At 37.7% G+C, this 71,140-nt stretch overlaps 3 protein-coding genes across 5 annotated transcripts; 1 reads left to right on the top strand and 2 right to left on the bottom strand.

Moving 5' to 3' along the window:
* The first annotated feature begins 18,438 nt into the window (after nucleotides 1–18,438).
* LOC116212438 (homeobox protein BEL1 homolog) lies at nucleotides 18,439–22,521 on the top strand. 2 transcript variants are annotated; one of them, XM_031547060.1, is made up of 5 exons: nucleotides 18,439–18,683; nucleotides 18,779–19,667; nucleotides 20,026–20,408; nucleotides 21,128–21,188; nucleotides 21,443–22,521. In XM_031547060.1, exons 2-5 carry the CDS (start codon nucleotides 18,900–18,902, stop codon nucleotides 22,079–22,081), a joined length of 1,851 nt encoding a protein of 616 aa, XP_031402920.1. In that variant the 5' UTR covers nucleotides 18,439–18,683; nucleotides 18,779–18,899; the 3' UTR covers nucleotides 22,082–22,521. The 2 variants fall into 2 exon arrangements, with proteins under 2 accessions (XP_031402920.1, XP_031402927.1); XM_031547067.1 differs by lacking the exon at nucleotides 18,439–18,683 and having other exon boundaries at nucleotides 18,699–19,667.
* A 4,411-nt stretch (nucleotides 22,522–26,932) lies between these two features.
* LOC116192997 lies at nucleotides 26,933–30,142 on the bottom strand. Its single transcript, XM_031521714.1, has 4 exons — nucleotides 29,536–30,142; nucleotides 28,894–29,413; nucleotides 27,421–27,972; nucleotides 26,933–27,218 (listed from the first exon to the last, which is right to left on the bottom strand). Exons 1-4 carry the CDS (start codon nucleotides 29,925–29,927, stop codon nucleotides 27,117–27,119), a joined length of 1,566 nt encoding a protein of 521 aa, XP_031377574.1. The 5' UTR covers nucleotides 29,928–30,142; the 3' UTR covers nucleotides 26,933–27,116.
* A 12,389-nt stretch (nucleotides 30,143–42,531) lies between these two features.
* Nucleotides 42,532–44,751, bottom strand: LOC116202504 (beta-carotene 3-hydroxylase, chloroplastic-like). 2 transcript variants are annotated; one of them, XR_004156095.1, is made up of 7 exons: nucleotides 44,220–44,751; nucleotides 44,040–44,099; nucleotides 43,857–43,928; nucleotides 43,612–43,746; nucleotides 43,085–43,203; nucleotides 42,926–42,982; nucleotides 42,532–42,812 (listed from the first exon to the last, which is right to left on the bottom strand). XR_004156095.1 is itself a non-coding variant. In XM_031534115.1 (7 exons), the coding sequence occupies exons 1-7, from the start codon at nucleotides 44,592–44,594 to the stop codon at nucleotides 42,720–42,722; spliced, it is 918 nt and encodes a 305-aa protein (XP_031389975.1). In that variant the 5' UTR covers nucleotides 44,595–44,748; the 3' UTR covers nucleotides 42,532–42,719. The 2 variants fall into 2 exon arrangements, 1 of the variants encoding a protein (XP_031389975.1); XM_031534115.1 differs by having other exon boundaries at nucleotides 43,085–43,210; nucleotides 44,220–44,748.
* Between the last annotated feature and the right edge of the window lie 26,389 nt (nucleotides 44,752–71,140).

Below are 71,140 nucleotides of genomic sequence, written 5' to 3' on the forward strand. Positions count from 1 at the left end.
GCTCATGAATTATTAGGGTCAAATAATAGGTCCTATGCACATCAGTTGGGAAAGATCATGTATTTTCATGACTAATGCGTTTATCTTTTCTTACAAAATGAGATAAGAGTCATAGCCATGAGACAAAGTACGACATTATGAAAGAGAAGGTACGTATGTATAATAGCTACCTAGTATCGCATTTGAAAGATTAGATGAGCTATGTTGCTTAGGGACTTATGTAGATTGAATTTAGAATCAACGGACTGGCCTCATTAATCATATGTTTCGAACATTTGATTTAATTCATTTAACGTGTAAATATAGCTTTCTTTTTCAATTGAAAACTCCATATGCATGGTAGTGTCCCCGTTTGAATTGTAAGGGATAGTAAAGATATTATACTAATTGATGTATGATTTTGTATTAGTTAGTCAAGTCTGATGAGTTATTGTTATCTATTCATTAGTGGTCCAATCATAACACAGTGGAATGATGACTTATTAATCCGCTTATTCTATTAGCCGTCATCCCTACATACATTTAATATACGATTTTTCTAACCTATATATACTAAGGGCATAGGATAAATTATATATCTATTTTCTTTTCATAATTTTAATTGCCAAAGCAGTTTTTTTTTTCTTTTTCCATTCATGCACCAGTAGGCGGAGTCATGCACCTTAAGAGCAGGATTTTCTTCCATGGAGGAATATATAGGGTAGATTCACATTTGAAATTATATAATTTCCAAGATGGCAAATGACAATTGTATTTTTTTTTCTTCCGAAGTGATTTTTTCGCTTATTATCGTTTGTTATTTTCCCAGTTGGTAAATCATTTTATTCCATTCTTGTAATAACTGATTGGGCATTTTCCCTTACATCCGCTTTTGCAATAAATTTAATGAATCTACTTTAGCCTTTTAGAGAAAAGAAAGAGTCTATGATTGTCTTTTCCTTATATTTTTATTCAATACGTTTATTGACAATTTTATAAAATATTAAGATGACGCAATCGCTTAATCTAAACGGTTAATCTTCCTAAATACGAGTTCGATAAAATTTGAAAACCCACCACGTGGAATGAACTAAATGGGGTAAACGCATGTATTGTGTATTGAACCTAGGTTAACCTTATTATATATGACACGATTTATTTATTTATTCAAAGTAGTACTGCCCCTCACGCATTGGAATTTCATTAAATGGAAAAAAATGTGTGCACAGTGTATCGAACATGCGCTCTGATCTTACATAAAATTATGGGATTATCACAGCTGTTTAATGTAAAGGATTAACCTTATCAAATACGACGTGATTTATTTATCTATTTATCTACTAACTTTTTCATGTTTATATTAATAAAAGATGATCTTATTTCACCACTAAAATGTGGTGAAATGGATTGAAATCATGTAATAATATTATATATATATGTATGTGTGTGTGTTAATATGGCGGTTGATCAATATATCATTTAGTGTCCATTGGGCCACCTGGTTTAGGTTAATAAATCAAATGTGAATAAAAAAACAAAATTCGAGAGAAAACAAGGGGACCCTCGTTGATAATCACTTTGGGAAGAAGAATAAAAGGATAAGCATTAGTTCATATTTAAGCTTAGGCTGAGTCCAAGAGAGTGTGAAGAGTTCAATGAAAGAGTCGACGGCGGTTTGTTTTACTTGGCGCAACTACTTGCTCAATTCCATTGTCCACACATTGATTTCCTCCTATTATTTTTTCGCCTATGAAATCTATCTAAATGATTTTCCTAATATACCTAGAAGAAAAAAACTTCTCTCTTAGATTACGTGTCCGTGTATTCGCTTTATTATATAGAAAATATCGTTAGAAATTTGTCTATAAGGGTGACGTTAAAAGTCAATCATTCTGAAATTTTCTCTGTTTCGGGAATTATTTTTAAATTGAATATTCGAACGCCCAAGCTTTTTAAACTTATATTTCAACAAATCGATTTAAATAAGCATAGGTCTATTCTTTTTAATGGTGTGGGGACCTTTAGTCCGTAGATATATATATATGAGATATATTAATATGTATGTATATATATATTTGCTAGTATAGGAAATTATAAGCTGGTGCGGTTTGAGTTATATATGTTTTTATGCGACCGTCGGCTCTATATTGAATGACTTTCCAGGTCACATATAGTTCGCATGGCAGAGTTACCACGACACCTCGACATTAATTGGCACGTACAACCTTTAGCTCTATTAATTAATGTTTACATCAATTTAATTTTCTCAATTCTCCAAATTACAACTCCGATCAATATATTTATCTACTTATAAATAAATATATATCTATATTTTATTTTTTACATTCAATAAATACAATTCTACATTCTTAGGATGCTGTATGATAAATTGTGATCTGAATTTTAATGCGATTCTGTTCATCAACTAATTTCTTCTTCTTTTTTTTTTGGCCCGCTTTCTTATATCTAGTATGGAATTACTTGACGTACGTTTGTAACTTATGTTTCCTCCTAAAATTAATTCGTCTTTCTAGCTAGCTTTGTACTAGCCACAAATCAATCTTCGGATAATATAGTTCGCATGGCGAATGGGTCAACTGACTAGTTTGTACACTCTAGTATCAAGAAACCCAATAAGTTCTGATAAATTCAGTTCCAACAGGCCTTCTCACACAGGCCCAATCGCCCCGGCACAGCCTAATCTAAGCCTCGATTATGTACTGAAATTATTATTGCAGGTGTGAACTGCTTGTGTATCTTATCATATCGATTGACTAATATATTTTCTAATTAGAAAGGCCAAGCATCCTTGAATGAACATGATTAATAACATGAACCAAACCCAAAGGTATAAATTGTCCTTGTGAATGGATGGAGAGAAAATTTACTATTGGAGAGTTTTAACCCTTGATGAACATCGATCCATTTTGACTTTAAATAAATTAGGGTCTATATCGCTTTTGGATACTAAGTGGTGCAAACCATTCAGCATATATTATTTTAGCAAGTTAACTAGGCAAATAATGCAACTCCATTAAATATATACATATGTACATTCACAAACAAACATACATGCATTTTTTTTCTTTTCGGGTGTGCGCGTCCTATTATCCAGTAGTACAACAAGTCCGACTATTCTAGTTCGAGTAAGATCAACATATTAAGGGCTAAGTTGTCTGAATCAATAACTTTTTCTATTCACGAGATTCGAAACGAAAATCATATTAATGTCAGATCACTTGAATCGATACCTACTACTAATATAAGTGCATGGAATTTAGTATACATATGTAGCATACTTATGCAAAAACGTGTATATATATATATATATATATAGCTTTCATTGAATTTGTTTGTCAATGGAGATGGAATTTGTTTAATCAGCCAATCAGAAAGCAGAAGGATCTAGTAAGAAACTTCTTCTTACTGACAAAATAAATTAAAGAATATAATGAAATATAATCCTATCCATCCGTGCAAGTTTAATCAAACCATAAATCGGAAGACCGTGTCTTCTTTATATATATATATATACCTATCATATGTATCTATATATAATGAGTATGAGAAGGCGGAAAAAAAAAAGAAAGAAAAATGGTATTGGGCATAAAACTAAAGCATTAAAGGACAGATCAGAAACCCTAGATTACTTTCTTTTTTTGTGTGCATCTAGTATCTAGAAACACAATAGATTTTGATTAATTTAATTCGAGCTGGATTTGTCTATTAAGGGTAATACTCTTATAACATAGATTTTCTTTATTTGTAAGATTCAATTTTGAAACTTTATTTAAGGAGAACAAGTGTTAAATCACTTCAATCAAGTCACGTGAGTATATGATGAATTATTTGGAGAGAAGATTTCTCTATTTCTTTTTTCTTTTCTCTCTCTGTTTTTTTTTGTGATATTTATATTAAGATTTTACAATTGTCGGTGATTCATCTAGTTCCGTGTGAGAGAAGGAGAAGAAAAACCTTAGAAAATTGTAGGGTTGGTGTTGCCGAGGGATATATATCTTAGCTGATTGTATCTTTTGGATTTAATTATCCTAGGTAAAACATAATTGTTGAAGTTTTGTTTTTCTCAACCATTAACTGTGTTTATGCCGGCAATTAGATAGATAGTGGCACAAAACTAATTTCTTAACTTGAGAAACAAATTTGCACCAGAAAAAAAAGACCTGAGAAACAAATTAAGATTAATTTAATGTAACCATTTTTTTTTGTTACAAGGGAGGCATATATACCTAATGTAATGAATTAGAAATCTTAATAGTTAATAGAACGGCATGAATAGTCCCACTAAATATCGAATATGAACCTTTTAGTTATCAGGCAAGATGTGTGCTAGTGCACTATACGCTCATTTATTTGATTGTAATCCCTTTTTTTCCGGTGGAAAGTCCATGTAGTCCTTATGTTTATATTCTACCTAATTCCGAGCAGGGTCAAAGAAATTTCTATAATTAAGTAATAATTGTTGAAACTAGTATATCTTTGCAACATTGATGTTCTTGCCGCCACACGGAGAGTTTCATATTTTTATTTCAATTATTTTCTTTTCTTTTACAAGAATTCAATTTTTTGGACATGAGATTCGAAATTCAATGAATGCATCAATTGTATTATAATATGTCAACACACAAAACATGAGAACATTGTCTTCTTTTCTTTTTTTGTTTAAACTATTGTTTGCATGAAAGAGACATAAAAAAATAAGAAACAACGTAGTAGCGTAACACTGAAAAGCTATAGAATGACCCCAATTTAAAATTATTTTCGTCATGCTCACAAAGATACTCATGCTATGTTTGGTAACAAAATTTGATTTTATTTAACTTAACTTTATTTTTTCCTCAATTAATAACACAATCATTACTTTATTATTATTTTCTTCAAATTCACTCTAATACTTTTTTATTTATTATTTAAATTAAATTTTTAATATTAAAAATCCTCTTAACTATTCAAGACTTTTTCCTCAATTTCAATATTTTTTCTTCAATTCAACAATATAATCATTACTTCTTTTTATCTTCTTCTTCAAATTCTCTCACATATTTTTTCAAATTATTTTTGTCTTCATCTCCTCAAATTAGACTAAATCAAATTAAATTAAACTTAACTTCGATGAAAAGGCCCTAAAAGCAATGGCATATTCTTTTTGACAAAAAAAAAAGCAAAAATGTGTTTTTGCTATTTATAAGCACATAAACAAATGCATAAGTATCATGATTTGTAGGAAACCAATCCATAGTTTTTTTCAGAATGAATTGGAATAGGGTCTACCAATTCATTTCATACTTCTATATCTAGGATAATAGGATCGATCGTATTTGACTATTTGAAAGATGAAGAGTTGTTCATGTGACACGTTGTGGTTGATTCAATGCGTATGCGAAAGATTCGAATAATGAAATGTGCTTCCATATGTAATAGCTATGATCAGCAATTAACTTGATTTATGATGAAATATAATCTATGGGCTCTGGGGACTCCCATATTGCGTACACATATAGAGATCACGTGAATAAAGGGATGTGGCACCGTGGCAATTGCATGAACCAATTCGGAGATTTTTGAAATCGGGCATTGTAACTGCTTAGACATATACTTTCAAATAGTTATATATTACGAGATACCTTCTTCGCTTATTCACTTGGAAATTCCTTCATATTTAAATGACTGACAGTGAATAGAGACGTTGAACATGTTGATACTTGACATATGAATATTGTATAATTTGTCGTCCTTACTAAGAAAACGGAGAATGTGGACAACAGAACAAATTACATATGTGTCATGTGCACCAAAATTCAAACTTGATTGACATTGAAATCTCTGGAAGTAATTGATATACGGCTAAGGATCGAGGTTGGAGTAATGAAGAGGGTCGTGTAGCTTGACAGTCTGCTCAACACGCCTGCATATCGAACCATCATTCATGAATATTTATTTCCTTTTCTTTATATATATATATAACTTGCATGGAACGATATGGCTCGTTTTGCTTTATAAATATGACAGTATATATCCTGAACCTTGAATTCCAACTGATGCAAGTTTTATTTTAGGAGACCATAAAACCAAAAATTAATTCTAACTGATCCATGTTGTACGTGGCCGCTATTTCGCATGAGAGTATTCTGTTGTCGTGGAGCAATGATTTATGTACTATTAATACCAGAGTCGATCAATGCATCGTTGTCTTATTAATTAGTTGGAAACGTCTTACTGCAACTTGTTAGTACATCTCACATGTCATTAAAATCGCTGGGTTCATACCAACTTGGCTCGGTTTAGTGATTCAACAACACCCGTTTCTTTAAACAAGATTTTGGGTTCAACTCTTATTAATACACAAAATTCATGAGTAGCAGAGTTTTACCCTTTCGTATGCCGATCTACTCATATTTGAATTAATTAATTAAGGTCACTGACATTAATTCAGACATCAGGTGGAGTACACCATTAAAAGAATCACCAAGTCCACACGACAACTAACCTTATTCTGATCACACATCTAAGCGACAAATAAACTGATAGATCATCGCCTCTCTCTAGCCTCAAAGGCCCTGGGATGAATATTATGGGAATCACTAGTAAGCTAAACTAATTCAAGCGAGCCAATTGGAAAAGTATACATATTTGTAAGACTTCAGGGTTCAGAGGAAGGCTAGTTAATCCATACATTTGGAATTATTTCCTGCAGAATATAGTTAGGTATAGCATATTAACATACATATAGTTCCCATTTCTTAAACGCTATAATACATGTACCGGCAAAACGTGTAACGAAGAAATCCGTGTTGTTGTTCTAATATACTTTGTCAGTTCCGCCTAATATATTTACATCAGAAACACTTCTAGCTAGAGTTCTAAAATAGTTCATGGAATTCAGTAAATCTTGATAGTCAAAAGAGAAAAAGAAACATATAACATAGACGTTGATGACCCTTACCCGTTGAAGTCTCCTATGATACGTCTCTTTTGCTTGATGGCAAAGGCCGAAAACCTTAGAGCAAATAGAGAGTAAAATGAACAGATATGATGGTGAGGATTCCCATAAAATTGAAGGGCGGATGCTCCATTTGATTGGGATACAAAAGGGGAGAACTGGACCACAATCCCAACTTAATGCCATGGCCATATGTGCTGCCTCTTTGTGCCTTTTGGAACCTCAAAAAAAAAAAAAAAAAGTTTTGCCCGGTGGGGGACACTTCCCCCTATAAACAAGAGGCTTTAATTTTTGTGGGGCGACCATTACATGCTCCAATTTCTTATCTCCACAAGACCCTATTAATAACTTTGCACAAAGCAAACACCCTCAACTCATGACACATGTTGAAGATTAAAACCCTTTTTTTCATCTATATGAGTTGGTTCAAATAGTTCAATATTTATTTCTCTTACATAAGATTTTGAATTCGAGTTTTGTGAATGAATAAAATTCATATTAGAAGAAATTTACTATTTAATGGATCAACCTAACTTGAATTAAATTATTTGGAACTAATTAAACTTCCGAATACCGAACGCGCAAAAAAAAAATAACTTTTTCCACCCTCCCCTATAGTGCCCACTTTTACAATTATTAGGAACCTTTTTCTAGGTTTAGGAAAGGTTCAGGATTCACACACACTTTAGGTTGCACATTATATGTTGTCCACCACTTTTTGTTTGATTATATACATATGTCATCCTTCCATAAAGGGTCTTTTTTATACTCATTTTACAAGAAAATCTTTAAATGATTAAATCTCATGATAATATAATAAAGAGGATGTAACTAATAAAATCGCTATAATTAGTAAAAAAATTGTGGTAAGCAGTGTTGAAGTCATAGAGATTAACCAATGAGATACTGATCAGACTACCGACCGTATGATCCATGGTGAACAAATTTAAGTGAGACGAGAAATGAAATTTTCCCAACAAGGGAAACTCAAATAACAAACTTGAGAAAGCTTGTGGTTAGTTCCTCCAAATATGAATTACACAATTAGATGCTGTAAAGAGCCTTTTCTTCTAGGGTTCGTATGATCTGATCAATCAATTCATTCACACTCCCAATATTGCAATTATCTAAACTAGACCGGTTTCCTTTTTGTCTCTTACCCAAGTTTGTTCTTTTGATGCTGTTTAAGTTAAACAAAATTGATGGTCAAGACACATCCTCCCTTTTGCAGAAGTAGTAAATCAAAAACCCAAAGAGGGACTCAATTGACAGTCCCATTCAATAACATGGAAACGGATGAAGGTTCTGATGAAGGTAATTTGCTTGTGGAGGAAAGAAACCCTATCCGATTTCCTTTGGATGACCATGCCAGGAAAGAAACTTTTATTCTAACGGTCTTGAAAGGAAAATGAATATAGGAAATATTTAGGAAATTATAAGATAAACATGCAACGTAATAATTAATGTATAAATTTATCTATATATAAGAGAAGAGGGTCCACACAAGAAGAAGAATTAAGAAGCGTCGGAACAAGAATTTTCGCTGTGTGGGCCGTCCTTGGTGGTGTATTATGAGGCACACTTGTGCCAAATTGCAAGATGGAGACGTCTCCAACATAAGTGGGAAAAGCAGGATAACCCAAAGAATAATTTATGACGCTCTAGTGAAAAAACAAATCTACATGGCAACTTTTTTAATTTGTTTTAGATGACGAAAGATATGTGTATCGTAAGTTGGTGATTTTTATTTTTATTTTCAGTTATAAGAGAGATCTATGAATTTAGTTAATGAAATGAAAATTATAATAGCTAAAAAATAGATACAAGTAGTCCCATAATAAGTATCAAATTTGAAATCACTTAATTATAAAGTGAAATAATACACCACTGTGCTAGACCTTCTTTGATCGTGAGTTGGTGATATAGAAAAGGGCATACAAATTTTTGTTCCAAATTATACGATTAGTTGTATAGCTGACAATATCAGTAGTTTTTCGTAGTTTTAGATGTACGCAGTTAAAAACATGCTTCATTCAAGTACTTTAAAATCATATTAGCAGTGAAAACCTTTATGAGTAAATATTTTTATTAAAATAAGAATTGTTGGGATATGACATGAAGTTATGATAGATATATCTTCCACAAATTTAACATTATAATCATTACCGTTTTGTCTTTTTCTTTTTTTAATAATAATATTTCAATTATATTTTTTTCTAACCATTTTTATAATCAATTTTTTAATAATAAATTTCCTACATACTTTACATCTATATATACATATATATATATATATATTGTCATACATTTATATATTTTTTAATATTTATAATAATTATTTTTTATATTTTCCTATTTTTCAAAATTGAGTTGAGTTGAGTTAAAATCTCAACTCAAAAACCAAACACATTTTGTCATGTACTCAAATAAATGAGAATCATTTTACTTACTAATCTGAGTTTGATAAAATGATTTGGCGCTTATTTTCTTTAAATAAAGATTTTTTACGTGAATTTTGTGAAAGTAAGAAAATTCACGACTGGGAAGTTTCAGCTCTTAGTGGGCTGACCCAACTCAAATCTGAATTAGTCAGATCTATTCATTAGCTTTCCATATATTAGATGGTGTACACTGAAAAAGAATCAATTTATGTACATACAAACATTTCCAACAGCCATAATTTCAACAAATGAACCTGCATGGTGCTGTAAATGTGCCTGATTGATCAGCATTCATAAACGACACAATGAATGGAGAGAATGTCATCGCGGCACCTTCTCATTCAATTCAATATAATGAAGAGGATAGATAGATATGAATTAATGCATACATATTATACCTACAAAGAAATTATCTTCAATATTATATAGCTTCTCTCTCATTTTATAATTCGCTCCCTCTATCATATTACACATATGTGAGACCCACACATCTATATATTTATCTATATATAATATATAATTATTGGGGCGTTTACTATTGTATATCACTTGCCAAAAATTCAAAATGAGGGCTTCTCATGTTTCGATAACTTCCACTAAAATGATTATTACCTGTATTATTATTATTATTATTATTAAGTCAAATGTGATGTATATAATTATTGTTGAGCCAAATCTATATATAATATATAATTAATGGGGCATTCACCATTATACGTTGTTTGTCCAAAATTTTAAAATGGGACATTCTCATTTACCGACTCTTCATATGCCTAACATTTCCATAACTTCCACTAAAATGATGATGATGATTATTATTATTATTAAGACAAATGGGATGTATATAATTATTGTTGAGCCAAATCCGTATCCAAATATAGTATATAATTGTTGAGGCGTTAATCAACTCTTTACCATTGTATGGGTAAACTACAAAAAAAAACCCAAGTTTTGTAAAATGTCTCAATTTTGTCCTAAATTTTGTTTTGTAACAAAAAAAATCATAAGTTTTCTAAAATGTCTCAAAAATGACCTCCGTTATAACTTCCATTATAACTTCCGTCAATTTTTGCTGTTGATGGTGGGTCCCTTTAACAGTCCACGTAGGTCACACGTAGGCTAGTGGGTCCCTTTAACGGTCCACGTAAGTCACACGTAGGCAAAAATTGACGGAAGTTATAACGGAGGTCATTTTTGAGACATTTTAGAAAACTTATGATTTTTTTTGTTATAAAACAAAATTTAAGACAAAACTGAGACATTTTACAAAATATGGGTTTTTTTTTGTAATTTGCCCTATATAATAAAACGAACTACATTTTAATTTTCAATAAAAGTCTTTAATAAATGCAACTATTAATTTAAAGTTATCATTATGAATTATATAATCTATACCTATATATAATAAAATTTACTCCCAAAAACTATAAATGTATTTTAATTAATGAGGTTGAAAAGTACAGAAAAAAGAATAATATTGAATTTCAAAATTATAAAAAAACAATATAATTTGAAAAAAATGAAATACTAATTGAAAAATGCAATATCCTTTAACTGAAAAGTAAACAATGGACTATTAGAGATATGAAAATTTTAAAATTTTACGAATATAGCATATAAGATAAAAAAAATGAAGTTTATGAATAAATTCGTTTTCATTTTATATATAAAATACATGATCATGTTAGAATGTTGAATTATAAATAATATATAAAGGATCAATACTATATTTTGACATTATAATCAAGTAAGTACAATGCTAGGTAAATAAAAATCAGCCCGTTGTACGCATCGGAAGTAGACTACTGTATATGTATATAGTTCTATTTCTTTTTATAATTAAATTGAGATATCTTTTGTTCTTCACATTAATGGAGGAAAAACGAAATGTACTGTTGGAGATGATCTTGCATTGTATTTGAGTAGGGACCATATATATATATTGAATTTATGATAAATGGACCTGCATGCAACAAAATTTTGTTAGCACGAAGTTGGGACTCCCCGCTCCATTGACTTTTTACGTTTTCTTTTTCCCTTTTTCACTGCCATCAAATGCCTAATATTTGAATGTTAGTACTTAATATTAAACAACTAAAGAAGAAATTGCAATGGTGTATATACAACTAATATATATTAGTTTCATGAAATCTACCGAATAGATGCACATAGAAAAATAGAATTCAAGTTATACAATTGAAACATTTTTGGGACTTCAACAAATATTTAATAACGTATTGTGTTGTGGATGGTATAATTCTTGTAATGTGAAGAAAGAAAAACAAATGTAAAACGAAGCCTCAAAATTCTTCAGCGCAGTCAATTAAATCAATATCAACTCTTTGACACAAGCCAAAAACCTATATCATGCATTTGTCGTCAAGTATAATTCCAAAATAGTATTTTCGACATATATAACAACCAGAAAAGTCGGCATAATGCTCGGTTATAACAACAACAAAGAGACTACTCGCCTCAATAAGTTGAACAGGCCATAGGAATAATTGCGAAGCGATACATCTGCCAAGGACGACCCATTTAACTCGTGATATTGTACTCCGGTACTCTCTCTTAGTAGGCTTTCAGATAGTTTGGTCCTTCATCGAAAATAATTGATAGTTAATACTCAGGAAGCTGCAAAATGCATGTAGAAATGGAGGGAACGTACAAGGCAGCTTAATTTTATTATATAAAAATTATTATCATATCATTATCATTGTCATTATCATTATTATATATAAATTAAAATTATTAACCTGCTCTATTCGTGATGTCCCCACCCTTCATACGTATACCAGGGGTTAAAGTGAAAAGACTGATGAAGTACATCGCATGACCTTTCAGTAAATTCCCTCCCCTGGAAGTAGACCCCACGCGCAGTACGTCGCTCGGTCGTTAATCAATCACCCACCAATCCCCAAGGCGGGACCTCGGATAAATTCTTGCAAGGACGAAAAACTAAACAGCTCGCAAGAGAAAATTTTTGGAACGGCACACTCAACATTAATAATTGTGTATATACACCGCGTCGAGATTGTGGTTAGATCGATCGAGGCCTCTCCAGAATACAAATTACTAGTTGTTGGTACGATCGGAGCGGGGTTCAATATATTATTATTATATCATAAAATATGTAATCTCATTAGACGATGAGAGTTCAATTTGGTAAATAGGGCATGATAAGAATTTTTGCCATTGATGATCACTCGATGTGGTGGTGTATGATGCGACCGATTAAATCTGCAAAGAAGTACGGGTTTTGTTGTGATTAACTCGCTTGCCCTTGATTTCACGAAACTCACCTATTATTGACATAATTGTCGGGATTCTGATTTTGTATATTATGTAAATATAGCATGATAATTTCTCATTTTGTATTCATTTTCCAAGAAGGAGAATATCTTATTTTTGACTAGTCTCTGGCCTTTGGTTGTATATGTACTCCGACAGTAGACGTGAATTAATGAGAATAACCATTCTTCCAAATTACTTCAGCAAAGTTTATATGGTATCAATGCTAGAACACGCGTATGAGCATCCACGCATATGCGCATCCACACCATGTCAAGCCTAGTATGTGCGAGAGCAGTCAAGAGTGTATCTTGTGCAAGTCGCTCCTCATCCGAGCGCTGAAGAAGATGCCATATCGAGGTCAGTTATTGAGAGATGATGTTTAAGAATACGTGACAATATATAAGCAGAAATATATCACACGTTATATGTGAGGGCGGATGTTGAAAAATAAAATATAATAAATCTCACATCGGGAAAAAAAATGAAGATTCATGGGTTAATATATGGCTTAGATAACATAACTTATCAGCTTGAGTTTTTAAGTGGATATGAGCCCAAATCCGAATAAGCCAATTGAAAATTCAATACCTATCACCATGCACGATAAGGATATATATACGTATAGTTTGATTTGATTTTTAGCAATTTAAATAAAGTTGAACAACCAGTAGCACATAATACCAGTGGAACTTAAGCGCTACGAGAGTCTTCTCCCTGGCCGATCGCGATCGAGGCGGGGAATGGGGGCCAGGAAGGAGACTCCGTCGGCAAACATGCACTGTAGCAATCGATGGACGTAACGATCAGAAGGCCTACGTAGGGGCCAGTAGGATGGTCCATGAGAAGGTACCATGGACCACACTACAGGCTAGCAGTTCTTGGGGGAGAGAAGGGAAGGGAAGGTCCGATTAGGGGCCAGCAGGTCCTACTGCTAGCTAAGCTGGCTATGGGGTGGTAGGGTTAGTGGGGGAGGGAGATAGCCATAGCAAATTAAAAGGCCAAACAGAAAGAGAGAGAAAGTGAGATGGCCTGTGCGAGATGCGATCAGAGATGCGGCAGAAGACTACTGACCCCCCGCCTTTTCTGGGGGGGTCAGGGGGGGGGGATTCTGAGCTCTCGTCAGCCCCACTGCCCCCCCCAGATGGTTGCCGTACAATTATTGCCTTTTTCCTCCTCTCGCGTTTTCTTGAGAAATTTTTCGTCCGTGCTATGGATTCGAAAATCTGGTGAAAGAATTAATTCAATTTGAATCGGATTGATTTATTAAATGATAATTATTCTAATTAAGTTTTTTTTTCCGTTCACAATAAATTTTACTTAAAAAGAATAAGAATTAAATCGCTTGAATCAATTTATATTGATTTTTTTAAAAAAAAATTGGTGAGCGTAATTCGTCACGTGATATAAAAAAATGCCAATCGGATCCCAGTAAATGAGAAAATAAGTATTCGAGTGATTGCTATAAATCTATTTGGTTCTTCATCATCATTGCTTACAATCATTTAATTAAATTTTTATCCTATTTATGTTCCATTTTATCGTGCGCTTCTTTTTCTGATTACTTTTTTTTTTCATCTTAATTCCTTGAAATTTATGAAAATAATATGCAATGACTCGATCCTATCATGTAGAAACGAAGGCCACAATATAATGTCCAACCTTTGTCCTGGTGTGATGAATTATGTCATGTACGACCAGGTTATGATCGAGGGAAAGGACCTGTTGAGTGTGGCGTGGAGGATCGACCCGAGTAACTCATTGAAGATAATGTATGCTCTAAATGATGGACCCAATTACGAGATTATCTCTCAACATAATAATAACAATAGTAATAGACATGTCGATCAGTTTCTTATATGACTCGACCGTTAATCGGTGTGAAAATAAAAGCATATCACGATGCAACAGTGCACATACGATGTTTTCTCAAAAGCAACATGTGAAAGTAATTTTATTGGATAAATTATGACTTGATCAATGAAATTTACTCCGTTTGACCTTTTGAGTGAAAAATAAGAAAAAATAAAAAAGAAGAGGAGCATAAACGTAAGTCAGATGAATCGGGGGGGAAGCCCGAAGACAATGCGCAGAGATGCGCAGGGAGAGAGAGAGAGAGAGAGAGAGATCAGGACAAGCCAGCCGAGAAAAGGACAAACGGGGATGGGCCGGTCTGGTGACGTCAGCTCAGCGCAGCAGAGGAGACAGAGGAAAGGAAAGAGAGTGTTATATGGTGTGGAATGTAAGCCAAGAAGGTCAATGACAAGCCAGCCTTTTCACCGTTCGATCACGCCTCTACTCTTTCTATCTGGTGATCCGACGGCTGCGATGAAGGGGACACTAGTCCAAACACGATAAAATTTTAAATGATCATACTTTATAATGATGTGATGAAAAAAATCAATAAATTTACTTTAATAAAAAAATTTATCACAATTAATCGAATAATTAACACTTATTATTTAATTTATTATAATTTAATTGATACTTGCTCACGTTACGTGACGAAATAGGATAACCGAATAATCTCTCCCCTCGGCACAACGGCACTTGAAAAAGAGGAGAAAAGAGGAGAGGAATAGCAGAGCGGCCAAGAAGAAAGCTTCTCCTTTTTTTTTTTTTTTGCCATTTGTTGATCAAAGTCCGGACCACACGGCCTTTAACGGACCAAAATTAAAGCTTTCTTCCCATCGTCTCCAGCACCCTACCCTCTCCCCTGGGCGCGTGACCTCCACACCCTGACCTTTTCATTTTAATTGTCCTCGATTCCCCTCGCTCGAAATTTTCTCCCCTTTTCCCATTTGGCATCATTCTTCTTTGGTGTCGCGGTCGGGACCCCTAACCAAGAAACACGACTGATTCCTCTTCGTATTGACCCGGTTAGACCATTTATGAAAGAGCCAAATGCATTGATGAAAATCAATTCTCACATACAGCTTCTCAATGAGTAAAGAAACATATCATTATAATTATATAAGTCAGTCACTTGATCTTTTTCCTAAGGATTTCTTTTGAGATCACATATTAGGTTTTTCATTAACTAATATACTGGAAAATGTTTTCAGCCATTGTCATTTGAAAATGAATATATATACATGTGAAAACTAGCTTGACTTTGATTTATGATGATTTATGAGCTGAGCAATTATATTGAGTATTAATTTGCTTGTCTTACCAATCAAAAGGATCGAATCCACCAGCTAATTGCATTATATTTTGAAAAATGTAAAATGAGAAGTCGGATTCCAGAATGTTCATGTCCCATTTCATTTCCCTGAGTAAATATTTGCAACTATCGAATAAAAAGAGTGCATTCTATTATTAGTACTTAAAGGATCGAAGAGCTCTTATATATTTATGTAGCTAATCTACCTTTGATGGTAACCATAATTTCATGAATTAATTTCTCAGAATGTATTTTATTTGTTTAACATGCCTCTTAAATTATGAAAGGTCATTAGACCATGGTTTGAAAAGGAATGTCCAGCATTGTGTTTTAGTTAATTTTTTAACATGTAATTTGCATGGAATTATTAGATTAAAACCTGTCGTATTCAATGACTGAAAAAGAATTACACACACATGGGTTTCAATCCGTGATTGGATATGTAACTTCGCTATGAGGATCCTAATCGGTCAATCATCAATATTGAGTTGATTGAATGCATGCCATCAGCAAGTTTGGTCTCATAAATCACAGCATTGTGTGGTTGAGAAATCATATGCTATAAATAAATAAAGATTGCTTCAACTTATGTACATATATATGTCTTTTCACATATTGGCTTAATGATTTTGAAAAGTATATGGTAATGCCCCACTCACAATATCATTGACTGCAAGCCACGGCACTGTGATGCGCGTGGGATCAGATACATAAATCAATCATCAAATTGTTATTTCAAAAATTAAAAGGAGAAATTGATAAAAAAGAAAATGTGCGGTCCCATTTATAGAGTGAGAGATAGAGGGAAAAGATGGGTGGAGTACTTTAATGGGGGGAATTAATTAGAATTAGATGGAAATATTGGACCACCTCATCTTCTTTCCCCACACAGTCCCTTATTTTGGAAAAACATTGCGCACATCACCCCCACCCCACCCCCACCCCCCCGCGGCGGGCATCTATTCCCAATCCCTAAAAATCTTTTTTAAGGAAAAAAAAAACTCGGTGTAAAATTCCCGTTTGAATCGGAGGACAAAGAAGACGATTGCAAGTCATCACCGGCATAAATCAATACTATTAGCATTAAAATCGTTCAGCGTGATATATGAAAATCTAAACATTATCAAGTTGTATATATATCAGCAGAATAAAGAATATTATAATATGGATGGCACCACGGCTCTATCTTTATGTACGGGTTGCGGATGGATGAGAAACCCGAGCAACACGTTCGGGGCGATGAAGGGTCATTTGTCGATACGATGATGTGCCTCAATCTATTGAAAGTGGTTGTGGCTATGGGAGAATGGGGTGCCGAGGGAAAAAATAAACTATTTTTGTGCAAAAAGAGCCCCACAAGTTGGAGAGATCCCAATCAAAAAATACAAAGGAGTTGCAAACACTGAGAACCATCTGAAAAAGCCTGCACCATCTCCTACTTAGGAATGAGTTCTTGGGATTTGTGAACCCCCCCGCAAAGATTTTCCAATAGTTTTTCTTTTTCATTTTTTTGGCTTTTCTATTGTGAATTTTATATTTTTTTATGTGCCTTCTATTATTCGAAAGTACAATTTATCTCAAATAAATCAATTCGAACCGAATCGGTCTGTTAAGAAATGAAACTCTCATAACGTGAATTCTCTTTAATCACAATATTCGAATCCGAAAATTTACTTAAAATTTTTTAATTTTATGATATTGAACAGTCCAATTTCTCATTCTTTCTCTTATTTAATATATATATATATATATATATATATTATGATGATAATGATGTGCTTCCAGGTAAATAGTGATTGTGATTTATTAAATTAAGAGAGGTAATATATAATAATGGATTTCATAGGCGCATAATAAAATGTTCAAGTGGCGGCTTGTAGTTTGTATCCCAGGCAAAGGACACTCGTGGCTTCCAAATTCCAATCCCCATGGTCACTCAACGATACCTTGAGCCAGCATGCTTCCTAAAGCAGGGGATTACTCCCCATTATGATTGACATTTAGATATGCTTAATTAATCAACTATTTTAATTAATTAGATCAAACTTGTGTTTTAACTTTTTCCCTACAGACGCACTTTGTTTTCTACCCATCTTTTCTTTTGTTAATTATTGGGTGAAGAATTTAATAATTGAGGGTGGGGTGAGGGCAAACTATTACTTTGGTTTTCTAGGAAGGCCATTCTTGGAATGTATTCATGTCCCCGTGCATTGACCCACTCGCAATGTAAAGCGAGCAGATCATCACTCGATCTTAACCTAATAGACTCAACCAATCAGACTACAGAACATACGTAAAGATAACAAAGTTAATTATCGAACATCTGCATTCGAAAGAACAAAACAAGCTCATCATGAATTCTTAAATGTAACCGATCATGTCAAGGTAAGATGCAAAGAAAGACACGGAGTAAAAAAAAAAAAGATACAAGGTAAGAAGCAGGTAAAGTTGTAATGGGATAAGAATAGTACCAGACTAATCATACGAATGCTCAATCACGGCTGGTTATATCAATACATGACTTTTAACCTATGTCCTAACATTTAGGAAGGAGGAAGAGAGAGAAAGAGGGAAGGGGTGTCGTACCATGAACATGTCTGGGAGAGGACAGAGAAGGGGGTGGGGGAGAGGACATCATCAGCTTATATCTGATCCATTATTTGTAAAAGGAGAAGTGTCTGATTTCTCTATCTTTCTCTCTTGTTTTTCCTAGGTTGGGCTTCTCTCTCATCCATACCCATGTTTTCTTCTTAAAAGCAAAACAGCAGAAATCTCATCAGAGATTAGAACCAGCAATCTTAAATTTCATCTCTCTCTCTCTCTCTCTCACTCCACTTGCTACAACTTGGTAACATATAACTCTCTCTCTCTCTCTCTCTCTCTCTCTCTCTCTGTCTTGTTGTCTTTCTAATGAAACAGTAGTCTCCTCTTTCTCTTCCTCAGCTCCCATAAAGCATCAAGGGACAAAGAGAAGATCTGTTGAGGGTCCGGACCGGCTTGAAAGTACGTTTCTTTTAGTCATCTGTCAATCATCGGATGATGTTCGTGTCTCGTCTCCCGTGATATGGTCAGAGAACTCTGTGAGAGCAGCGAATCGAGAGACGACTACATGGCCTCCTCGACGGCGGCGGAAGTTGCCAACAATTTCTGCTACCCGGATCACCACTCGGCGGCGGCGGCCCATTTCGTGGGCCACATCCCCGCAGGCTACGACCCGATCTTCAGCAACATGACCCAGAACGTCGACATGATTGGGTTCGGAATGAAGAACGGACTGGTGGGTGTCAACCACGACTCGGGCAACTGGCAGGAGAACAAGCTGTTCGTGGATGATTCCTCTATCCGGTGTGTGTTCCCCTGCGAGGGTAACGAGAGGCCGAGCCAGGGCCTATCGCTCTCCCTCTCCTCAGCAGATCCCTCGAGCATCGGCCTTCAGCAGTTCGAGCTGAGGCCCGCAAACAACAACCAGCAGGATCACCATCATGAGATGAGGGATCACCATCATCAGCAGCACGCGTCGACCTTCGGGAAGTCTCCCGCGTTGCAAGGTCAAGTAGGGCAGCTTCAGCTGAGGAGCTCCAAGTACTTGGGCCCAGTTCAGGAGCTGCTGAATGAGTTTTGTAGCCTTGAGACTAATATCACTAAGCAGCAAGGCAATACTGATCAGACACCGACTAAGCCGAAGACCCAAAGGGCTAACAAGCAGTGGGAGGATATTAACAATGGAGGCAATCTCAGCTCGTCGTCTAACCCGAAGAATCAGTCCCTGAGCTCACTTGAGTTTTTGGAGTTGCAGAAGAGAAAGACAAAGCTGCTCTCACTTCTTGAAGAGGTATATATCGCTCGAAAAGATGTTTCCTTTCCCTTTTCTTCCTTCTTTCTTTGGTCCTCCCCTCCTCCTCTTCTCCTTTCAGCAAATTAGAGAAGCTTCAAAATGTTTTTCATATGATTATCGAAGTTTGATCGATGAATACATGGTAAAGGTCTAAGCTTTACCGGATCAATACATAGAGTGATAGATCGATTGATTCGGGTTTCTTGCAGGCCTTCAAATTAACGCCAAAAGAGAACCCTTTTTTTATACTTTTCCATTTTGATCTATGATTCGTTTCTGTATCTTTTACTTTTTCCCTTTGGCACCAAAGTAATACTTCTGGAGTCATTTACAATTGGGTTTTGATATTGATCAGGTTGATAGAAGATACAGGCATTACTGCGACCAGATGAAGGCGGTAGTGTCTTCCTTCGAGGCCGTGGCGGGCCATGGAGCGGCCAAGGTGTATTCAGCCTTGGCCTCAAGGGCCATGTCGAGGCACTTCCGGTGTCTGAGGGATGGAATTGTTGGCCAGATCAAGGAGACCAAGAAGGCCATGGGAGAGAAGGATCTAGTGACACCCGGAACAAGTCGGGGCGAGACCCCAAGGCTAAAAGTTATTGATCAGGCGCTGAGGCAGCAACGAGCCTTGCAGCAGATGAGCATGATGGAGAGCCACCCATGGAGGCCACAGCGTGGCTTGCCGGAGAGATCCGTGTCAGTCCTTCGAGCCTGGCTCTTTGAACATTTCCTCCACCCGTAAGGCCCTCCCCCCCCCCCCCCCCCCCCCCTCTCTTAACGGAAAACATATGTTATCTACGTCCCTCTCGATGTGTATGGACAAGGATAGCCATCAACTATCAAACATGATATAACAACCTAACCGAACAGTTTCCTCATGATTGCTAGATAATTTTTATGTGTTAATGTCAGTAGCATCTCAAAAACTTTTGTTAGTAAAGGCGGTGATGGAAGGCCGACACAGCAAGAAGATCGATATGCCTTCTGTCCTTATTAAAAGAAAGAGAAGCCATGGAACTTTCGTATGTGCTCAATACTAGCAAGTTAGCTAGTGATACACTAGTACTATATATTATATAGTGTGAGATATGTTGGTTACTAATCATTTAGCTGCCCAAGCAAACAAGGCATTCCTTTTGGTACTTTTCCTGCCATCACCATTCAGATTCTTTCGTTCATTTGTCTTGTCAAATTATTACAGTTGGGACACATATTGCTCCGAACTCTCTCTGTTATTCTCTCGTGACATCGATTCCTAATTTCCTTGGATCTCTTAATTTTCCCCTCTTTATTAGTAAAAGTTGATATCTTTAGTCACATGTTCAGGCATGTATGAATAGAATATCTATCGCACGTATTGGCGCAACTGTTTTATCGAATGGTTTCATGTCATTTCATTCTGTTACAGCGTTGCTTGCAAAGCTAAAGGAGCACAATGTTTTTTGTGATTTTTGCAGGTACCCGAGCGATGTTGATAAGCACATATTAGCCCGCCAAACCGGTCTATCAAGAAGTCAGGCACGTCCACATCCCTCAAACCCCACAAGCTGTGTTCTTTTTATTATCATGCCAAATAGTTTATGTCTTTCAATGCGAGCATATCTTCTTATTTTCCTATGGATTTCGATAAAATATATATATTAAAAAAAAGATCTGCCATTATGATTGATGATGGATACTATATTTAAGAGAACAAAACCATATACTATCTTCAGTTTGATGATTAATTATTAATTTGCGTTTGTTTAATTTTCTGTGGAAAAAAAAAACAGGTTTCCAACTGGTTTATTAATGCACGGGTGAGGCTGTGGAAACCCATGGTGGAAGAGATGTACTTGGAAGAAACAAAGGAGCAAGACAATATGGGCTCGTCGGACGGGGCCACTGACCTCGAGGACGGCACTGCCAGGCAGAGTAATCAGAACCCCCATGGAGCGCCCGGCGCACTGCAGCCGCGACTGGAGGATCAGAAGCCGACTGTTGGTCAGCTTGTCCGAATCGACTCAGAGTGCCTCTCCTCCATAATCACGAGCCCTGACAAGAGTGACCACCATCACCCATCCAGGAGTGCTCGGAGTAATAATCTTCAGGATCAGCATGGTCATAGTATCCTCCAGCACGGGTTTGGAAGGGTCGGGGATGGTTTCGGTGCCATGGAGCTCGACTTCTCCTCCTACGATCACCACTCAACAGGGGGCGGGGTGTCACTGACTCTAGGGTTGCAGCAGCATGGAGGGAGCGGCGGAGTCAGCCTCGCCTTCTCGCCTACATCACAGAGCTCGCTGTTCTACCCGAGAGACCACATGGAGGACTGCCAGCCCGTCCAGTACTCGCTCTTGGACAGCGAGGGACAGAACTTGCCCTACCGGAACTTGATGGGAGCACAGTTGCTTCATGATTTGGCCGGTTAACCATAGAACCACGATATCATTAAAAGAACTTGGTGCCTCATGAAATGAAGAAATTATGGCAATATATATATACATATAGTGGGGCAATATATATATATTATATGATGATGATGATTTTCATAAACTCTAGGGTTTTTAGGATGAAAAATACTCCCAACACCAGCATTATTAAAAGTTACGTACAATACCATGTTTTATCTCCTCAGGGTCTGCTATATATATATATATATATATATATATAAGTAGGGTAGTTTTGCTTATATATGTTTTCTTTTCCTTTGACATTGGAAAAGAACATTTCCTGCCCTTGAACTGTTAGATAGATCATTAGGGTTGCTTTTAATGTTAGCTGTGATTAATGCAAGGAGTATACGGGTAATTAATCATTCCCTATTTTATGGGCAATTATATTCTTAGCTATAAATATCTATATTTACTTTCGTTTTGCATCTAGCTATAACTAGAGTACGCACCATTGATCGGTTGGAAGTGTGAGATCTGGGACACTATCATGATGTACAGATATAGAACATGCGAGAGAATAACTTCACGCGTATATTCGGGAGCACTTGCGCGTATTTGTAGGTCCCTCCTCTCCGGCATTATCGAAACGCTTGTGATTGAGTCTCTTGTGGCTCATTTATTTTAAAACCAAAGTTCGGGTTGTTGTTTTCTATTTTCTGGTAGATATTTCTGTTTCACTAAAGGTCAGTTACATCAAGAGTTGGAGATTTCGGTTTGAGTTGTGAGGTTTTGTGGGAGATTAAGACATTTCGTTAAGAGATCAAATAAATATCCCATTCGATTCGATTGGGCTTGTGTGGTCCCTAATTTTCTTTTTTCATTGCCAATAAGAAATGTCTTAGCTAGCTTTATATATGATTTTGTCCACTTTGGACGGTTTATGCTACTTCTTTGGCCAATGTAAAAGGTGCCTTTCGTAGCTTCCTCTTTAGTTTAATCCAGATGGGCCCTAAATACTTTTCACAACAAATTTTGTAATCGGGCATATAAAAATGGCACAATCATATTATATCCGTTGTTTATTTCTTCTTAATACATCGTCGGTTACGCAATATCATATATGACGTTATGGTTTTTTAAACCGTTCAACTTTTGTATGTAGCCTACATCCAAAACCGAACTGAAGCAGAGCCTATATACATACATGGATGCGAAAAAGCGCTGTAATTAATCACCCCCAGCTGCATATGTAGGTATATTTACGTAGCCCAAAATCAGACATGTATGTCTATGTAAGATTGCTTCTGGCGGAGAAATTCAATAATTAAACCAAATTAATAAGCTTTTGATTATGTCCATATTCCAAGCTCGTGATCAAAACTTTGAATTCTCTAGGGACTCTTGAATGATGTTGGTGATGTGACGAGGGTGCCGGTTCACCGTTCGTTCATGTCTTCATCAGTTTATTCATTTACATATGTTTAGACTTCAGCCATGTTTCATCGAAAAGGGAAAGTTAGTTTAGCGTTTTGTTTTTTGGTTTATAATGTCGTAGTCCAAGTCGTCTCTCCCTATCACAAAATGGAAAATTTGACAGAAGTTTCCCAAAAAATTGCTAGAAGAGGAAGATCCCGCAGAAAGTTATTGTCCTTGACCAGTGAGACGATATCTAGAAGCAAGTTTACAACTTAACGGGTCGAGCTTGGGATTAGAGATAAAACGAAAGCCAAAGAACCTGACTGAATGAAATGCATGTACGGTCTCCTGTTGTTTGATCCCATGTTTGTTGGCCTTCCCTATAACATCACCTATCAATTATTTTATGATCAAATATGATAAGAAGCACCTGCTTCATCAACCCTTCTTCACTGGGATATTACAAGGGCATTCAAGCCCAAGCCCATTGATATGAGCCCAGAAGGTCGGGCCTGGAGCCTTTTTGTGGAAAACATGGGATTTAAATTGCACAATCGGTACAAAACCTTTTAAGATTGTAAAACTTCTGAATAAAAACTACAAATCGTAACAATCAAGTACAAAAAGGCCTCGAACTCAGATCTTGGGATGTATCAGGTGTTGAAACAGAAATCGACTCGCGCCAGCCCAATTTGAATGGATTAGCGCGTCTAGTGGTGGAGAGAACAACATGATTGATGGGAAATATTGATTTCCATCCGTATATCGCCATTTTTCTTGCTGAATATAAGCTTGTTGGTGACACTTGTTGGGGATGGTAACTCGAGATGATTGATTTCGGAGACTAAGTTGAGACCAAAATTCTGAATCGGGAGAGTATACGAACACAAACTTCGATGATGAAACTCGTACGAATAGTAATTGTCCGATTAAATTTGCGGTCTATATCACTATCAACATACATTAGTTGATGCCGGATCCCAGTCCAATTCTCCCATTAGTGCAATATAGTTAACAAGGTTGGGTCCAGCTCAATCATAGACACATGCATGTTTGTTTTTTCCCGACAGTATGGGATAAGAGCAGGAACAAGCTGCAAATTACAAATCTCCACCCGCACCGACACTCACCATATCGTTGTCACTCGGCTCCAATTACTTGGTCGCCGTTGCCCCTACAGCACTCCTAGAGACCACGTTCGAGTAATTCTATTAATCGAGAGTTCATGCATATACACAGGTAATAAAATTTAAGGTACGTTGAGTGTGTTATGGAAGTTGTGTACGTGCTCGACTCGTGAGGGCACTTGAGAGCAACCATGCATTTGTCGGGTTCCATGTCTTGCGATTCTTACACCTATGATAAATGGCTAATTAATCGAATTATCAAAGAAAGTAGAATCGATATAGTAACACTTATTTCTAACTTGAAATCAAGAGATTTTTCTAGCTTCAAATTCCCGTCGGTCCGGAATGTTAAATATCTGTTGCTTCCCTGATAGACTTCCTTGTAATTAGGGACTTTTTCATCCAATACTCCGTTATGGTTGTGTTATCAATTTCCCCTTTCCTTTTTCTTTCGAGTTGTTATGGTATTAGGTTGGTTTGGCACCAAAGTCGATGGGCTTTACACGAAAGCCTAGGCATAGATCTCCAAGCTCATTTCGTACCCTTATTATTATTATTGTTGTTATTGTTATTATTGTTATTTATTCGGAAAGCTTATAAAGATAAGTATAAAATTATAATGGCACTGAAGGTTTTATTGATGAGAAACATTTGAGATTTCTTTTTATTTATTTCGAGTCGATAACTACTAACTTGTGGCTCTAAGGACGAATTTAGGAATTTAGTATGGGGAACGTATAATTTAAGTGAAAACAAAGAAATAATAAACTTGTAAAATTAAGGAGGGAGGGAGAGACTAGGATAATTTCATGAAAAAAAAAGTGATAAATTTGAATAAATATATTAGAATGCAATTTCTCCAATCCGAGGGAGGCAATGGTGCCACTTTTAAATCCGTTCCAAAGGGAATAGAGGTCCACTTGTCACATTTAATAACCGCGAGTTGCTTTTCAGGGGACAATCAATTAATTGATTAATTAATTAATAATTAATTTGTCAATTAAATTAAATGTGTCATTGCAAGATTACTGAACAAATTGATTAATTAATTCCACGACAGTATTCTTCTTCTGAAAAAGATTCGCTTTAGACAGCCATGATTGGGGTGACATGAAAAGGTCAAAAGAAAAATTTATGTGCCCCGACTATATTATTTTCGACATTATTTAATGTGACTTTGGAGATATTAAATAATAACAATATTTTATATTTTTGTCAATTTTAAGACGAATTTTTTTAATTTAAAATACATAAATTATCAATTTATTATTGAAGTAAGTAAACGTCAACTTTTTCACTTATTTAAATAAAAATTGTTAGTAACAAACCATCGGTCAAGGTAACTGACGCTTTTTCAGAGGCAATGGTGGCTCCCGATGAGGCCATCACCGCCCAATTTTTTTTTAAAAAAAGGTAAATTCGAGAAAGGAAGGAAAATGGGGTCGATAGTGGTAATCGACGGTCATCAGTTGACAATCAACATCGTCGATGGCCTCTGTCATCCGAGAAGACCCCAATTTGGGGGGTGGGTGTGTGTTGCAGTCGGGGTTTGGGGCGGAGGCCGCCTATGAGGCCCTACCAATTGAAAAAGTTAATGCCGTGCTAATATTAACATCAAATTGATAATTTGTGTATTTTTAATATGAAAAGTTTGAGTTTTTTTATAATCAATTCTTTTTTTAATTCATCAAAAAAATACTTCATATCTTTGAAATGAAAGTGAAAGCACCCTGTCCATAGAAAATAAAAAAATGTTTTACCTCTATTCTCTGAATGGTCTCACTCCTATAATTCTTTTGAACTCCCAGATCAACACCGATCCTCAATTTCGCCGTTGATTTGAAGTCGAAAATAGCATCCAAAGAAGGGACATGAGAAGTTCCTCTAGAATTAGCTAGGGGCTCTCCTTTTCTTTGAACAAGACACATCATGTAGTTGTGGGTCCTCGTTTTTTACTTTGAAAAATGAACATTTATCCCAAATGAAACATTTGTACCAAGTCCTTTCCCTTATCCCTAACATAAACTTGAACATTAACTATATCACTTCAATTGACTCATGATCAGATTAAATCGATGCTCAAATGGACTTAATCACAGTCATTAAGCATGTGATCTCACTAAAATCTTTCCGATAGAATGACCTTACCAAATGTAGTTTATGATAACCTATTTCCCCTTCTAACCACCCTCATGAAATCTTCCTAGTCTCCTGCTATGTTCTGAGCCCGTAGGCTTCAATAGTACATATATAAAGTGATTCTCTTTAACTTTGTAATCCACAGAGAACACGTGACTCGAAAAGGGGAAATATAGAACGAGATAGAGATGAGAACTATCGCCCGTGTTAAAATATCTTATATATTTTCATTTCGAATGCGTCAATCGTACAAATACATCATCTATACACATTCCTCATGGCGAATTGGAGCTGGGGAGAAGGACCCAACAAAATTGGAAAAACTTGAACAAAATTCCAGGAATTTGGAGGGAGGCGATCCTAAGATATTGCCTAACATTTATGAATGCCTACATTTCACTAACCTCACCTTCCCTGCATGCTCCCACTTCTATCACCATGCTTCCCTTCTTCTTGGCCTCCATTATTCTGCAACAATTTCTTCTCGGAGACTGTTGCGATCACATAGAAAAAAAAATTGGAAGTCAGATCGTGATTTTCGTCTTTGAATCCTTAGACAGAAGAAATTCATATGCGAATTGGACATGTAAATACTGAGATCCCAAGCGCTCATTATCATCAGGGAATGACAGTAATATGCGAGGAAATGACTAATGTGTATAGGAAAAACTTGGTAGTGTGTGTTCTACTCACTCTTTCCCATAAATGTGGGTCCGGCTTCTTGTGGACCACCACATAATCGAGATCCTCAGGATTGGCCATCTTCCATTTGCACGGTGGGTGCGGGGCAGCCGGGACCCGCTGCCGGATGTACTCGCTCACCGTCCGGTTCGCCGAGGAGTCAAGCCTTGCGTTTGACAGGTAGAAGACGAATGGCTTCTGGCACAGGTTCCGGCTGACCGGCCTGGTGTTGAAGGCATAGGCTGTGTAATCCGCTCTCCTATACCAGTTCAGGAAGGTCCTTGCCGGCATCTCCACCTCTCTAGGTGAGAAGACTCCCCGGAAGATCTGGACGGCAAAGCCCCACGAGACAGAGACTGTCCAACTCCTCGATTTGTCATAGCAGATAGACTGCTGCATGAGGCCCGCGGAGTCGAGGTTCATAGGCACAGTGAGCCTCTGGAGGGCCTGGACACGGGTCACGTTGGGGAAGATGGGCTCGACGACATCGAGGTGGTGAAGGGAGATCAGCGGGGCGATCGGGTGTGCGGCGAGGAGCCCGAACAGGTTCCCATAGACATCATACTGAGATTTGAAACCACGACAGCTCAACGTCAGTATCCAACTAGGACTTTTATGGTGCGTTTGGTTTCAGAGTTAAAGTAATTTTGATTTTGATTATGGAAAAAGACAAATGATTGTATAGTGTATTGAGTTAAAGTTAAAGTTAAAATTTTTTACTTGCGAAATGTGCATTTTTATTGTGTAGTGTGTTGAGTTAAAATTAAATTTAAAATTTTTGTGATTTTAACTGTGAATCCAAACGAAACTTTATGCTCCTCATCATTGACTAACCACTTTCAAGAGTGCTAACTACGACTTTTTTACTCGACCCAACGTCCTCTCTTGCAATCGAAAGAAGAAAGTTAAAAAAAAATAAACCGTGTGAAAGTGTGAACTGACCCCATTAACAACGTGGACTCCACACTTATAGACCACCTACTAAAATCATGGACAAAGAACAGATGTCAGTTTGACTGCGGAGTTCAAAATTCATTGACCTTTTTACCTTTTTTTTTAATTAACTATTAAATACGCGTACCTACCAAGCCAACTAATGACACTTCTGGACCCCAAAAAATTAGGACAATTATCATTGGGATCCATTGATTAATAGTCAAACCTAAACGGTGCTTTCAGCTAAGTTCCCACAGTTAAATGCCAAATTCCCACACCAATTAATAAATTATTTCGTTAAAAATTAATTAAGCAGACACAAGATTCCCTACTTCTATTACTGGCATAATATCAATCAACAGTGTTTAAATTTCTGCGAAATCATACTTAATTACGCGTACCCAATTAAATGCAGACATCTATAGGACACGGCCATTAATTACGAATATCATTAGGCCCTAAGGCGTAAAGTCCGAGTTAAGAAGAGACACTATAACTAGGTTGTCCTTGTCCATGTTATAATTAGACCATTCAGAAACGACGACGTACCTGGTGGAAGCCGAGTTCCTTGGTGAGCGGGACGCCGAGCTCGGCCATGCACGCCTGAATCCTGTCGTCGGAGCCGTACAGCCCCGGGTACCGGCGAATGCAACTGTCCTGCATCTCCGACAGGGCCTTGGCGAGCGGGTAGCTGATGGCGAAGCCGCCGCCCCCGTAGGCCATCCCGTATGAGAAGTATATGTTCTGGAGGTGGCTCTCCGACAGGCTGCCGATGTAGTAGAACTGCCGGTGGTCGTACTTGTTCAGGACCCTGAGGAGGTTCTCCGTCACGAACACCGTGTCGTCGTCCCCCATCACGAACCACCTAACATTGCTCATGCCCAATTGCAGCGTCTCCGAAACGATACGGGAGATGCGGAGCGCCGAGCGGTGGCCTTGCCGATTCTTGTATGGGAACTGGGACGTGTCGCCGGATATCTTAATCGGCGGCAGAGAAGCAGCTTCCTCTGGCGCGGCGTGGACCGGGCGGTCGAGCCATACTATACCCCTCATCTGTTTCGGCTTGTACCTATTGATCCAGAGGTTTATCCATGTTAATTAACAGAGCTCAAAGAATAATAATTATTATTATTATTATTATTATTATTATTATTGAAAAGGAAAAATAAAAATTGGGTCTTGAGAAATTACCAGAGCTTGATGTAGCTCTTGCGCTGGTCCCAGAGCTTGGCGGAGGCGGCGATGCCGAACACAATGTGCTTCAGCTCCGTCCTCTGTAGGGCCTCTTCGGGTTCGCGCCGGGCCTCGGTCCGGTTTCGGGTCTGCGTGTCGGTGGAGGAGGAGAAGGAGGTGGTGCTGGAGAGGCGGCGGGCGGTGGAGAATGGGTCCTCCTCAGGGCAGGGGCGGGAGGTGGAGACGAGCCTGAGGGCGTAGACGAGGTAGGTGACAGAGACGAAGAGGACGAGCCACACCATGAGTCTGGGCAGGGAGGGGCGGCCAGGTGAGCCGCCGCCGGAAGCAGGGCTCCTCATTTGGTCCCAGATGGATTTCTCCGGCGACGGATCCAGCTTCTGGGTCACCATTGGAGAAACTTTTACCCCCCGGACTGGGGACTTCCGCACCGACTGTGTTGACTGTGTCACTCAATCAATGCGGGAATCGAGAAATACGGGAGATTAATAGTATGATGAGAGGTGAGTGCAACAATATTAACGGAAACAGAGGATTCGGCAGTATGAAGAAGAAGGAGGAGGAGGGAAAGGGGAAAGGGGAAAGGGAGAGGAGGGGGAGGGAATGCCGAATGGCATGCGGCTGAGGTGAGGTGCCACTGCCAGGTCGCACGCTCTCCCAGGTAAAGCTTAGTGAAACCCCCTTTGTGTCCTTTCTAATTTATTTTTTAATGTAAAAATATATAGCCGTTTTTTTGGGATTATTATTTGCATGCAGATTTCATTTTCTCCCCCCAGCTGTCTCTGTATCTGAAAGTACAGAATTAGGCCTCCCCAAAAAACGTGTTGTTTTTTTTTTTCTCCTTATCAGTATCATAAATATAAGCACGGGTCAAAAAAACAAAAAAAAACATAAACTTTTTACATTTTAATAATTTTAACTTTTTTTCTTAACCTAAAAATGCATAAATTTTCGATTTAATAATAATTTTAATATCGCATTAATTTTTTCATTAATGTGAAATAAATCAATGCCACAGAGGGCGCCGACGATTCCATCCTGCGACCTCAATTGGAGGAGTGATGGCCGAAGTCATGGCTCCACTCGCCGAAATAGGGAGAATTCTCAATTTGAGAGTTCTCTAGATTTCAAGGGGTGGGGCCTCCATTCATGCCACCATCCCCCGATTAGGGTCGCCAGCTCCCTTCTCCCGATTGAGGTCGTCGACCTCCTCTATAGCCTTGATTCTGTTTAAATTAATGAAAATTTTAATGTCATGCTATAATTGTTATCAAATCGAAAGTTTGTGCATTTTTAGGTTGAGAAAAAAATTTCGTGTTAGAATTGTTAAAATGTGAAAATTTTGTACATTTTTTTTTGGTTATTAACCCTAATCACGGGGTATGCCTAGAATTATGTGAAAAAGAATATATTGTTTTCTATTATAAATTAAAATGTGAGATTGTTAATTTTGATAAATATAATGACTTATCAAAAATGTGATTGATAATATAATATAAATCTTAGTATTTAAAAAGATATAAAACGTGGGTAAATTGTGCTAAGTGCATATTTATTTTTAAAGAATTCTTCAATGTTTTACGATTTTATTTTTGATAATAGAGAACTGTTCTTTTTGTCAATGCAAAAAATTTGTTTACTTATACCGAAATGACTTGATTTTTTCATGGAATATTCTCTCACCATTACTTCAAATTACTTATAATAAATTACAAAGCTCTTTTTTTTAATTATTCAATTTTTTAATTCTTCAATTCATTTGTCCATTATATTCCTTTTCATATTCTAATTTATGAGTTCCCTTTTTCTATTAGTTTTTCTATTTATGACTTTCCTTCATTTGTATCATCTTTTAATGGTGAGTGCTCCAATTATTTTCACATTAAAAGAAATTTCTGCCTCAATATATGTAAGTGTACTCTTATACATTTTGTGAAGAAATATATTTAGAAAAGGATTCATTTTATATTAAATACTGCATTATATAATGGAAACTTGTATTTTCCTAAAAGAGAATAAACTATGAGCAAAATCACCATGAGATGTTGTTGGATACATCAGGTGACCGTCTGATATCATACCTTTCGTGATAGGCAACGATAACACAAGGGGAAAAAAATCTCGGCTGAGATCAGTCTATTATTGTAATTTGAGATTTTTACCTAAAATGACATATGATTTGTCCGTTTGTCAAATCTATCCCATAGTTTACTTTTTGCATCAAATCTATCCGGGCGTTATCTTTTCCGTTGACATCTAACGGCCGTGCTGACGTGGCACGCGGAGAGATAGTGGGCCACACTTGCCACGTAGGCGCCACGTCAACATGGCCGTCGACGGAAAAGATAACGCCGGGATAGATTTGATGCAAAAAGTAAATCATAAGATAGATTTGACCAAAAAAAAGCATATGATAGATTTGAGAAAACGGACAAATCATGAGCCATTTTAGGTAAATACCCCTTGTAATTTTGAAACAAGATAAATGCAGGATTTTCCCCAACACAATAACTATCGAGAAATAAATTTCAGTCGCGATTGCATCGAACTGAGCTGCATTTGCCGAAGCGTGAGAGTTGGATGATTTTTTATTTGAATGTGACATGGGCAATATGGTTGGTCTAGTCTTGTTCTAGATTCTCTGCTACGGAAGCTTCATTAAAAAAAAATTGTTTAAATGACAGTATGGTTCTTGCAAGAAATACAGTCACCGAATTAAAAAGTTTGGGAACACCCGCAGGATGCCGCCGGTGGGAAGAATTCTTCATCAATGTTTGATTTTCCATAGTAGTTTAGGGAATAATTAATACATAATGAAATTAATGAAAATATTAAAAGGTATAAAATTATGAACTCACGATTAATTATAGTAAATAATTCAAATTTCCAAAAGATTTAGTTGTTAATATTTCATATGATATGAAAGCTAACAATTCTCCTCAATAATCTCAATTTGAAAATTTCAATTATTCTAATTAGAAAATCTTGATTGTAATATAATAGGGCTTAAAAACATCTTGCGGTACAATCAAATCAATACCTAAGCGAAAATTAGTTTCAATCAATCAACACGATAGCATTACCTTGCGTCTCACCAAAAAAATAAGGGTATTTCTAACGTCAAAATAAAACTAGTCAAATTAGTAATAAGTTGAAATAAACTTCATATTAACGTGGGTTGATAATGAAAAACACTACGATCGGGAGAATTTTATTATTTAGTGGACCGACATAGCTCAAACCTAGAATAAGTAAACTTGTTAAGCTCGCATACCAACGGATGCACGCGGATAAGAAAATCTAAATACTTAGATTAAATTAAAAATTAAAATTAAAAGAGAAAAAAGAAAGAATGAAAGAGCAAGGTGAGACTTCGTGGATGAGAAAACCACCCTCCTCACTCTTGTGAGCGCAATTTTTATAGCGAGCATAATTTTTATTTTTATTTTTTTAGGGGAAAAAAAAGAGAGTGCAGGTGAGCCTCCATGGTGGAAAAACTCACCGTACTCGCTCTATGAGGTAATGGACGGGTTTTCATTATTTTAATTTAAGGAAAATTTCGATGACATCCTTTATAGTTGGAAAAATTGTCAGTAACATCCCATCCTTACAAAATTAACCACACATTACCTTCATTTTGCTAATTTCTGCTTTTTTTTCCTCTTAAATAGGGTCAGATTTGGTTCGGGTAAAAAAATCAAGTAAGGGGTCGGTTTGTATAGTTTTGTGACATGACTTCACGTTGCAAAGTGAATGTTCTCTTGGTGCCATGTCAGTGAAAAGAATGATAGTGTGTGGTTAATTTTTGAAATGAGGGGTGTCGCTGGCCATTTCACAAATTATAGGGGTGTCGTCAAAATTTGTCCTTTTAATTTTAATTTGAAATTTAAATTTAATTTTATATAATATATATTCGCGAGACATGTAGCTCCATAGTTCGCTAAATGATATATGCAATTGAGAGTTTGTCTCGCAATAAATTAATATGCCTAGTTCGAATCTCTTGAAACCTCTAACAGAGCATCTTACAATCACGAATAATTCACATCAGTCCTACAAAATTCTAGCGTCAAGTTTCCACCATAATATAATCTATTTGTAACTCAAGTTCAAGGGAAAAGCCATCCGGAATCGCCCGTAACTCGGCAACTAAACTCATGTTTTAACCAGTATATCGTGCATAACCTTTGATCCAGTTACCGTGACAGTCCCCAAGGACTCCTCCCCGCTCCTGATTTTCCCAAATTTCCGAATGAGGAACCCTCGGTGTTCAGTTTAATCCACCATTTAGGAGGTAAATCAAGTCTATGTCTGACCTAATAAGAGTATAGAAACTGATTATATTTTTTTGAGAAAAAAACAACAATTTCTATTTTCCTTTTTCTAAATCTTTTACTCAAGGGTATGTGGATGCGACCTTTTGAAAGTTTTCCAAGATCTAACCACTGCAGGCGAAATGTGAAAGGAGAGAGTCCTTTTCGTTTAAAAGAAAAACAAATTGCATGTAGAAAATGTAGATAGGGGAAGAAGTGTAGGGCCGTAAAAGTTATGACGGCATATAATTTGTTAGCTTCTTTAATGATAATTGATAACATTATTCTTGCCTCTTTATTGAAAATTTTATTTTTTTTATACTAGTGAATTATCCTGGAATAAAAAAGATATTTATAATTCTGCGTCTATTGTTAAATATATGTCTTAATGCAATCATGATGTAGCATTTTCTTAGCCATCATATTTTCATTCAAATTCAATTGTATCAGACACGGTATACCGAGAATATATATAGTTTAATGATCCAAGGCATAATTGTGATTAACTTTGCGTCATCTCAATGGATTCTATTCCTAACGATCTGTATTAATATCATCAGATAACTTTCGGTTGTTCCTGTCTATATAAACCTTGATTGATTTTTTTAATATATAATGATTCATCTTAGAATCGAACCGAGTTTACGGGCGTAAAAGGGATTAAGGTAGTTACGAGTATCACACTTTTGCTAATTAACCATTGAATAGATTGAGGGAACTAAAGTCGTCTTCAACTTTAAAGTCGCTGAACAAGTAAATGCTTGCAGGAAGTAATGATAATGAAGGCAAAATGCGAGCCGCTTTTCGTGCGCAATCTCACTCAGTCTCTTTAATCGAATTACCTCTTACCACTTTTAGAACTTCTCAAAAGCAACAAATTGGATTTTCTATCGGTGGAGGGTCTCTATATTCCTTTTAAGAATCTGCTCCCTGCAAGTCGCTGAATCAACTTTTCTCCATGTGATCCACATTATAAAAAGTTGATCTGGCAACATACAGGCATAAGAAATAGTTCCTCAAAAGAATCCGGTAAGTTTCGATTTCATTAGGTGTTTAGATAACTAATCCGTTGATTTACCGTCTCATGCCGACAATTCCAGAAAGTCAACATAATATGGTCATCAATGTAGGAAGATATATATGTTGCCGGAAGAGAATCCAAAGGTAGAGTCGGCAGTGAGAGGTTATGTTAACTAGTGTGTATATATATATATATATATATGTATGTATGTATGTATGTATGTATATAATATGATGAATGATGCAAGGCTGTCTTTGATGTCATTGGGCCAAGTTTTCTTTGTGGGCTTTTGAGAACTGGGCTCTCTGGTAAGTTTTCAACCAAGTCCGGCTCATGAAGACCGGGGAAGCCCAACTTGTCAGGTCCAAGTCTATCCTAACCTTATATTTCTTTACTGAATTTTCTCAGGAAATTTATTATGTTAATTCAATCTCTGGGTGTTAACAAAAATAAGAGCGGAAAATCATTCTTAGTGGCGCTTAAATGATCAGTCATAAGGTCTCACGAGTTTTGTACTGTTACCCTTACCCACATGTTTTGGGTGTTATGATTGGCTTGTCTACGTACATTACTCTATTCTCGATAATATTTTTCCCGTCCATATTATGGTACTCTAGCTCTTCTGGATGAAGTTATAGGAGTATGGTATTCATCATCTTCTGGTGAGTTCGTATTTTACGTTGCTGCACTGCAGTAGGATTTATTTCAATGATGAACGTTTAGGCTTATTTGCAAGCTCTAGTTATCGAGACTCGGTAGAAGCTTGACAATAATCAGTTTGCAATGTTCAAACCCCTGAAATTCTTCATTCCCGCTATATATAGTGCACTACTTGGATACACTACAGAGGAAGCGTCGGCCAAGAAACATTGGCCTATACAATTCCAACACTTACAGTGATGATATCGAGTCGCGCTGGTAAAGAAACGTCAGCCTAGACGATTTCTCTCTGGAAGGATGAAAGGAAGCAAGTCGAAGATGAAGAGGCAAAACTTAAATTACGAACATGACGCAGCTAGCGGCAAAAACATACACTTGTACAATCACATTACAGATGCTAATAAACTCATATTACAGTGTCCTACGAATGAATCACTCAATCCCTCAGGAAACGCCTTGCCTGCTCGAGGGGTGACGATGCGGCGAAGAGCTGGCTCGGGAGATAGCAGAAACGATGGAATGGAAAGCATTCGCCGCTATCCTCGACTTGATCTGCCCTCTCTTAGGGAGAGGCCTTCCGCCCTTGAAGTTCTTCTCCATCGCTGCAGCACGGACATCACCAACCTTGCCGTTCATGGTTGAAAAGTTTTCTCGACCTCCCCTCCCTAAAACTGGTGTCTTGATCTTTGTGGTGGGATGAGTGTCTTGTCCACTGAGACTGCTTCGTCCCTTCTCTCGGCTCGGGCTTTATATAGGAAGAAGGAATCAGTTCTTTAATTGCCGTACCAGTGAACAATGAGGGTAGAAGGAGTAGGCTTCTTCGGCATTGCGGGCGTTAGGGGAGCATGCCAGCTAAGGTGGTCCTGCTATGCAAGATTCCTGCCCTACCTCCAGAAAGACAAACGTTATAAATGTTGACTTTCACTGTTCGCGGTTCGCTTGCGACTGCTTAGATAAAACTACGGAAATCCGTTGTTCCGCTATATTGAATCAAGCAAAGACGGGATGGAAGGATCCGGGGAAAATAATTACCGGATGCTGGTTTGCGGTATCTGAATGCGCAACTTGAGCACTAACTGATGAGAGTGTGTGTGTGTCCAATCAAAAGGCTAAAATGCGAATTTTGGCTGCATTTAGGGGGGCAAGTTGATGTAATATTAGTATTATAGTAGGATTTAGGTTTTACTTTGAATTGGCTCTGCACTCTGTCCTGTCCTTGTTTTCAGGGAGGAATCTCGATCTTGGTGGATCATAATCTTCTATTTTTTCTGCTCCAAGCCCAACCAGATTGTCTTGCAAACATGTACAGCCGATGATGCTGTCTCACATGGTCAAGTTGCTGTTTCCACAGCCAGGACACACAGGCTCTTCATGCGCCATGGCCGTACTGCCTCGATTCATTTCTTCTGCTGGGCTCATCGTTGCGTGATGATGATTGTTTCTGATTGTCGAGTATCTCTTATTGCTGCAACTCACACCGATACAAGACCCGACCGGTCAAGGACGATACCGTACCTGACGTAAGTGCAGAGTCGGCATGATGATTTTGTTCGTGTTCGTTCTGTGTATTGAGTTGTCCTGTGCTCTGTACGTAGCCTTAGCCCACACGTGCAGCTGCATCAGCATGCAGAATAGTTTATGAGGGAGGATAGGGGGAATCCTCATCCCCATACCATGGTGTCAAGGCTCTGATCTCAACTAGCAATTTTTTTTTCAATTATTAATAAAAATATTTATGGACTTAGAAAAGAGAAATTATAAGAGAAAGAGAGGAATAAAAAATGTCTCATTATCGATAATCAAATATGAAATCTCGTACTTCTAGATCAGAATATGTGTCACTATATTTCATCGTTTTCTCAATCTCAACTAATTTCCTTTTATATTACTTTAAAACTAATTTCTTTCTGCCAGTTGTCGTATGGATATGAATAAAATTCTTTCATATTTGTTGGTGGGGAAGGTAAATTATATAGGCCTATCGCCTATGTCCTATGTCTGGCCATCAATATCTGACCGTGGAAAGCAAAACCAGCCCGATGTTTTTGCTCGTAGGAGGCTACATGGATTAAGAAACAAAACTTTAGAATATAAAAATCATTTACATTGGAAGAGAGAGAAGTCGACTTTATATATGTATATAATTTGCCATCTAGTCTCGGTAACCGGGAACGGCACCGGGAGAGGCTGATGGATGCAGTCGCAGTACTCCTGTACAATAACTATCGTAAATTGTACAGTGTGAAATTCATGTACAAATCTCAATCGTTACCGGGGGCCTTTTCATTCGGACACACCATAGAATCTATCCAGAACGGAGTGAATTCTAATTGAAATGAGATGGAAAATGAGAAACACACATAATGCCGTAGTTACTATGAGATGGGACCTGCAGGAAGCAAAATGTTAAGGCTCTGTTTGGTTTCAGAGTTGTATTTTAGAATCACAATTCTAATTTAATTTTATTCACTACAAAACAAAATAACTCATACAAAGTCAAAGAGTGGGTCCCATTTATATTACTTTTTCCCACAACAAAACAACATAACTCTTATAAAGTCAAAGGGTGGGCCCCATTTATACCATTCAAAATCAAAATCAAAATCACAATTCTAAAATCTTACTATGAAACCAAACACCACCTAATAGTTTCCAGCACGATATTTACTAAAATATAAAAATGAGATAAGTATGCGATTTGATTTTGACTTTTGATGATGAAATGACTAATCATAAGAAGATTCCCACGCCATGCAAATGGAGATATGTAATCTATGGAGGGCTAAAGGTGGGGTCACCGGTCAGACAGCTCTGCTCCCAGCCGGCCTCCTAACAACCCGATTGTGCAGCTCATGCAAAGACCATAATTAATATTAATTAATTTATTTAATTGAAGAGAGGTTTAGTAAATTGATTAATCAATTAATAAATTAGCGTGCGAGCGGCTTAATACGACCAAATAAAAATTATTTAGCAATGAGCAAACTCAGGACCAGGTAGTAACTGATAATTGCTTGGACATTCCATTAAAATCAAATCTTCTCTGTTCCTCCTCGATGGTTAAAATCTCTCAAGTCGATTGGACTCTAATTAGAACTTTGGTCCGGCGGACGCGTCATATGAAAATCGGGTGATGCGGGCCATACGCAAAAGACTCATGGTGAGGTAACACACCTCTTGTTAAGGTAGGGAGAGCATCCTTGAAAGGGATAGGCTTAGTATGTTTGAGAATAGTGCACACAAACATGTTAATCTTCCAAATCCTCATTGAGGGAAATCTGTAGTATACACTAAGGAAAATAAACACGTGAATGTCTCAGTTACATTGCCTTATACGTCAAGTGTCAACCCCTTGTCCAACCGTAGATTTTTTTTTCTCGGGATATAAGTTAGAACCATCGGTTTAGTAGTGAAAATGAAAAGAGATTTAAAAGGATACAAAAATTTCACAGGTATGACTTGAAGCGAAAACCGCACTATAGTTCGTGATCCAGAAAGAAGAATGGCCTTTTTTTTTTGTACTCATCCAAGTTAATAAGCCAGGCTCTTTCCAAAACGAGAAAGTCGATAAATCACAAATATACAAGGTTGCAAACCGGTTTGGTAAAAAAAAAACCACCAAAAAGAAAAAAATCACCAAAAAAAAAAAAGAAGATGGTATAACCTCATGAATATCTAAGAATGACTAAACGAGTTTTACGGGCTTTGAATAACCAGAACTATTATATGCTTGAACGTCCAATATAAAAAACACCGAACTAATCGATGTTTCTGATTAAATTGGTCCCATGCTTGGATGTCCATAAGTGCGAAATTCGTTCATCTAACTCCCTATCTAAGCTTTGCCCAATCGCGGGCTGTGAGGCTCGGTAATTGGTCCATATCAGAACTTGCTCGCAGGAGGGCATTTCTACTAGCTCTAGAACTAATCGGTTCACCCTGAATTTGATCATACTGATCTGAATGGATTTTAATTAGCCTAATGGAAGGCGATCGACATGTTGCATCTGATAAGAGATTACCCAACACGAAATTGTCCTCAAATCCTCTAGCTGTCGGATGACACCAACGTTATCCACTATGTTGGACGAAATTTTTTTATATGAACTTTGGGACTGATCAAAGATTGCTTTACATGGAATAAAGTATGTTGGAGATGTTGTTGAATGATGAAAGCCCTGACGAATGACGAAGGTTTAGCCTCAGTGAATGGACATGAAACTCCACCCAGCCACCGATTTCTTTTTTCTTATTTTTTACGAATTTCCCAAAAAAATAATAATATTAATGACAAAAAGATATTAATAACAATGATGATAACAATAATATGTTTTGAGATGGGTTCATGCCCAATTTTTTTCTGGGCAGGGAAGTACGGGGCCAACAAATAGTTTTTGGCCAATACATAAAACCTACATTAAAACAATAAATAATATAAACCTATATTTACCATGTAAGTAAAAAAGTAAGACAAAAATTTATTAACATATTAGAGGAATATTTCCAAACGTTCTCGATGAATATTCATAGGAAAAATTTCTACTGTTGAAAAGAAAAAAAAACCTATTGTTAATTGTTGAAGTTTCTAAAACTCAATATTTTAATGAACTTTAGACCAAAGAAATATTTTAATGAGCTCATCATACTCAAAATCAAATTATAGACAAGTTAAATTTATTGGGGCAGAATCAACTTGTTAAATATTTTGGGAGGCATGTATATTCTTTATGGGGGTAAAATCTTTAACTTTCATTTTTTTATACAATACATTTAATTGAATTGGCAATTTCAGATTCCTTCATCTATCTTTACCCATCTTGACTGTAAATAACCGATTTTCATATGACATGAACTACGCTAGCTCTTACAATCAAATGTAATGATTAACGTTCACAATTTTTCTCGAAACAAGCAAATTCCTCGGAAGCCTAACTACTTTCTATTGCACGTGTCTGCATTGTTTTAGCTTAAATCCAAATTTAATCCTTCCTCTTCAATTGAGGCTTGGTTTGAGACGGGTGTTGTTACTGATATAAAAGTACTGAAACATAACTGTTAAAAAATAAGTGTTGATTTTAAAATGGGCAAACGTATTTGAGTGGTATTAATCTAAAATTTTTGAAATTAAAATTAATATATGGAATTAAAAAAATAAGTGTTTCACTCGGATTCGCAGGAGCACCTCTCTGACTTCCATGTGGCGGATTAAGTTGCAAGGCGTGTCAGGACGCTATTTCAAGTATGTCGTAACGTAATACCAGTCGACCTCACCAAGTCTGACGCATAGTCCCTCGGTCTCAAAGGCTCGAGTATTTAGCCGCTTCGATCCTCCCAAGGGTAGGAGTGATAAAGCCTAATTCGAAGTAAATAGACAGTCCAGGAGCCGGTCTTAGACATACTGCAGCCACGAGCCTCGGAAGCCTTGTGAACGTGTGAATCTCGCTACAGGAAACCAGAAGAAGCCGTGCTTTGGCCTGGAAGCCTAAGCTCGGTTTGTAATCCCACTCTTCGCTCGGAAGCACGGATAGGAGAAGAAGGTAGGGCCGAATGATCGTGAAGGTGCATGAAATGAAGTGAGGGCAAGTAAAGGTAAGATAAAAGGAAGCGCGTTAATTGATTTACCGAAGGGAGTTTTGAGAATACTCGATTCCCACTACTTATAGGCGTCTAACAATTCCCATATGCCATAAACATGAAAATGAGTAAACATGGGGCAAACCAACTCTACTCTAACTTTATATATATATATATATATATATATATATAATTATGTTGTAATGATTGTGTTGTTAAATTATGAGAAAAAGTGTAAAAAAGTAATAAATAATTGAAATAAATAATGATTGTGTTGTTGAATTGTGGAAAAAATAATGAATAGTTGAGAAAATTTAGCATTAAAATTTGAATTGAATAGTTAAAAAATTAAAAAAAAAAGAAAAAAGTAATAATTATATTGTTAAATTGAAGATAAATGGAGTTAAGTGGAGTTAAGTGGAGTAAAGTTAAAAAATAACTCTAAAATCAAACGGGTGGAAAGTCTCCATAGGAGTGTTGTTTACGCTGAGGATGGAAAGTTTAAAATGGTCACCGCAGAGTTTGCAAATGCGATAAGCGTGATAAGGGTTGCAATTCGGCTCAAACATGATGAAAGGGCTCGTCCTGTTGTCTCCTCGAAGTAGCTCAACCACATGGCTTGCCACAATTCTTTTTATTTCCTCTTTCGTTGGAATAGGACATGCGATCTTTCTTTGGCGGTCAGTTCGGGGTCTCGTGCTCTTATGTTTTGCCTATAATTCCTGCTCGGACTGGTCAAGTAGGCTATCTATATTAGGCTTAGTGCATCTTTTATCTTAATGGAATACGATTCCAACTCGAGGGATTAATAAAATTTGGTATATCCAAGCCTCTTCGGGATATAGACATTTGATATTTTGAATGACCAACATCCCCGAAGGCACTATCCATTGAAATAAATTCCAGCCAAAGGTTTCACCCCAAAAAAAAAAAATATGCAGCCAATGATCTCGCTACGCATATATACATACAAAAGTATTCCTTTTTATATCATGGTTGACTACCTAAAAAGCAACATCTTTACAATTTTTTTTTTCAAATATAATATATTTTTAAAAAACAACACAGAAATACAGTATATTTATATTTTTTTTCTAAATATAACACGATTTTTGGATAGTGACACAGAAAAACACGATCTTTGCACTTTTTTTTTAAATATAGCACGATCTTTAAAAAATAATACAGAAATACATGATATTTAGGTTTAATTGTGATTCTAGCACGTTAAAAAAGAAAATCGTACTTGAAGACGTGCTTTTTTGTGTTATTTTTTAAAGGCCGTGCTATATTTAAAAAAAAATACAAATGTCGTACATTTATGTACCACTCTCCAAATGTCGTGCTATATTTATGAAAAAATTATAAATTTCATGTCTTTTTGTGTTATTTTTCAAAAATCATACTATAGTTAAAAAAGAGCGTAAATGTTGTACTTTTTTAAGTAATTAACCATTTATATAATAGTGCCAAAGCAACTGTATGGTATTCGTAAAAACAAGGTAACCGTGCATCTATACAAAACATTCCTTTTTCGGGGTAGAATAGCAGAGGAGACGTCAATGAGCAATCGCCTATTCTAATTGTATGTGTACGTTAATTGGACAAATTCCCAATTATCGGGATCGATTGATGGACCGCTCGGACGCCTTAATCCTTCTTCGGATCTCCTTATCCAGTTCTTCTGTGCCACCGACCTCTTCTAGCTCCTGCAAAACATTCGTAAGAGACGAACAAGATCTATCACTCAACTCGATCTTTATTCATTTATCATTTCATCTCATGGTTGTCTTGAAATACTTTGACCCGCAAAATATTTTACCTTTGGTCCCAAGAATAATCCATAAGGCACACCGTCGAATTTATCAGAGTGATGTAGCTACAGACAAAAAAAAGGATAAAATTAAACGATATGCGCTATAAACGTAAATTCAGGAGCAGTTAATTAGCTCATTGGCCACGGTTAGTAGAAATACGATACCTGGTGAGCCGCGGCTACTCTTCTCAAGTAGGGAACGTCGGCAATTGGTCCGACCGGAAACCGTCGGTGGACCAGGCCATCGTGCACGAACATGTAGGCCATCCCAAACACTGTAATTCCTAGACCCTGAAATATTAAATTATTACCAAAAAAAAGAGGCAATGGAAAAAGATGACATAAATTCCAAAAGTTTAGACTTTCGACTAAAAATATTTTGGTCAGCAAGCAACGTGTCAAAAAGACGGTGGAAAATTGAAAATATTGCTCTTAAAAGCAAAATCAGTAGGGTAGTGAGACATTAACGAAGCCACTGACGCTGACACTGACGTGCCGTCGTGGGCATGCTCAAGGAAAATTGGAATACGATCCGTTTAAGATAAGGAAGTGTGGATCTTTCATGTTTGTTGGGATTAATCATTGGACCGGAGTATTTCAATAGGTGGATATGTCCGTAAGAACGTCCGAACTTGTTGTTTCGGGTACCGAATTAAGAGCGAGCGAGAAAGAGAGTAGCGGATCGAACTCACGGCTCCGAAACAGAGGCCGGGGACCAGGCCCTTGTTGAAGAACCCATAGGAGAGCAGAGCAATCGCAGGGACCGCATTTATTATCGCAAACACATCGTTCAACTCGAACGGCCCATCCCTTGGTCGATGGTGAGACTGCCCAAAAAAAGAAAAAGATATATATTAATCTTAAATATAAATAAATAAATAAAGTAGTTTTTTTTTTCTGCGGGTAAATTGACTATTGAGCCATAACGTGAACCGACCTCGTGCATGTGCCAAAGAGAAGCGTGCCAAAGTGCCCTGTGAGCCCACCTCGCCCAGAACTCCATCCCTACCTGCATATTGTCCATTGGAAGCTCAATCCTCAGCTTTACCGCCATGACACAAATCGAAAATCGGATCAACGTTAAAATGATTCAGAAAAGTTTTCAAAGCTTTCTACTCACTGCAGCTCCGATAGAGAGCGCGAAAGTCCCGAACATCTCAACAATTGGAACATCTCCTCCCTAAACCGATTTGAATTCCGGCAAAGAAGAGAAAAGGAAATGAATCCCGATTAGTAAAACATGTCTCGATAAAAATTGCATCGGTAAGCTCGGTTTGAATCATATGTGGGGTTCACTTACCTCCATCTGCCAGGAGAATCTGTAATAAACGGACATAACGGCCAGAGAGCTTATCCCGAGGCTGGACATGATCGCGGCGACCAGGTAATTAAACCTCTCTGCCTCTTTCCTCGCTGATCTCTCTGCCACCCTCGATGAGATTTCGACTGCCCGAGGATGAACCTTTTCATCCACAAACTCGACGGGACGAGCTTCATCTTCAACTACTCTCTCCTCCATCGCCATGCATATTCTTCGGGGGCTCTTCCTCCGACCAGAATTGCTCCTAAAAGTTGCCTTAAGAGGCAGACGACCCGGGAGCGGCATGGAGGCAGGCTTGAGACGAATGAAGGCCTTCCTAGTGAAACAAAGTGTTAACGCGGTTGCAGCGGCCATATTGGTTCGTGTCGTGACAGACGAAGGAGAGTTTGGAGCTCAATTATGAATAATGAAGTTCGATTGAGTTCGAAGGCCGCAAGAAACAGAGTATATATGTATACGGACGAACCGAAAAGAAGTAGTCTGGGGACTTGCTGTTATGACGGGGGAGATGTATAGAGACGCATGTCTAATAATATATACTTTCCCAAAGTAGAAAGCTGCAGAGCATTCGGTGATATGATATGATGCAAATGAATTTGTCAGTTTGGACTAAAGTAATACTGAAAATTCGTACATTATTCTCCTCGACTAATCGACATGTAGGTGGGATCTGGTGTAGCAATTGACATATGAAGTAAGGTGTTTGTTTCACTTTTGTATTGAACATGTGATTTTTCATTTGTTACTTAATATACTTCCCTTAACACGCGTGTTTAAATGCCTCCACGTGGAAGTAATTAAATGACCTAAGTTTGTAGATTTAATGGGATTAATCAGGTGATTAAAAGGTGTGATAAATTTCAAATTCAAATCACTCTAGAAATCATGTACCAAAATACTCATATGCACGGCATGTGGCCAGACTTAATTACCTATCTCGTAGGCTTGCAGAGTATTCACATGGACAGTGAGATTAATCGAGCGAAACCCCGGATCGTTATTTAAAAAAAAAAACTCAAATCACGTGGAATATGTGTTTGGCCATTTCATTGATAAGTTGAACATACTTATATCGGAATTCATGTCGGCTCTTCTAAGGTAATAAAACATGAATTCTGGTTGCTCCTGCACAGTTGGGACCCTAGTTTTGGAATTTACTCATCTAAGCACGCATCATCTGGTCCAGGGTTTGGCTTCCCTTGTTGCCTATACCCGCGATGGCCATTCAAGAAAGCAAAGCACCTTGTGACTTTGCCCACCAAATGATTTTCTTTTCTCATCCTTCCAAACGTTCCCCCGGGGGATAGAATTATATAGACAAATAAAAAATAAGGCAATCAGTTCACCTGATTTTGAGGACGGTAGTTAACAGGACACGCGGTATGGGCCACCGGACAAAAACTTGGGCAGGCTGAGGTAAGAAACCAATTCCCTAACAATAACAACGCGGTTTATATATGTGTAACTAAATCAGGTGATAATAATATTTATTTAATTTTTTTTGGTCTACATCACTTGGTATCTAAAAACTAAACACGTAGACTAATTTGATTTGAGGTGAATCGATCTCATTGACCTATAAAACTCTTTCAATCCTCAATATTTTTTTATTGATAGGACTTGAATCTAAGAACATAAAAGATGTATCGAACTAAATGAATCCACGTTGGTTTAATATTTTTTTCATAGATAAGGAGCTCATAGACCTAATAATAAAGCGATATGGAAGGTTCCCAACGAGTGTCGAACCTGAAATTTCTTAGTTATTGAGTGAAGGCGTGCCACTATACTACACACTCTTATTTTTTCAATTTTTTTTTTGCTAGATGCGTTACACATTCTTCGATTTGTTACGTATTAATATTTTTTCGGTGTGTAACCTGGTATTCAGAAGCCCAATGAGTCCTGACTAATTCAGTCGGGAGATTGAGCATTAAAGGTTATTCTCCCTCCCAACAAGTGCGCTTCTCAGGGTTCGAACTTGTGTTTTTCTTCTTATGGGGGTGAACTGCTTACCACTCAACCAACACTTTTGTTGGTACGTATTAATATTTATTTAATAATAACACCTAACTAGCAAGAATACTAATTTAGTGTAACGGAATTGGCAACAATAACCTGTCACCACACTTTTGTATGTATCACTAAGGGCACATTAAGCAATTAATCTATGAATTTATCCTTTTCAAACGCGTTAGTTGTGAGTTTGCCTTTTGTGATATTTTATCTATGGCAAGGAATTGGTCTTATTACATAAGTCGGGTGGATGCTGCGCACACATATTTCTAATTTTTTTCCCCTTCTAGTTCTTTCTTGATGAATAATTATAATCTAATAATTAAATATATAGAATGGGAGATGGGTGCAAGTTCCATTGGGCAGAAATTAAATATAAGGTGGGGAGAGAGCGGAAATACCACAAATACGTGGTAGTTATAGGCATGGATTGCGAGAGTAGAAAATATATAATGTAGAGAAGGGGTTTAGTGCAATGATACATATATTGCGTTTGATTTCAGAGTTCAAGTTTTGAATTTGTAACTTTAATTTTGATTGTGAAAAAAGACAAAAAAAAATGTAAGGACTGTGGATCCCACCAATTTTGTTGTGTAGTATATTGGATAGTGTATGAGATTGTATATTGAATAATATATGGGGTCCACTAGTTTGATTTTAGAAAAGTATGTTTTGTTATGTAGTGTATTGAGTTAAAGTTAAAATTAAAATTTTAAATCGCGACTCCGAAACCAAACGAAACGATAATATTTTTGGAACTCTGAAGTTCAGTTCATTCGTATGAAGAAGATTACATAAAATAGGTGAAGACATCTAACGAGAAAAGGAAAATGAAATTCCATCCCAAAATAAATACAGACTAACCCAGGCAATTACATTAGGACTTCCTACGATACATAAATCTAATCAAAGAAATACAACTAACTATGATACGCAAAATCTCCCGTATCACGGCATGATATCCATAATAGTACTTGCTCTCCTCGATAACCTAGTAATTTCATATTCGATTTTCGACAGTGGGATCACCTACGCCCCTTTATTTAACTTTTCTTTTGATTTGCTTCTGCTTTACTCATGGGAGCCCGTTGTAACTGTAAACATATAATTCGAATTGACTCAATAATATGAGGAGAAGAGAGTGGATATATTAGAAATACGCGGTAATCAGTCAAGGCTGCAGGAAGAAAATATGTATAATTCTATTGTCTCAAGAGAATACATAAAAAATAACTCATTTATCTAGGGCGGCATTAAAACAACTAACTTAGGAGATTATAACCTTAAATACTACTAAAACTGTTGTTTAGTGGTTCGTGTGCATATAATTGTGCCACGTGTTCCACCTTTACGGCCATTATGGAGTATTTAATTTCATTAACATGAAGTGAAAGCTCAGTTGCTCTGGCTCTCCATGTTTGCCTCTTTGTTGGAGCCTGCCGGTCCAAATTTTTTATGGCCCATTCATTCTTTTTCCTTTTTCCAATTTGCGCTCACTCCACCTTAAGTCTTTCTTATTCTTTTTTTTTTCCCTTCATAAATTTTTGAATACATAAAGATCCGAGGACGAAAATAAATTTCGGTATTAGTTCCTTATTCACAATTATATATATATGATTTTCTCTCTCTTTTTCTTATGTCTTTACCTAATTGTATTTGTAAGTTTAATATTAATAGCACTTTTCTTTACGAAAAATTAGTGTCTTTCTACTCAATATCTACCCCTCTGAATCATCTCGAGCATGTTTACAGAACTATATAGAAATTATAATTTCCATAACTGGTAAAACGAATAAACATACTCAAATATGCACAAGAATATACTATTTCATAACATGTGATATATGTTTATTTTTCTCTATAATCGTACTTATGTGGAACTCCTATGAAAGAAACGAACATATAAGTTCGATTGTTGAGATCATAAAATATTATGTCACTAAAATTGATACATAGATTAGTGTTTAAGTTTTTTTTTTTAATTAGTGTGCTTAAGTTTAATCAATTTCAGTTACCATTAAATAATAAACAAACGTTGATAAATATATATATATTTGAAAAGTAAAAAACTTGAATGAAATTGTACTAAAAATTATTTTTTAATAGTTGACAACAATTAATATTAAGTACCGTATAGATATGTTATAAAGTTCATGATTTTTTTTATAAAAAATATCATTAACCATTTAAGTTTAATTATTCTCTAATTAATTTAATGATATAATCATATTTTTTATAGTTCTTAAAAAAAAGAAATAAAAAAAGAAAAAGTAGGCCCACGACGTAGTGTGGGTGCTTGCATTAGTAATGTCTAAGACGAAATATTGGAAAACTCTAACAAACCAACTAATCTAATTGGTCGATGTGAATCAAAGAGGGTGTAGTATAGTGGTGCACATTTTCACATAATAACTAAGATATTTCAAGTTCGATACTTGTTGTGGAACTATCTGTGCCCCTTTATTAACTATTCGGATTTCTATTTTATTGTGTTAGTCCCATGGATCTCCCATGTAACTAGACAAAAAAAAAATCGATATGATCCTATTCTCTAATATTTTATTTCCTAATCTGAATTGAGATATTGAAAAATTATAATTAAAATACAAACTAATCTAATTGATCAATATGATCTTATTTTATCTCCAATACATCGCCAAAAAGAATCGGAGGACAGAACCAAACCGGACTTTTCCATTATTTAGGGACACCACTGGTTTAAGCACACATTGGCCTGGAGCTGATCCGACAAATGGGCTGGCCCAGCCCAAATAGTCCTAATTTGGCCCGTACAACGTGTCATCACACTTCAATCTTCTCGATCACTATATATGTCATGGAATTAGCTATTGCAAAAGCCCATCACAAAAATTAACAGGAAAAGAAAAGCCCGTTACCTTTTCCACATTTTGGTTTTCATATTTCCATTTTCGAGGAATGGAATTCCATAAGATATGGTCCTCTCATTTTCGATCCCAAGTAGAACTGTGTGGAATTCACATGATCTGTTGGTTCATAAACATATACCATATAGATTCAACTAGATCAATCCCATGAAGGGCATAAGATAATTATGTTGACCAGATCAGAAAGAGTTACCAATATATACGAGAAGCATATTATATATCAATGATTCATAGTGTATAACTGCTGTATGATGGATTGGTGCATCAATTCAGGCGGATACATCAGGTAATAGTAACGGCAATGCCCTGTGCTTTCTCCATACATAGAGGACAAAAGAAAAAAAGAAGAAGCTTTCCATTCACAAAGCAATGTAATCTTCATACTTACGCATTATGAGATTAGGGTTTTCATGGAATTTTCCCATCAAACAAATTCTATAAGGTGGGGCTCACTCCTAGTCCTTGACAGATGAAATGACACGATCCCAGTCAATGATTCATTTGTTACACTTTCCTTAGCTTAAGCCGGATGTCCTTTAAAGATGAAGCACTGCAGTCTGTGGAGGGGGTCACACTGCATTAAATCATAGAGACATTTTTATATTGTTCCTCCACTTGGTTTATTCCCATAATTGAATAATAGTACCAACCCTACCCACCATAATTTCACCTTTCCTTTCAAGTGCTTCCCCAACTTCCCTTGCTAGAGGAATTTTTAATCTCCTTACATGATATCGAAAAAGTTAATTAATTAACATAGATATATGATCTTGTGATATTGGATAAATATGAATACATACATATATAGTATAATGATGCATGTGGTATTGTGTTCAGTTAATAGGACGATTACTTTAAGCAACAACCTCACCGTGCGAGTGACTGTTTAACCTCTGACTGGATTCTCGAGCTCTCTTTCACAAGAATATGCCACCATACCAACTTTTTGACGAGGCTCCTCTCTAGTCTCTAGCAATAGTGTTAGTCATTGCCATCAGTACTACCATTTGCTTTACCCAGTCCACATCGAGATTCAAAACGCGAAGTCGCCATGGTTATCATTCTGATGAGAGAGGTATACATATATGATCTACATAAACCGAATATTCATGGATGAAATGCATATATATATATATATATATTTATTTATTTATCAACCACAGAAAGAAATTTATATGCGGATGCACTTCACTAATGTAACAACATCATTTGATTAAGATGTCATTCATTTGACGGTAGCCTTTCATTGGAGGAATTATATGGCCAAAATCTCAAAAAAGGTGCTTGCACGCATTGACCTACACCTGGGATTGCTAGCTTCAATTATTTATGGATTATTATTATTTAATTTCATGTCTAAAATTGGAAGAGGCAGGTTTACCCTGAAGAAGAAGAAGAAGATGATAGAATCTGATTGATGATTTAAGGTTACATATATATATATATATATATATATATATTCGATTCGATATCATAATGTATATAATTATAATTAACTTATCAAAAGGGCACCATTTATAGGCTATAACCATAGCTTTATCAATTGATTGGGATAACATTTCCAGTTAAACAGTGGTATCTTTTTTACTGATTTTACTTTTCGGGGCCAATTAAGGTTGGCGTTGCTTCTTTTCCCACTGTAACAAGTTGACATCTAGCTTGCCAGATTAGTCTAATTTTGAAGGCCATGGGGAATTATTAATTAAAGAAATTATGCGCGAAAAAAGGGTATCTGACTAGACTAGCTAGCCTCCACTGTTCCACAAGTACATTTACATATGATAATATCTCCATTTCCTAGAAAAATACTTAAATATGTCATAGCGCGATCACGTGATAGTTAACATATACTATCATCAAATAATATATGAACAAGTGTTATTACACATTATGAAACTTTCGCATCCATACTTTCTTTCTCTTCAATTATTTCGAGCATTTTTGCATGCTGAAACGAATCATTTTCATTGTCAAGTTCCACTCGAACACAATCAACCGACACGGTGACTCATGTTACTCCGAGCCGCGCTTTGGAGTGGCCCAACCCACCCACTGCGGCGGTTATTAATTAACAATCGGAACAGCATGCACCTCGCAAACACATATATGCCTTCTTATGCTCCTTCTTTATTTGTCTACTTCAATATATTCCCGAATGAGCTCCCGGCCTAAACAATCTTTTCGAAAGGAGCATTAAGACAGTCCCCATTATGCCCTATTGACTATGTCGGGCCTGTTCGACCCTTCTATCCCCATGGGACTCGACTCCTCGAGCCTTTCCTAGGACAACTATGTCTGCCTACCCACACTCGAGGAAAATACAACTTATGCGGGCCCCAGCAGCGGTCTAACCACTCCAGTGTGGTGATGACTGGACTCCCTGAAAATAAGTGTCCCTCATGCGCAGCGCCCCATGGGTCACGCGCTGGACGATGGGATTTCCCATGGGTCCACTTCATATTTCTTACCATACATTCCACCCAATAGTCACATAATGCACCATCTTCTTTGTCGTCTCTCACAGGGACACACTAGGCAAAGGCAAAGAGTGTTGCGCGGGTTCACATGTCCCCGAGAACTCTTCTTGGACCCCTACTCTTATACTCTGATAGGGAAAGGGCCCGGCGAAGAGGTACCCTCGCAAAGCTGAAGATAAGAGTGATCGAACAAGCCGTGCATCATCGACGCAATCACCTCAGTCGACACCAAACGTTGCTTCTAAAGCAGGCACTTTCGTCGGTTTCAAGAGTGCATACTATCCAGAAGGAACCCGCTATGGAAGCAGCAAGACACGGTCGGGGACGAAGATTGTACGAGACACATGCCACTGACAACATCCGCATATACTGGGGCATTCACGTCCAACGTTCACGCCGAGGCAACCTCGGTCACTTACTCCTTGGGGAAAGATTTTGTATTTTCTTTTTCATAGAAAATAGTAGAAATCATTTATGAAGTTTACAAGGGAGAAGATACACTTGACTCGACTTCCAAATGCGCAAGACAAGCTCCAAAACCCTGGTCTCACCAACGAAGTTGGGGCAAGGACACATTAACTCTCCACAAGGTAAAACACATCGAAGCAACTGCGGCGACGCAAAAGTCAGGAAAAGTGAAGCTAATCCGAGGGGCAAAAGCATACCCCAGTTTCAAAAAGAAGAAGAAGAAAAATAAGAAGAAGAAGAAGAAGAAGAGAGGGGCAACGCCAAGATTCACCAAACACAGTGGTGAAGCCAACTCAAAAAAAATCAAAGAAACCATATACGAAAGGGACAACAATTGCGGCTCATCAATGGAGACATAATGCAAAACAGCGTAAGCTCGGAAGTGGAATCCTCTAAACCCTTCACCCTTGCAAACTCGAGAGACGAAAGAATCGAGTTCGCTAGGTCGAAAACCCTCATGGGGCAGCTTAGGCAAAAGATAGGACAAAAGAGAGGCATTACTGAAAATCCCGAGGTGGGCAAAATGAGATGAAAATAGACCAAATTGTCACCCTTGGCTGTCATACACCGTGTGGACTAGGGATCTTCATGGGAAGTAACCAGGTTGTCTATTTTAACACAATCCTCGATCGGCTCTCCTTTAAGGCTCAATCGTCCAAGGCGGATTATTCCTCACGCACAGTAGGCAACCGTGCACACCATCTAGCTGCTCGGGACAACTTATACAACAAAAGGATAAAGGAAAATGGGGGTACATCTCACTGCATGCGTGAACTCGTGTATCCTTTTAGCCCTGGCAACGTGCTCCCTAAACTTTCTATTTTCTCTCCGTGCATTTCATAACTCCAAATGGGTCAAAGTCATCTTTCAAACGACTACCACAAAGCCCAAAACCCAAAACCCAAATATTCATCTCCGGGAATCTAGTCATAACACTCTAGAAATGACTAGATCGAGGTCTAATCAAATCTAGATAAAAATCTCCCTGCGTATTACAAATGTGACCGGCCTACGACACCCCGTTGAGAAGGGTCCAAAGTTGACGGGCGCTTCAAACGACCGATATAGCTTCTAGGGCATCATTGAGGACGTCTTGATATGCCTGTGCATGGCCAACAAAAGCCCTCGGAGGCCTCGCATCGAGGCCTTCGAAAACGGGACCCCATTCACATTGTCAAAGCAAAATTCTTCGCAGGTCACCTAGGCAACCCAAAACTGAAGGATTCTGCTTCATAATGACGTCATTTTCATAGCATTCATATGCCCATACATCGTTAGTAACTCACCATGACTCACTAATGATGTTAGGATCACAGGTACCAAGCGGCAAGAACTATGACATACTCTGATTCCTGATCCCACAGGATACATAGGCGCTTATCCATAGAGTTCGAGTTCCTCATCACAAGACAAGTCGCAATCTTGAGAGTCGGTCCAACCCATAGCATCATCACCATACAATAGCACTCAGGAGCAACCGAGGCATCCTCGACGAACAGAACAATGAGTCATCCTTGCTGCGGGAGAGGACCCTGCGTCATTCCCAGCGAAGACCCATACCAATGCCAGAGGAGCCAAAATCATTTCTCTTCTGCGGCTAGCACAAATTCTCAGCATCATTACTTTTATGTTGGGCTGTGTCCCTTCTTTATTTTTCTGTAAGGCAATATTCGATCGGTTAATGCATGCTCTAGCTTAGAATCGTTTATTTTCGCTTGCATGTCTATTCAATGATATGTAATATGTTTCGTATGACATGAAAATATTAAGGTTCGGGCAAAGGAGAACGTTTAAGCCCTCATGGCTCTCTTGAGTCCAAAACGGCCTCCTCTTCCTCGATATTAGTCGGTTCTCATGTTTTCGTGTTTTTTCATATCATGAATTGGTGTCGTTTTATCAATTCTATTAAATTTTGTGTATGTCCATGCTTGCGTGTTTATTTGTGTTCTTGAGATCATGGTGGCACCTACTTTGTAAAATACGGGTTATTATCATGTTTGATGTGTGGGCATGGGAGAAATGACCAAAAATGGTGCGAAGAGACTGTACAAGACTCAATTCTGGCTTAAGAGCCTCACGGCCATCTTCGAGAGATGGTTGCCCAATGTTTCTTGACCCGCCTCGGGTCACGCATGGCCTCCTTGACCTGTTTAAAGTCAGTTCTCGAATTGTGTGCAATCGTATTTTCCATTTTGACATTGATCGGTTAATAAATCGCATGTTAGACTCGGTAGTCTTGATAATTTGCATGGATTGGAGTATTGACGATTACCCTGGGCCCATGAGAGCCCAAGAGCGTATCAGCCACTATTGATGGGTGTTCTTGGCTTTCGGGGACCCGTCTTGGTCTTCGTGTTGAAATCGTTTCGTCAATCCGTAACTTCCAAGGCACAAGGCAACGATCATTCAAATTTACATACACGGGGAAAAATGGATGCTTAACTTGGCTAAGTAAATCACTCGGTTTTAAGCAAAATGCATAAATTGGCCAAAGACCAGTAACTGCGTCGATAAGTTAGGAACGGGTAATCTTGCCCTTTTTAAACCCAAATTGTGCAAACTATTGGGACACGTGGTCCGATGTAGCATGGATGTCCGAGAAAGACTAGCGTACCTTGACTTGAGCGTTTACCTAATTTCAAGCAATTCAGGTCGAGGCGCATGAGTCTTTCTCGAATCACCTTCGGGTAGATTGACTGGTCCTTTGGCTCCCTCGGGGTTCTCACATAACCCTAGAAGACCCAGGGGATTGGTCGACACCAGTTACAGGCCAAGATGGCCCGCATCGTGTAATCTCATCTTTTTCAAAGTCATTTTTCAGCACAATGGCAATATCATATGTTCTTAACTTACCGAAAACTCTAAGGTTAGGATCATCAAAATACCTCGGGCCATGGGTGGATACGGGCAACCCGCACAAGCGCAAGTTCATCTGCATTGCCCGCTTCACCCGACTAAAGTGTTTTCGTTATCCTAGTATAGCACTGGGCACTTAGAATGGGTTTATCTGTTATAAAACATGAAATTTGACTAATTATACACTTGGCATAATCAAACGTGGGCAATTAGACAAAAAGTAATACATTTTGGTTTTTTTTAGACAAAAACATGTTTATGTCATAATCTATTAAAGCCGCATTGTAACCATGACAGAACAATTTAAAATATACCCACACATTCTTAGCCGAATTAGCACTGCATACAAGCGTACCCTCTTGTCTGTTTAAACTAGGAAATTGTTTGCCAAACAACCCCGGTTCATAATTGGCTAATCACGTAAACACGACATTTAATACACAACTTGTTTGTATTTACCTATTTTTATTTGTTCTCTGTTGTTTTGCCGGGATTCAAGCCCGAACCCGTAGGATACGTCTTGCACGGGGTCCAATGCCCTCAAACCATCAATCAGGGGGTCCAACGTCCCAAACACATTGAACGCGTGCGACCCGAGTGCGGAATGAGGTCTAGTGTTGAGTCACCATTTCACTCCGAGTAGTGTCTAAGTGGAAGACGACTCGGATTGGGTGTGTGAATCGTAGCTTGACAATCGCTCGGGAGCTCGACATGTCATATGGCTATTTCGAGGGTCAACCGACCCTCTTGCTCCCGTTGGTCAGGTCGGACCCAACCCCCGACTCTCTGAGCTCGCGTCACCTTAATTTACTTTATGGTTATTCAAATCTCAAGGTGAGTCAAAGAGGGATAGTGATCGAACGCAAACTGACCGGGATTCAGTCGTTGTAATTTGTAATTTTCATTATTTGAGAGAACAATGTAATGATTTATTTTATACATTCATTCAATGTAAGAATCTCGGTCGATAAGTGGACGATTTGAGAGATGGGACTGATAGAATCGACCTATTTCCCCTTGAGACGAGTAAGCCGATGCTTCGCAGTTTTGGTCCGTTCGAGGAACCAATCATTATGGTTAGGTGAACCGTAGCAAGGATGCCGGACCGAATCCTCGAGGTATAGGCCTACTCTTCTCTCGAGTGTTAGCTCGAATCTATCGACTCTTCGAATTTACCGTATCAAAACGGGCGAAACGAGCGTAACCTAATTCATGTGGTAAATAAATAAAAACGGCAAACCCTAGACAAACCAGAGTACCAATAGGACGTACGGGATATAAGCTCGCACATAACAGAACCCCCGAATTCGGAACCTCAGGTTCCGCAGGACCACGTGCCTTAGCAAACTAAGTGTATCCATTGCCCCTAGACCCGGGCAACTCATTGGCTATCGACCTTCGGGTCGTAAATATGTAGTGGCGACTCATTCTCACGCCTATCACTCACGCATCCCCACGGGAAGATGGACACTCCTAAGCCGTACGATAGCGCACGCATGCGGGCCCCGACGAGACGAAATTTGGGTCCGCACAGGATGAAAAAGGATTTAAAACAAAATAGAGAAAAAGTTTTAGGGACCTTATAAATAGACCAAAGATAGTATAAGATTATTGTGGAAAATATTTTGCAAGAAAGGCTAGTCTGGGAAATAGCTTAGAAAATAAGACTATTTTGGAGAAAATTCCATTCTCATGACCATTTGGTCAACTTGAAATCTTTTTACATTAGTGGTGCAATTCAAGTCAATTTTCCATCAGTGTATAAAGAGAGTATTAGGTAATAATCATGACTCTCTATGTCCATCTAAGAGATCTGAGTTATAATGTAAAATATAAATCTATTGAATGGACTCATGTGCCGGTCTTTTACCAGATTCCAAACTTGATGGCTTTTTTGGGCCACAAAAAAATGTTGATGGCTTTTGAAGAACAAAAGAAACAATTTCATGAAAACATGAAGCTGACAAGTGAAGAGTGGCATGAGAGGAGATACATATACAATCATCTATATAATTAGGCTAAAGGAGCCAAGCCATCCACATGATTTCTAATGAAATTTAGTGTACTTATTAATACAAATGAAAGAAAAAAAACAAAAATCTTATATATCAAATCAATCCCTTTAAAATAAATCTTTTAAATTCAATTGGAGAGGAAATCTATATATCATAGCAACCCACCCCCTTCCCCCTTATTCTCATTCAATTATATTTATATAACTTTTTCTGTCAATCAATCAATAGTACCTAAATATATTTACAATTCCATGGATTTTGTATCTCTTTATTCACATATTTTTTCTTCCCCCATTTCCATCTTATCAACTATTAAGGAATTTAAGTTCCACAATTTAAGAATATACTACCATTTCTGTAAAACATTATTCATATGTTTTACTATGAATTAACTTTTACTTATTTATTTATTATGAAATGCGAGGGGAGATGTTTATTTTTTCTATTATATAGACTCATAATTCATATTTCATATGAATGTCAAAACTAATTGTATAGTCAAAACTGGCCTCCCATAATTTGATTAAATAAATTTGTATAACATAATATCACATATTTTAAAGAATATTTTTATGGCATTGCACGAGTTATATTCACTAGTTTCAATTAATGCGACCTGTACAGAAGAATCGCCCCAACCATCACTGCTAAAAAAACAAAATATTAATTAAATGTTGTGTCTGCATCACAAAATCATTGACAAACTAGATATCATGATTCTATTTAAAAAAAATGGAAAAACGAATGAAGATTTACCTTCTACTGAAAATAGGAATAGATTTATTGAAGAAAAAAATGATTCATCCAAAACAAAAAATAAACTACAATAAAATCAAGGGAACACGAAATTAGTACATTAGGCTATAGTAAAACATCATTCGTGACACATAACCAAATCAATCGATGATCTTCTTTTCAATTTTAACTTTTTAGAAACGTGTCGTGTTGTCTAACAAGAAAATCACTATCCACGTTTGCACTACAACAAAAATCTCTCTTCCACCGTGCGACTTATAACTTCGCCTACACGCGGGAAACATTATACATAGGTAGCCTCATGAGGAGGCCAACTCTTCCTCTGTGGCCTCGTCCTTACCTTGAGGGCAGATGCCGAATAGATTGATAGCCGGAGCTGAGCCTGATCCATGGTCAGGCAGAGGGTTGGCCTGGATGTTTGGTTTGGGGTGATCGGTTCCGGGTACCCTAGTTTTTTCATGATACCCGAACCCTACCCTGTAAGGGACCGGTTCCAAGATTTTGGAATCGGACCCTATCCTGTTGAATCCTGGAACCGAAACCTACCCGTAACCTGTATTATACCACAGGTTCTGGATACCATGTTGGAACTTGTAAATTTTTTTGTCTCGCTAAATAAAACCGAAAATATTCCACCCATAATCAGTAATCACGACTTCCTGTTTAATTATTAATATTACTTTAAGATATCTTGACATTTTGGCTACATCTGAGACTATGAAATTTGATAAAGACCAAAAAATCAGATAAACTGTCCCAAAAAGAAGTAAGAACAAAACATATAAATTTAGTTCATAACTAACCTCAAGTGCATTCTTTATCTGAACTGGATCAGGCAAAAAACGGAAGGCAATCCATTCTACCTTTAGCATGTATACCTATCAAGTAGGATTGACAAGGAAAAAAGACATAATCAAATTTTGATGAAGAGCATGGGCACTTTGTATGGTTGTTTAGCTAATAAGCATCACTTGAAATAGAGGTAACAGATATGTACCCACTTCAATATTTACATAGAAAATTAAATAAGATGCTTAGGAAAGTCATTTAGAACACTCATTATTAACAGGGCAATCTCCTTATCACCACTATGAAAATATGCGAAAATCCGTTGGGAAAGGCAACTTCATTGAGTGACACTCACAGCTAGAGCCTTCAACTTGACCCAATATTAACATAGTCATCAAAGCACAATCAAGCACAGTACTACAAGCCAAATGACGCTACCAAAATTAGAATGGCCGTGTTGCCACTGCTTCCACTTGGGAAAGGAAAAATTCATCACCTTACAATTGGTTCTTTTTATAGATGGCCTTCAATATATACCTCTAACTCACCCTCAATCTTGTTAACTGTTAGTACGGACTTCACATCCAAACTGGAAGGACTCAAACAACAACCATTTATCTGAACCACAACATATGATCTGAATAACTCTTTAAGTTAAGAGAATTTATCCACATAATCCATACAAAAACTTAAATCTTTAAAATTAAAGAGATAAATCTCACTAAAATTCCAATCAAATACTAATTTTAAAGATAAATAATTTTCACAAAAGAAGAGACGAATACTTTGTCCAAATGGGTTCTATACATTGTTGCTCTCAATCGAATGGCCAAAGTTTTTCCACAAGTGGTGGAACCTACTGAGCCAGAGGGGGGGAGGCAGGCTCCTCTGTCATTACAGACAAAAGAAACCACAAAAGTCGGAGAGTCGGAGACAACAGAGGATTGCAGCACCAACAGAGTCGGAGCCGGGAGAGAGTCGGAGACAACAGAGGAGGCAGAATCTCACCAAGAAAAGGAGCTTCAAGGAGAGTCGGAGACGAGAGGCAATCGACAGAGAGGAGCTGCAGAGGATTACAAAGCCGATTTAGGGTTTTGAAAAACAGACTAACAGAGCCTATTCGATAGAGAGTTCAGAGGAGATTCTCATCGGAGAGTCGAAGACCAGAGTGACGGAGAGGAGTTGCGGCTGCGGTCACCAAAAGTCGGAGGCGACAGTCAGATGAATCCTGCGTTCTCCACTTTTCCTGACTCCTGCAGCCTGCTTCAGACAATGAGACTGACAAGTGAGATTAACTTTACCATTATTTTTAGTAATTACCATCCGGTTACGGATGCCGATTCCGGTTCCGGTTCTGGGTACCCGGTAGGTTGGAACCGGAACCAGAACCGGAACAGGATGTCACCGGTTCTTTATTTTGATACCCGTACCCTACCTTATTTTCAATGCGAACTACCCAGACTCTACCCTAACGGGTAGGTTCCGACCGGTTTCGGGTATACCCGGTACCCGTGCACATCCCTATGTTTGGTAGTCTGATCTCGTTGAAAGAGAGTTGGTTCTTCTCAATCATCTCCTGTAGTTTGCCCCGGAGGGCGTAACAGTTGTCCGTTGTGTGCCCGAAGCACCCATATGGTATTCACAATGGAGACTCTAATTTTTATTCGTGGGGTTAAACTAAGAACGATGGGTCTCAAGTGTGATTTTTCCAACCGCCAGAAGTTGGCGATAGGATTGTGACTGAGAATTGGCAGAGGCGGGTAATACGGTTGAGACTCGGCTTGCCCCTTTTGTTGGGGTTGTGGGGCTGGGGCTCGCTGAGCCGGTGATGGAGCTCTTGGAGCTAGGGGCCTACTTGGAGATGCCCGAGGATGGGTCGGTGTATAATTGTGAGCATATGACTGTGGGATCCGTGGCGGAGGATAAGCCGGTGGGGCCTAATAGTAAACCGGTTGAGTTAGGTACTGCATGGGGGGCAAAGCGTACATCTGAGCTGCCGGCAGGGTAGGTGCCAAGTTCGTAGAACACCACTGGGGGGTTTGGCGCTCCGGGTTGACAGCATTGATGGACGCATCTCTGCCCCTTTTGTTACTCGTTGATGATGATGCAGCAGTGGTATTCTTTGAGGACTCCCCCTCCTCTTTCTGGCCAGACCTTCTATCCTCATAAGCTTGATGCCCATTTCAAGCTTTTTCTCGACGTCGATTATACTAGAAAATAAGGATGTGTGGGCCAACAAGTGCGAGTAGTAGACTCCTTTAAGAGTGTAGTGGAATAATTGGATCTGCAGCGTCTCGTTGATCGGGGGGATGTACTTCACTGCTTGAGCATGCCACTTAGTGGCGTAATCCTCGAACATTTGGCCCTCCGCCATTTTCTTCGTGCTAAGTTCCAAGAAAGTTGGAGGCGTCTCTGCGCAGTACCGGTACTGATCAATGAATCTCCGAGAAAGGTCTGCCCATTTAAAGATGTCTGCAACATTCAGCGACATGAGCCGGTGTTCTAAAATGTTTAGATGATGAAATATTTGTTTTCCCAGTACTATAGCATTCTCCCCTGGTAATAGCGGAGGTGGTGCCGTGGGTCCGTTTTTCCCTCGTACTTCTTGAATTTTGGGACATTGATCTTCGGAGGCAACCGCATCCCCGAGAAAGGAATCCAGTCGCCGTGGCTGGTATCGAGGCGGCCTCATTCGCTTGTAAGGCCTTGATCGTCTCCTCCATTTTCCTTGTCTTGCGCTTCTGCTCAATCTCCGCTTTTGGGAAAGAATTTATCAGTAGAGCTACAAGGGTCACGTGGGTTGGCGTGCCCGATTCGGGGATAGGAATATTTAGGGGCGGTAGAGCTTAGTAGGGGGGGCTGATGTGGGGTTGTAGAGTTGGGAATGGGAAAGGCTCTGTGGTGTGAGCAGGAGCGTGTGCAATCGGCATCGAGAAGACCATCGGTGGAGGAGCTGCGTAGACAGGGGCCGAAATTGGTATAGACATCGGTGACGGCACGAGCATAGTTAGGTTCAATGTTGAGATTGCCGTCGGTGGAAGAGGAATAATCACCGGGAGAGTCTCTGGTGGCGGAGGGAGGTTGACCAGGTGGACTGTCGATACGTGTATTGCGGGCGCATCTCCGCTCTCCGGAACATGGGTTGGCGGGACCCAAGGGGTCGGGTAGCTCGTTGGCCCGTACCCTGGAGGCAGAGTCGAGTTCGAGGAGGTGCGGTTGGGGCCTATCAACAAGGCCATCATCTTAGTTATGTCCGCAACTATCAAACTGAATGCGCCCTCGAGCACCGCAATACGAGCAAGCTCGCTGGAAGTGGATGGTGCTTGGGCTGCTGACGACGGGACCAGTAGGGGAAGTGTTCCCGAATGTGCCGGGGGCGTGCTTGAGGAAGCTAGACGCAGGAGGTAGGTCGAAGAAGCTCCATGATGCGCTAATGGCATGCTAGCGGGAGTAGGTGGTGGTGTGTGCGTGCGCTGCGGGCGGCTGGGAGTAAATCGACGTCGGCAGGGTGTTTTTCTCGGAAATAGTGGGTTGATTCTTTTGCGCCATTTTTAACTGTAACCGAGTGGGATAGCGGTGCAGAGCCAGTTATTGTTACCTAGATCAAAGTTGCCGTGAGGAGAAAGAGAAAAGAAATGAGAAGATGAGGGGTTAGACGGATCAATTATAGGTCAGGGAGTTGCAGATTGGTGGAGGTCTTTCGTGTAATAGAGGGAAAAAGGAAAGAGAAGGTGAAGTGAGATTGGACAAGTTGCATGGCCCCCTGTTCTGTAGAGGAGACAGGAGAAAGAAGGAGAAGAAAGAAGAAGGAAGTGATGAGGGCTTTTGTGTGCTCAAAACAAGCAGGGAAATGAGAAAAAGGAGCGTGTCAGTTGCAGGCATCAGTCCTATCGAAGAGAACAGAGGGATCAGGGGAGGAAGAAGAAGAGGAAGGTCGGGGTTGATGGTTGTAGGGACTCGCTGAACCGAGGAAGGAAAAGAGAGGAAGAGTGTGAATGCTGACAAAGAGGTGACAAGACGAGATGGGAGCCGACTATGCAAGTTATTATGCAACTTTCTCGTGAGGCAAAAGAAGAAGGAAATAAGAAAAAGAAGAAAAGTTTGTAGGTCAGGTGAGTAGCAGACCCGACGGAAGAGGAAAGATAAGAAGGTAGGAAAAAAAAGAAAAAAAGAAAAGAAAAGGGGAAAAATTGAAAAGGTAGGTGAGAAGGAACAGTATCTGTCAGCACCCCATTTGGCTCATCAATTCAAGCAATGCATATCAGCAATGATTCAGGTCACGACTTGAGTATTGATACAGAAGAAGACTTGACAGAGTAAGGAATTACTATTCATTCTCAAGTCAGTAGAATTAAGCGGATGGCATGTACATACAACAGAAGAACTTCATTCGTCATAAAAAACAAACAGAGTGACTAGAGAGTTCAACAACATCCAAAACCGGTATTTTCAGAGTACACTGAGGACAGTCTTATTTTCCGATAGTTTGCTCAACCATCGGAAGATAGCCAATATTGGACTCCAAAAATCCACATCAGTGCCAAACAAATGAAAAATGCCTTTAAACGCATTTTACAGATTATCTGCTCTATACAGAACAACTTTTTGTATACAGACAACTTTTCAGTAGGAGCCAAAAAATGCTGGTTTCTCAGATAAAAGTTAATACCCAATGTCAGTTGCAGCTATGTCCCACAAAGAAACAGAGCATGGGCAGTGCTTCAGATTGTCTCTTGGAAGCCACGCAAACACTCTGAATGACTTCCAAGCGATAGAAAAAACTTACCTTTTTCTAGAAAGGTATAACCATAGACTGGTCTGACAGAAAAAAGGTAAACGAAGTTGACCTTGTATTGTCCTGAAAACTCTAGCGGACAGACGCAATTGAGCAAAACAGATAGCAAAATTCGTTTTAGTTTCTCGAATAATCTCCAAGGAGCAGAAAATGCCATTTTCAGGGGAAGTCCATATCCGAATGTCCTTTTTGCAAAAACTTGACGCCGAATGCCTTCCCTATACAGTGCTAGACATCCTTAGGCTCAATCTGAAATTGTCAGACTGAATTGCACAACCCATCTAGGCCTCCCGTCACCACTTCCGCTCGCTGCGCCTGTGCACCCCGGACGTTCGCTTGCATGCATGCATGCATTTGCATGGACCTCCACGTCCCGAGCGCCCGCCTACGTCCCTAGCACCCGCTCGTCTGCTCGCGCTCGCCTGCTCGCCCACGCCTGCCCACCCTCCAACTCGCTCACCTGTGCCCTTGTCGCGTCCTTGCGCGCCTGCGCACGCCCTGCCGCGCGCCCCAAATCACTTGAACGCATTGCTCGTGCACCCGAACATCCTTCCAAGGATCCCATCGAGTCACCCGACTCTCAAACCCTTCCCTAACTCTTTCCTCGTATCCCGAGGCTAGGTATAACATTCCCGACTCAGAGGAGTTAGGGCTTTTTATATTTATTGCATGTTTATGGAGTAATATGGTATATTAAGCATGTTTCACTTGCAGGGTTTATATTTTTATGCACTCACACGTCATATTACGCATGTTTACCATCGATCTACGTTTTAGCATGTCGGGAAACATTTGAATCATAGTTGAGAAGACCATTCTGACCCAAAAAGAGCAAGAGAGCTCTCGGGTTTGCCTCCAAGTGAGGTGACCGAATGCTCTACAACTCTTTTCGGGCAAGTAGTGGTCTTCTTAGCCCGATCTGAGTTGATTCCCGAGTTTCATTGTGCTTTCCCGCATCCATGAAGTTGGTATTGTTTTATCGATTCCTTTAATAACATGTTTGTGCGTGTTTGCATGTTTAAACAATCAAATCATGGCAATACCGACTTTTGTCAAATTCGTGTTATCTATCGTGTTTGTTGTTTGAGCATGCGAGAAAATATTTAAAACGGAACGAGGAAAGTCCCTAGAACTCGATTTGGGTCAACAGACCTCTCGGCCATCCTTTAGGGGAAAGAGGCCGAGAGCCTTTTGAAGCAGTTCGGGTTCCATGAGACTTCCTCTTTCAGTTTTAAGTTCGTTCTCGGATTTTATGCAAATTGCGATTTCAATATCTTCGCAAATCACGCATTAAAACACCTTTTAAAATGTTTCCTCTTTAAGCAAAATGCATGGATTTGTGTATTGGTAACTCATTTGGGTACATTCAGCTTCGAGGGTATTTTGGTCATTTTGACCAAATTATCCTCAACTTTTCTGAACCCATCTTGGTTGCCAATTTATGAATTGTTTTCATTAAATTAATGCATTTGGTAATAATCCTTACGTATCATTTCTACGAACGGGTTAATTTGGATGCTTACATGATTAATTCACTTGACTTTAATAATCTTGCACGAATTAGACATTAATCGATAACTCGCGTCGGCGAATTATAAAACGATGTTAATATCATTTTCAAAATTTATATACTTTCAAATCCGAGACGCGCGATTTGATGTAACACGGATGTCTAGGGAAGACTTGTGTGTTTTGACTTGAGTTTTACCTGATTTCAAGTAATTCAGATCGAAATACAAAAGTCTTTTTTAGATCACTTCCGAATAGATCAACCAAATCTTTGGCTTTTATGGGGTTCTCGCATAATCCTAAAAAATCCAAGGAATTGGTCGGCCCCGATTACAGGCCGAGGTGGCCCATATTGTGTTGTTTCCCTTTTTTTAAAACAAATTTTCAAATCAAGGGCAAAAACGTCATTTTGTAATTTGGCGACATCCTAGGGTTAGTCTGACAGAAACACGACAGTATCAGAATAGGAACGAGCTACCTGTTCAGGTGCAGGTTCATCTGCATAGCCCCTTCTTATCCCACTGATGAGTTTCTGTCACCCTAGCATAGTTCCGGGTATTAGTTGAGTATTCTGGATCAAAACATAATTACCTGTCTAATCATTCACTTGATCTAACCAAACATTAGAAAATTGTTAGGTGGAATTCTAGGTTCCAAATCTAGAGTTAAAACACAAGTTGGGTGAATCCAGTGTAATTTCGGGGTCACAACACCGAACAACTGTAAAAACAATCAACACCATGCTTGTCAGGTTCTCAAAGCATAGTCAAATGCAAAATGTTTGCACGCGTTTGTTCATCTAGGGTAGGATTTGCATGCCAAAAATACTCTGGGTTAACAACTTGCTAATTCACGTAAACACGGCAAAATCAAACACCTTGTCTGTTTTGCATGCGACTTGTTATTTTTCTGCACCTGATTGTCATGCGAGTCGAGCTCGACCCCTAGGACGCATAGCATTTGGGTTCAACGCCCTAATCACCGCTCAAAGGGTCCGACACCCTATTCACTGAGTGCGAAATTGAATTCAGTTTCGGTACTTTTCCCAAACTCACGGTGAGTTGGAGTGGAATAATAACCGAATGCGACCTAACTGAGATTCAACCATTTGTAATTTATAATTTGTTGTATTATTTTTTAGAGCACTGTAAGAACTTTAATTTGTATATTCATTCTGTAAGAATCTCAGTCGATGAGCAAATGGTCCGAGAGTCGAATAATTCGAATCGGTTTAATTCTTACCCAAAGGAAAGTAAACCCAATATCTCACGATTCTGGTTCACGCAGGAATTCAACCATCATGGTTTGATGAACTATAACGCAAGATAGTGAACCAATTCCCCGACATACGAGTATACTTCTCTCTCGGCTTCTCAACTGACATCGTTTGTTTTATCGAATTTTCGGTGTCAAAACATGTGAGCTGTGCGCAACTTAATTCATGCTGTAAATAAATAAAAATTGTAAGTCTAGCAAACCAGAGTACCAAAAAGGCATGCGGGATATAGGCCTGCACGTAATGTGAACCCCCGAACTCGAACTTTTTCGGTTCCGTACAGATCAATGCATTAGCAAAACTAGGTGTTTCATACCTCTAGACCCGGGTAACTTATCGGCTCTCGACTTTCAGGTCGTGAAATGATAGGTGGCGACTTCTTCTCACGCGTGTCCGTCACGCATCCCCGGGAAGGTGGACATTCCTAAGCCGCGCGATCCAAAAGCACGCATACGGGCCCCAATGAGAGTCCACACTCGAGTCCGTACAGTGTCAAACAGCCAATTTGACCCTTTTCTTCTAAACTAATTTTGATTTTTTCATTTTTTTTGTTGATTTTTTTAATCTGATTTTAAACTTTGAATTTGACGACCCGATTGACCTTTTTTTTGTGTTTCAGATTTTAAAAAATTGAATTTGACGAGCGTAAAGACTAAAATTCACGTCTTTTTAATTGGATATCAGAAAAATGATCCGGGACTTCTATTGCATTCAGAAAAACTCAGGATTCAATGTTGTGCAGAAAAATATTTTTTTGGCCTCAAGTTTTGTCCCAGATTCTGAAAATTGAACATGCACGTGAAATCCGAAAACATACCGTAAAGTCTTTTTTTCCTTAAAAAATTGTAAAACTGGCGTTAAATTAGGAAAATGCCCGATTTTCAAAAGCTAGGGATGCTCGAGCAATTAGCCAAAAATACTTCCCTCTTATGGATGACTAAATGACGATTTTCCCCCTAAAATCGGTAGGCCAAAATGGGATGCTGACACATCCTATAAAATGAAAAATTGTAAAAAACAAAACAAAAGGATAAAATTACAAAGAGAGAGGGGTTGTTTGGACTTAGGGTTGCGCATGTTGCGTTTCGGTTCAGAATCATGCCAAAAAAAGAAAAAAGGCTTCAATTTGTTAACCTAAAATATGCTTCAATTTGGTTCGAATTTATAAATTCAAACTATAACCACTTTATGAGGAAAACTCGAATAAATCATCACCGCTTTTTTATTACATTAACCGGACTTTTTAAAAATATATATTAAAATTTAGATTAAACTAACTGAGTTCGACTCAATTGGACGCAATTGTTATGTGTCAAACAGTGAATAAACCAATTTTAGTAGGTATTAGAATTTTTTTTCAACTTTTTTTAGTTTGATTCGATTCGACTTGACGATTCAGTTGGATTTTTTGATTTTCTTTATACCCCGATTCAACCATCACTGCTTCGTTTTTTTTTTCTTTTCTATTCTCTCTGTTTTCTATGTTTTTTAATTTTTAATGTTCCAATTTATAAATTTCCGGCAGGGACCAAAAATAAAACAGTAAAGTTTCCGAGACTTGAATTATTGTGGAAAATAATTTTTGGAGAAGATTACTATGAGAAATAATTCTAAGAAGAAGACCATTTTGGGCAAAGACTCATCAAAATGACTCTGAAAAATCGATCGATGTTCATAACATGCCTGACAATCGGATACCATCCAAATGTTTGATTGACCTACAAGAATCCTCAACCTACCACAGAACAAATCCATACATATCAACCAGTCTCATGCACTCTCTATTTCACGCACACTTTATCCCGTGGGATTGCGTATATGTTTCTCTATGATTGGGTCCAACGTCGATCGAACTCACCTTTCATTATTCAGCCCGAAAAGAAGGCTAACCTTTTTATTTGTTTATTTATTTATCTATATATTTTGTGGAAAAGGAAAAAAATGATAGTTAAATCATGCAGCCTTTTCTTTTATCGGTAGACTAAATCGGGCAGCCTTTGGCATTTACTTTCCAAGCGAATAGTTCTGCCAGCTGATGATTAATCAGTGACTGTTGAAATCACCCATCTTCTTGATTTAACCCCAACTGAGCATCAAATTTTAGATCTTTAAGGAGGTAATTATTGTGGTTTTGATGCCCATTCCACTTAAGACTGTCGTTGTTTTAGTGACATTAACATCCTAAGTTAACAGTAACACCCAAAATCAATTATACAATGATCTTTCTGGTCGAGAAAACCTATTGTATTCACCCGCCAAAAAAGAAAAAGGATTATTATTTTGACTTAGAAGATCTAAATTTAGATCTTGATAATGTAGTAATACTAATTAAGATCTTCGTAAGTCTAGATGATTCAATTAATATTCGATGTACTACTACATCTATTAACAATATTAAAAGTCATGACAACATATAGGAATAGGACACCTAAGACGAGCCTCGGTGCTAGTTGAGTCTATTCAAGTCACAATCAATGATAAAATGTCAAGTGACGCAATAGATGGTGACACATTATTCATGAAATTTCAAAGTCTCATAACTTACGAAATTTCAAAAGTTCATAACTCATAAATGTCCAAAATTCACCAACTCGATCTAAAAATCCTATATATAGAACGTGTATATCTCAATTATTATTAGATGAAGATATATATTTTTTTGAATTACGAACTTGGAAAGCGTGAAAAATTTATTTTGAAGAAATAGTTTTAATCAAAGGACGTTGACAACGGAATTCTGGACAAATTTAAAGCAGGAAGGCTATGATTTATCCTCTTGATTTTATTAGTTGTGAATTTCTCAAATAGTCATTCAAATAAGTTTTTAGGGAAAATGATAGAGAGACAATAGATTTTGCTCCACGGTTATAGATTTTTCTTATTAAAATCTTTCCAAGTTTGAGCTATATTAATAAATAAAGGTGGTTATTGATATTCTCACTAAAACCAAGTGATTTTCTAATTTGCATATATTATTATATGATCGAAGAAACACGATGACATATTTAAGTTGTTCGTTGATACCACTGATACATTATTGCGCTATTATGTACAAGTGATAATATAAATTAGTACAATAGTACTCATGTATGATATTTTCAATTAATTTTTAAACTTCAATTACTGATTCAATAAACATCAAAATTTATAGGATTGACTGCATATGAGGCGGAGTTAGGGTAGGATGCGATTCCAATCTTAAGTCACTTATCCCATTTGCTCCGACTTCTCATCTAATTAATATAAAATAGTGTTGATAGGGAGAGGTAAGCAGCTCCAATCCGTATGGAAAATATCACAAATTCAAATTTCAGGAAACGCACTTGTTGAAAGAAATAATAAATTTTAATGCACGAAATAGTCAGATTGTTTCTAAAACATATAGATCATTTCACCTTAATTATGATTATCCAGGTATATATTATATCCCTGCATGGAGGCTGCTGTGGTAGGAGAAGAAGATAATATTTGTCATTTTGCATAAGGTTGAACGCGCGTATATATATATATATATTACTTGCTTGAGATTTGGTGGGCTTTTTACTGTGTTGTGATGGAGGTAAATCAAGAAACACTAATCATATAATTTGTGGTTAATATCGCCCTATAGTGGCAGATCATTGAGACCCACTATGATATTGACATTTAACCAACTTTATATTTCTAGCTAAAATTGATATTCCACGGTCTTTTCTGTAAGAAGTAATTAATTAAGTTGATAATAAAATAGGAAAAAAGATATTTTTGATCTTATAAATTTGACCTTCAGTGAATTTTGATTTTATAATTTTTAAAAGTGCCAAATTAGTTATATACGTTTACTTCATAAGACACTTTTGGTCTATTCCGTAATCAGCCGTAACAGAGTTACTGATGTGGACTCGAAGCTGGTGATTTTGTTCATGTGTAAATTTCTTATTGGTTGAAAACTTTTTAAAAATAATAAAATAATAAAATTCTTTTTTTTTAAAGGTTAGGATATCAGATCGGGGATTGCCCTTCTTGCCCGGCGAAGTTGGCGAGAGGGAGGGGTGGTCAGAAGGGGAGCCTCCGATTTGGTAACCTTCGCCTTTTAAAAAAGATTATTTATTTATTTATTTCTATATTTTGTTTTTTTAAAAAAAATTACTTTTTCAGCCAATTAAAAATTGACACGTGGATAAAATTAACTACGTCAAGTCCACATCAACAGCTCTGTTACAGCCAGTTACGGAATGGACCAATAGTGTCTTAAGTAGCAAACAGATATGACTGATTCGATACTTTTAAAACTTATAGGACTAAAATTGACTAGATGTCAAATTTGTAGAACCAAAAAATGTCTTTTTCCATAATAAAACTCTAGATTGAGAAAGGAAATATATATAATGATACATGCCTCGCTTGGTAATCTAGAGCTTTCAAATTCGATTCTTGTTATGGGTTTATCAGTACTACTTTACTAACTGTTTAATTTCCTTATATTATTAGTCTCATGATTTTCCCTTTTAAGGAAAAAAAAGGAAAAAATATATGTCATAGCACGATCTTTTATTGTTGTATTATTTTTATAAAAAATTACACTATATAACACATCATTTAGGGTGTAGTGTTAATCCCAGCACAACATTTTGATTTTGTGTCAATTTTATCACAACCTTTTAAAATTACACTGTATAGTACATGGTTAGGATGTAATCTTAATTATGGCATGATGCAAAATTTTTCATAAAATTAAATGAAAGGCTGATGTGGCGCACCCATGGATGAATAGTGGGCCCATATTCTTGCCACACGCGAAATAACTATATTCTGACATGTCCAGTGCCCTTTTACCCACATACCCTCACCATCAATACCTGAATCCTATTCCCGCATTTTCACACATCTCTAGCCTTACCGCAGCCTTAAATTTCTTTTCAGTTTAGCGTTTTGCCCTTTCTCCCCCTGTTTACCCACAAGCTTACTGGTCTATCTCTTCACACTTTTACCTCTTCTGTTCCGTATAAGAAAACGAATTAAGATTTGCATTTCATTTGATAGGTATGAGCTTCTTTT

This window comes from Punica granatum, chromosome 1 (assembly GCF_007655135.1).
Source record: "Punica granatum isolate Tunisia-2019 chromosome 1, ASM765513v2, whole genome shotgun sequence".
NCBI lineage: Eukaryota > Viridiplantae > Streptophyta > Magnoliopsida > Myrtales > Lythraceae > Punica > Punica granatum.

Coding starts and splice junctions, on each gene's coding strand:
- LOC116202504 (XM_031534115.1), bottom strand. CDS start 44,594: ATGGCCGCTGCAACCGCGTTAACACTTTGTTTCACTAGGAAGGCCTTC. Junction 43,747..43,856: donor CTCTTTGGCACATGCACGAG/GTCGGTTCACGT, acceptor TTTTTTGGGCAG/TCTCACCATCGACCAAGGGA. Junction 42,983..43,084: donor GAGTAGCCGCGGCTCACCAG/GTATCGTATTTC, acceptor TTTTGTCTGTAG/CTACATCACTCTGATAAATT.
- LOC116212438 (XM_031547060.1), top strand. CDS start 18,900: ATGGTCAGAGAACTCTGTGAGAGCAGCGAATCGAGAGACGACTACATG. Junction 20,409..21,127: donor TTTGAACATTTCCTCCACCC/GTAAGGCCCTCC, acceptor TGATTTTTGCAG/GTACCCGAGCGATGTTGATA. Junction 21,189..21,442: donor CCGGTCTATCAAGAAGTCAG/GCACGTCCACAT, acceptor AAAAAAAAACAG/GTTTCCAACTGGTTTATTAA.
- LOC116192997 (XM_031521714.1), bottom strand. CDS start 29,927: ATGGTGACCCAGAAGCTGGATCCGTCGCCGGAGAAATCCATCTGGGAC. Junction 27,973..28,893: donor AGGAACTCGGCTTCCACCAG/GTACGTCGTCGT, acceptor TTCAAATCTCAG/TATGATGTCTATGGGAACCT. Junction 27,219..27,420: donor ACCCACATTTATGGGAAAGA/GTGAGTAGAACA, acceptor TGATCGCAACAG/TCTCCGAGAAGAAATTGTTG.